This window comes from Dermacentor variabilis, chromosome 7 (assembly GCF_050947875.1).
Source record: "Dermacentor variabilis isolate Ectoservices chromosome 7, ASM5094787v1, whole genome shotgun sequence".
In the NCBI taxonomy this organism is placed as follows: Eukaryota; Metazoa; Arthropoda; class Arachnida; order Ixodida; family Ixodidae; genus Dermacentor; species Dermacentor variabilis.
In genome coordinates, this window is record NC_134574.1 from 74,724,113 (window position 1) to 74,796,201 (window position 72,089).

Below are 72,089 nucleotides of genomic sequence, written 5' to 3' on the forward strand. Positions count from 1 at the left end.
TGATAATGTCTGTACACTCGGATCAGATACTGCGTGTTGTTGATCTAATTATCAAATGTAATCAAATACTTGGCAAATTACACCTCTGATCCAATTCGAATTGCATTAGAATAAATCCAAAGAAGCCGAAAGTAGTAATATTTAACCTAAAAATAATATAGTCAAAACATGCCATGCTGTCAGATGCCAAGTCCAAGAAGTTCAAGTAGTGAATGAACACAAAATTCTCGGGGTTACGTTTTCTTCAAACTTAAGGTGGGATAAACACATAGATGTTTGTAGAAAAGTAGCCGCAGTGGCGGGAATCTTATCTCGTTGCCGACATCTTCTTGCCACACAGGCCAAAATCCAAATTTATCACGCACTCTGTGGTTCATATATTAACTACTGTGGCCTAGTATGGGCTACAACGACAAAAAGAAACGTTGCAAAGATAGGTATACTTCAAAAGAGGATCATGCGACATATTGCAAACCTGGATTATCAGTCTCCCACGCGAAGTGCTTTTACAAGCTACAAAATAATTTGTGCGGAATATGTGTATCCGTATCGCCTGCTCCGCTCTTTTTACTTTTCCATTGTAGCTTTCCAAGATTTTTCATGAATCTAGCATCTCTAAGAAAAAGACACGTTACACTATCCACACGTAACGATGACGTTGGGCTTCGCGCGAAATTTCGAAATAGTTGATAAAGTTCGGTCATTACGGCATAATCTGCCATTTATTCTAAATGAGCATAAATGTGTGATCAGTTATGGCGTAAAAGAACTGAGAATGTATTTTCTATCCAAAGAACGAATGACTATGTAAGTTTGCCTTTTGTTTTGCAAGTACTGTTTCACATGAACACGTATGTATTCTATTTTTCTTTATATTCTGGTGTTTTAAACTTCTTTTGTTTGTATTGTCATATGTACACAACTATAGATAAAGTTACTACACACATTTTGAAATCATATGCTGTAGATTTATTAAATAATTGCCCTGATAGTACTGTAGAATTCATTGTTCTTCGCATTTCTTGATATCACGGACACTACCTGTTGCTGTACACCAATACTGCCTTGTAGAGGGGTTCATGAGCTTAGTCATAGCTCTTGACCCTTTCCAGGACCTATTATTCCTGGAAAAATAAAAATTAAATAGAATTGAATTGAAATGTTAGGCAGTACTTTACAGTAGCAGGCTTCAATAAGTTTTCTCATTGTGTGGCGGTTCGTTCGTATTTTTGTCATCGATGTCTGTGTTGATGCTAGGCAGTGCTTCCCAGTAGCAAGCTTAAGCAAGTTTTCTGATCGTGTGGCTGTTTTTTCGTGCTTCTGTCAGCAACGCCCGCCATACATAGCGGCTTACAGGTTTATATGTTCGGAAATAGGAGGCCATATTGAGAGTGACGTGGTCGCTGAAGTTCGGAAACCAAGCTTTATTGGCTCGCGCAGGCACTGTGGACTCAGCAAACGCTAACTTAGGAGTGGTGCAAAAGAAGGTCACCCAGGGGAAGCGTGATTTTTTGTTCTGCCACCTGACGCTTATCATCAGTAGCCATGATCGGCTTTTCAGGGTTTTACTCATCATGACCTCCACGTGCTGGAGCATTTCAACCCTCTGAAGGACGTCTGCCCGCCGCCAGTGCTACATTGTCAATGTCACGGACGATAATTGACAACCAACTCCTGTCTAACCGAGAAAACGAAGCTTTCCGCGATATTCAAGAAGGAGGAGATCTCCAAGTCACTATGGTCGGCTTGCATGGCGGCTAGGAGAATGTGCTTCTTCATCACGTGTGTCAGACTGGGAGCAGACACCCCGGAATAAATGGGCTAGATAGGTAACAGAGGAATTGATGCGGGCTATCTCAAACGCGTAGAGAGATAGAACGAGGATGGTAATGTCTATGGCGGTTCAAAGCTTCGCCCTCAAATACCTGAGGCAGCCGTGCGTTACATTAAAATAAATATGGCGTGTACGTTTATTCGGTATTCCAATAATTTTGTAGAAAGATCCTTTGCCGGAATCAGTAAAACAGAACAACAGGGAAGGGCCAAAGACCCGACCGGTCTAGTATGGACAGAGAAATGTTCCGAATGCGTATGACGATGTGCTTCAACTAGTGCCGGTTAGATAAGAAAAAGCATAACACATCCTGCGAAGCATCCTCTTGAAGTATGCTTCTTTTACTTCATTCTATTGTTAAACTGTGCAGAGAAAAGTAAAAGAAGAATCGTGAAACCCGTCTCTGCTTTGGTTTATGTTATCATGGCTTACTTTCAATGTAGTGATAACGCCTGGTAACGACGAGCTGTAGAGATGAGTTCTTCACATGGTATGCGAGCAGCCCTGTCTGCTATCACTTGTTCATGTGGGTGACTTCGCCTTTGATATAGAACGCTTGTGTCCAAACGGTGATCTTTCCTTGTGTCAATCGCTTTTAATATTCACCAGAAAAACCCAGAACTTTGAGCTGCCAGAACACGCAACTATAGTTTCTTCCCCTGTTTTCGTGGCAGACAACAGAACTCTCGGTTTCCCCTCATTTTGCTTTTTAAATATAACGTCCGATCCTTAGCCTCCGAACGTCAAAAATTATATAACCCACAAACAAAGGAGCCTACATTTATGATGCAATTGCATTCATGCAGTTCTCAGAACATAGGATTGTACATGAGCAAAATAAAAGTAAACTTCTTCGGTATTAGCTTAGCAGCGGGGTTGATAGAGCTGACATTGAAGCTTGCGTTAGCGTACGAACTACACAACCCTTGCCCCTGAGCGATTACAGAAATGTTCGTGCATGGTTCTGCGCTCCTCATGACCTAGCTCTCTATATATTGTGAGCGCAACACATGCCTAACTTTCAACTTCATCTCCACATATCATCATCCTTCGTAAATCTTCTTCATCTGTATATATCATCACCAGCAGCACAGCTTGATCCTCGTAGAAGTAGCACGAGCTCGGCTGGAATAAAGCAGTTCCTTGCAATATATTGTATCTATTGTGTTTTTCGCTGTTCAGAACTTTGTTAATATCTTGCGACAGATAGCCTAATTCTCCTTTTTGAGCTGCAATACTTAAAGAAGCTGACAATACCTACACGAGATACCATAATGCATATTAGTGTAATCAACATAAGTTCAACAAATAACTTCTTATTTAACCTGTTTACTCCACATACTGCAATTTACGAACTGCGGCCGGTGAGTTCGCAAAGTGTATCCACTTAAAAGAAATTTTCAGGATGACAGCAACTCCTAGATATTCATTCGCAAATTGTGCGACGAAATACATGGTCCTTCCAGATGCCTTCTTGCTTCAATGCATAGTAAAAGGTAATTCCGCTATATAACTTGCCGAAACCAAGATGCGATTATGGGGCACGCTTTATTTGGCGGCTCCGCATTAATTTTTGACCACCAGGCGTTGTTTAGCGTGCACCTAACGAGCGGTGCACAATACGTTTTTGGATTTCGCCCGAATCGTTATGCGGCCTCCGTGGCCGCGATTCGATCCCGCGAAGTCGGGCTTTGCAGGGCAATGCCAAAACCACTACGCCACCACGGTGGGTAATTCTACGGCGTCGTCACGACGTTGGCGTCATTCTATCGTTGGCATTCTTTCAGGTACTAGAGCTGCCGTTAAAATGAAGACGACAGCATGGTGACAAAAGGCATGATGACTTTGTGATGACAATAGTAGAACAACTATAGAACGATTACGACAGAATGACAACTAGAGAACTATCGAGACGGCACGACGGTGGCGATGATGCAGTGATGACGAGTGCATGATGACAACGGCTCGATGATGGCAGCTTGATGATGACGATATCACAGTTCAGTTAAGGCGGCAAAAAACGCCGACTACGTGAGCAAAGTATCAGTTTTGCCTCAAAGGCGAAGCATCGATTGCGGTAGCAAATTATTAGGCAGCCAAACGAAGCAAGCATGTTAGTTCTATTGACTGTTTTTAAACACTCGCTTACTAACTTACTTAACAAACATGTGAGTGCGCACAAGCAAACAGAATAATACCAATACCCTAGGCACTCGCTCTCAAAACGCTGGCGTGAGGAAGCGTGGCAGCAGCCACGAGCAAAGAGACCTTCGTGATGTCTATTGTTCCAACGCAAACTGAGCGATGACAACAGAACTACGAGCCGCCCTCGCACCTAGACTCTGTCCCCAAAGGAGAACACTTTCAACATAAAGATCGCGCGACCACGCGGGGCGGCCGCACATTGCTGCCGAATTACAACGCCCCCCTGCCTCCCTTCCACCCCGTTTCCGTGCGCGCGACGGTAGAAGGAGCGCTTCCTCCCTCATTTACTGGCGTGAGTGTGGTACATTTAGCCGCGATTAAATTGTGGGGCTTTACGTGCGGAAACAAGGATCTGATTATGAGGCACGCCGTAGTAGGAAACTCCGGAATAATTTGGACCATCTGGGGTTCTTCAACATGCACCTAAATCTACTTAAGCCGCGAGCGTCAGTTCACCGTCGCACGCTTTCAGTCACAGTTACAGCATTCGGCGCGAGGGGAGGGTATTGTCGCCCTTGGGCATCATACGGAACATCACGGCGACGGCGATGGCAAGTAATAACTACTGGAGTGACCATGTAGTTCCCTTCAAAAATAAATTATCACAATTGGATCAAGGCGATGAAGTGACTACGACAGAATGCTCATAAAACATGATGACGAGGCGAGTTTTGGTCGAGCTCGCGCCTTTGCTTACGTGCTTTACCTGCCGCCCCGGGCCGTCTCGGTTCGCTGTACATCCAGTGCTTGCATGCTCTACGTTCGGCACCGGCTAATCGTGCAACACATCAGGTAGCGAGCAGAATTCCGAAGTATAGAATTTCAATATCTACTAGCGGTAGTCTAACGATACAGAGCATCTAAAATCATTTTACAGACTAGGGTCCCATTGTACGTAGACTGTAGGGGGACCCTCACCCGCCGTGGTTGCTCAGTGGCTATGGTGTTGGGCTGCTGAGCACGAGGTCGCGGGATCGAATCCCGGCCGCGGCGGCCGCATTTCGATGGGGGCGAAATGCGAAAACACCCGTGTGCTTAGATTAGCCAAATATTATTATTTGTAGGGGGACCCATGACGAAAAACAAAAGGATTAAAAATACACGTGTAAGTGGCAAGAAAACAAAAGCGTCACTTACGCAAGAGTAACTGCAACCAAATACAATATCGTAGCTATAGAAAAGCAGCGATGAATACATAAGACGAAAAGTTTCACATAATTATTCAACTTAATAAGGGCTGCATATAACAAGAAGTTCAGGAACACAGAAAGAAAATTCTCATAGTTTTCTTAAATATATAAAGCTTTTGCAACGATCTTTGGCTCAGTGGTAATGAATTCCAGGAATAGATGGCTGTAAATGACAAGGTTCTTATTCCGTAATTGGTGCGCACTCGTGGTAATAATAAACTAATTCGTTCCGACGCGAAAGGCCGACAATGAGTGGTTTCTAATAAGTCGCTGTTAATAAGTTCGAAAGGTATTTGCAAATTTATTGTTTTATGAGAGAAGCAGGTACGAATATACTGAAGTAACTTCCTAAGACATAGAATGTTGTATTGTCCAAGTAAAGCAAGGCCATTAAAACGGCGTGGACTGAAAGCAATGATGCGGATTGTGTTGTTCTGGATGTGTTGCGCCAATGAAATGTGGGATTGATATGTTTCCCAGAAAGATAAGAATGCATTCGTTGAAAAATAAAACATAGCTTTAATTAACGCACGAATACACAAAGCAGTTTTGTTCTCGACGTCGGCCATATACAAACAAAAATTAACAGTTACGTCAAAACGCACGCCAAGAAAAGAAAGCGAGTCATAAGCAGAGGTTATATTGAAACCTACCACCAGAACGTCTGGTGTAAATATCGGCTTTGGAAAGAATCCGAAAATCATGCATTTAATTTTAGAATTGAGAAGAGCTTACACTTAGGTCATTTGTCTTAGGCCAGTTAACAACTTCGTTTAGTACAGAATTTAGTCTTCATTCAGTAGACCGTTTTGTCTCTACAAGATAGCAAAGTGTCGTTAGTATACAGTGTTTCAGCGAACGCTTTCAAATATTCATGAAGTTGCCTGTGGCATATGGCACAATTCTAGTTCATGGCGTGGTCTACTCGAAGCGACGGACACTACTTGCCCAAAAATTGAAATGCGCAATCGAAGAATTAACAACAATTTACTGATTAACTTTTGAACTAATAACCGTATGGTCCATATGGTAATTTAAAAACTCGTGCCGTGGAGCGCACAAGGCGGATCCACTTGGAACAAATTCTAAGATTGACACAATATACGAGATTTTAATTCCCGAACTTTGCGGAGAAATACGTTGGCGTTCCAGTTACTCTTGTGCTTGAATGCATAAAACGACGCTTTGTTGAGTAACCGGGATGCCAACGCATTTCTCCGAAAAAGTTCGGCAATTATTATCTCGAGACTGGAGCCATCTTGAGAATTCGTTGTAAGTGGATCCGCCTCGCGAACTCCACGGTTGAATTTGTAAACCGCAATATGGACCATAGGCTGCTTAGTTTAAAAGTTGACTGGTTAATTTTTGTTAATTAGTCGAGTAAGCATATTAATTTTTTGTGCAAGCAATGTCCGCCTCTTTTAGTAGGTCACTTATAATTGTGGTTGCTGCCACAGGCAGCCTTTAAAAAAATTTGAAGGTGTTCGCAGAAGCACGTAGTATAACACTCAATGTCCCGAAAAGTGGACAGAAGAGACAAAGAAAACTTGGCTTTAACGTAGCGACATTTGTGCCATGTCTCACTGATAACTGATATCAGAAGACCAACAGCTTCCTTCCTTTACAGTAACAATAAAGAGAATCTAAGTTTCACTGTATTACTAAGTTCCTATCAACGATATCGAATGAGCCGGTCTCACAATGAGAGGAGGCTCGAAAAGCCACAGACGCCGCAGGAAGTTTCGATGTTTCGCCAGGAGGGGGGGGGGGAGGAGCGCCAAAAGCGATAACAGGGTCTTTGGCTTCGCTTTAACTCCTCGGACTCGACGTGGATGTGTCCAGTTTGCGTGGCCTCGCATGCAAGGCAACCGCTGCGTCACAAAAGCAACATCGCTCTTGTAACTACCAGACGATGCTAGAGGGATGCCAAGCCCTGGCAGTGACGTTGCAGGCATTGCATCACGATGGTGCACGACTGAGACCGACGGGAAATTGTCCGTGCTATTCAGCGTCAAGTGAAATAATAGAAAACGTAAGCTTAACGTATGCTGCCCGTTCTTCTCAGAGGAGTGCGTGCTCATGGCAACTTAGCAGTGGTTCTAGCGTGACCCGCCGTGGTGGCGTAGCGGCTTCAGCGTTGGGCGCGGGGTCGAATCCCGGCCGCGGTGGCCGCATTTCGATGGGACCGAAAGGCAAAAATGGCCGTGCACCCTGCGTTGTGTGTACCTTAAAGAACTTCAGGTGGTCTAAACTAATCCAGAGTCCCCCATGCCCCATAATGATATCGTGGTTTTGGTGTACTATATTCAAGTTTGCTATAGTGTGCTATGGTGCGTTAGCGTGTCATAGTGTGCATACGCACACCATAACGTACTAACACACACTATAGCCATGAATAGCAGAATGCGGCGATGGCACCACTGTTCCAGCCAGTTTGGCGAAGCGCTGAGGGTGCGTCCTCTCAGTTTCGTCGTGTTAGCTGCAAAACGCACTCCGCCGGGTCTGGAGCACGTCTAAGCCTCCGCGTGTGGGCCGTGCGTACACCGCCTGTGACAAGACCGACTGAAAGACGGCGCGGAGTCGGTGGCGGCGTAAGTGCGCCTCTAACATTTGCATAATCGCTAAGGCGATTAAGTGAATGACGCGTAGTGCCGCCACCTTCAACTTCCCGCATCATCTCTGCATAATAATAATATTTGGGGTTTTACGTGTCAAAACCACTTTCTGATTATGAGGCACGCCGTAGTGGAGGACTCCGGAAATTTTGACCACCTGGGGTTCTTTAACGTGCAACTAAATCTAAGCACACGGGTGTTTTCGCATTTCGCCCCCATCGAAATGCGGCCGCCGTGGCCGGGATTCGATCCCGCGACCTCGTGCTCAGCAGCCCAACACCATAGCCACTGAGCAGCCACGGCGGGTCATCATCTCTGCATGAACATAGTTAATTGCACTGGTGAAGACGGACTACTTTATATTCTAAGGAGCCACAGGCTCAACTTTGCAGGTTTCGAAATATTTTTACTACTCAAACTACGCAGAAAAGCATTCTTCAAATGCGGGATGAAACAAAAAATAAAAAATAAATAATACGCACCCGACCCAGGTGAAAACAACAACAAAAGGAACAGATCCTTTAAATACTGGCATTTCGCTCCCACACGGCATTTACACAATGAAGGCGGAAGAAGGCTGGGAATGATGCATGAACACTGCGACAATTTGCAAAAAATTCAAGGGCACTTATCTCTACGTGGGTGATTGAGGAAGCACTGCGGCCACGTCAGCAGGAGCGGTGGTACCACTCGCGGAGTCGCATGACTCGAGTGGCCATGTAATCGGAAGCGCCGCGACATGACCAATGGTTTCCGTCTCAACGTCAGCACGACGGATGGTCGTGCGTTCGACTCCCCTCAAAGGTCGTGCTTTCGTGTGTCTTAATTACCGGCACTTTCACTAACCATGCCTTATTAACTTCGCCGTCATTAACACCAAAGGTCCTGAGTTCGTGTACCATAATCAACTCCATCTTAGTTAATTTCACCTTGATTAACGCCAAAGAAGGCGGGCTCGACTCCTAGCAAAGCTCCTAGCTTCCAGTGTCACAATTAACATTATCTTACTTAACTGCGCCTTCCCTAACACCAAATTACGTGGGTTCAACTCCCTAAAAAGGCTCTGGCTTCGGGTGTCATAATTAACTCCATCTTAATTCGCCTTCATTAACACGAAATAACGTGGGTCCGATTAGCACCAAAGGTAACAAGACTCCATGATCGGCAGTCAGCCTGTAGAGAATGCGCAGGAGTACGTTTATAAAGGAAAATTACCTAGAAGGGACCCGGATCACGAGAAGGAAACTTGAAAAAGTAATCAAAAGTGGGCCATAGTGCACAGGGCACGCAATACCAATACCCGACTGAGCGCTTACCTATGTCGTTGAAAAGAAATGTGTACAAGCATTGCATTTTACCGGTAACCAAATATTCGGGCAGAAGTTAGCAGGTTAAAAGAGAGGCTCTAGAAAAAGGTATGGATTGTGCAAAGAGCAATGGTACAGAAAATGCTACGCATAATTTTAAGAGACAGGATGAGTGCGGTGGTTATCAGAGAAGAAACGGTGATAGCCGATATTCTAGTTGACATTAGGAGAAACAAATTGAGCTCGGCACGTCATGTATTGCGTAAGGCAGATAACGGGTGCGCCATTAGAGTTACAAAATTGGTTCCTAGGGAAGGGAAGCGCAGTCGAAGACGGCAGAAAATTAGGTGGCGTGATGAAATTAGGAAACTTGCAGGGACAGCTTCGAATCAGCTGGCGCCCGACAAGGCTAAATTGAGATCGAAGTCTTCCTCCTGCAGTGAACATAAATATAGGCTCCTGCTGCTGGTGATCATGATGACGATGACATGGCGTAAGTTGCAGGCGTAGAACTCGGCGTGTGAAGGGGCGTTAGGCTCTACACCAGGAACGTCCCCGTGGCTGTATGCTTTGGGCGTCACGTTGACATTATAGCTCTCGGGTTTCAGCGCGAAATTCAAAGAGGGTTGATTAGCTTTCAGTTTCTGTTATAATAAAAATTTTCTCATTGGCTGTTTCAAGGATAGTTTGCTGCTCCAAACCGATTTAGTGCTTGTCCTGCTATACATTTAGCACTGAACCGTACTGCACAGAACAATTAACAAAGCCTCCTTGAATATTTGCATTACATTCGCCCTGTGAAGTTATTTTACCAGGTAAGAAGTTGAAGAAAACGAACGTGTCTGCTGGCGCCGCAAGCGCCACCTCAACATAAATGCGTCTAAAATGCAGCCATTCCAATAAGGCTTTCTGCCGAATGTCCAAATTAGTCTATATTGAATGGTCATAAGCACTTTGTGTTATATTGAAAGTAGTAGTGCGTATATTGAAGTAGTAGTATATAGAAATAGCCAACATAATTCGTTCTCACGGTGAAGAGCGGATGAACCTAACGTGAGCTTCCTATTTTTGTTGTGAAGTGCAATGAAAGATTTCAAAATCTAGTAGTAAATCGCGTGTTCTATTGTCTTTCTTTTCCAGGGCAAGTGGCAGAACATGTAAGGGATCTTACCATTTCATCACTGATATTCATGAAATGACTGGTACATCGACATGGTAGTGCTTTGTGAAAGCGAACACGCGATGACAAAGCCTGTGCTCTGTGAAGGCTGCTTTGGTCGCCAGCAAGTGGCAGCAAGGGGAAGCACGTCCACTTGTGGGTTCATCCATTGGCGGCCAGAATAACCAGGCATGGCCGATAGGCAACTGCCAGCTATAGAATTATCTCACCAACCCTCCGCATGACTGCTTCTCAAAGACTAGGGTCTGCAGCGCTGCGCCTGCTGTTAGCAAACAGCGCTGGGTACGCAAGCGCCCTGGAAGCCTGGAAGTGGCAACATGCACCCGGTAGTTATTTAGTACTCCCAGCGTGTATTAGTGCGTACGCGTACTAGGGCTACTTCACTCTGGACTCTATCCGTCCGTCCGTCGAATTGTTTCTCTTAAATGCATGACACGGTGCACTGCATGCATAGGAATACGTTAGGTCTTACGGAGGTATACAGGGTGATCATTTTTAAATTTTATGGAACTTCTCATAAACTGCTTGTGGCAGATTGCATAATTCTTGCCCTTGAGGGGGTATATTCGAAGAGGCGTACAATACTAGCACGAGAAATCGAAGCGAATATTCAGCTAATTAACAAGAAAATCACCAATTAACTCCCTAGCTAATTACTTTACGGCACATATTGCAATTTACGAGTAGCAGCCGGTGAGCTTTCAAGACTACCTACTTTAAATGAATTTCGAGGATGACACCAGTTTCGAGATTTTATTTCCCAAAGCGTGGGACGAAGTACATTGACGTTCCAGTTACTTTTGTGCCTCTTGCACGCGAGGCGTGTGTTCTTCCTCTACGCCACCGCTGCAGTCCATACACCAATATGTAGGTGAATACTTGAAGACGTTGTGCCGGGTAGCCTAGGCATCCCGTTGGATCTTTAAGTGTCGAGAGCCAAAAGAGAGCTTGATGATCAGTGGTGACAGTGAAAGGTCGTCCAGTACGGCCGGAATTGACCCACTGCCCAATCGCACTTGCGCTCTGTAATGGAGGGATCCCGTTCAAATTGTGAAAGCAGGCGACTTGTGTTCGCAATAACTCTAGTCATACTCACGTTGACAAAGAGCTCAAACATCGCCAATTCCACAGCCACTAGCGTCTGTACGGATCGCTATTGGGGAAGATGGGTTGAAGTAAGCGTGAATTGGCCTAGCAGTGAGAAGGGTGATAAGGGTTTTGAAGGCAGCAGCTCGGTCAGGGCCCCATCAAAAAGGGGCGCCGTTCTTGAGAGGGTGAGTCAGAGGGCGAGCAAAGTACGCGAAATTTCTGACAAATCGACGGAAACAGGAGAACAAGACTACAAAGCTGTCGACGTCGTTGGGCACAGGTCAGTACCAGAAAATAAAGAACAGCACGGACCGTTGGGGGAACGGAGCGGACGCCAGATCAGTCGACGAGATGAACGAGCATAAGTGACTTGGCGACAACCGAAGGGACAGCTCGAAGAATTCAGTTCTAGCCTAGCAGCACGGAAGCCCAACAGTACGGTAGCGTGATGTGAAAATGATGACGTCGTCGAGGTAACAAACGCATATAGACCACTTAAAACTGTGCAAGTGCGTCTCCATCATGAGCTCGAAAGTGGCTGGAGCATTGCACACGCCGAATGACATGACTCGAACTAAAGCGATCTTCTCACGGGCCATATCGTCGATGGCAATTCGTCAGTAACCGGAGCGCAGGTGCATTGATGAGTATGTCGCACTGCCTAGGCAATTCAAGGCGTAGTCTATGCGTGGCTGTGGATATACATGTATCTTTGTTATGTTGTTTACATGTCGGTTTTCTGTACAGAATCCGCAGGTGTTTTCCTTCTTTTTGACCAAGACAACAGGAATAGCCCACGGGCTCGATTACGGTTCAATAATGCCCTTGGCAAGCCTCTTATCAACCTCCTTTTGTATCAATCGGCGATCGGTGTGTGACACGCGATAGGGCTGTCTGTGAACAAGCGGTGCGTCCGTGGGATGTATGCGATGCTGCACAAGGAAACTTTGTCCAAAAGGCCGACCGTGAACGTCAAACATGTCAGAATAATACGGAAGGTGGTGACAAGGGTGTTCGGCTGATGTGGGTGGAAGGTCCACGGCTTTCATCTTGGTAACGTCGTCGTGCACTGGAGGACATATTGTGGAATGAGCAATGCAGGTGGCGGTACAGTTAATGGAAGACGAATGAAGCGAGATAGAAGAAAGTTTATACTCGTGTGACGGCGACAGTCTGGGGAGAGAGATGCCTTTAGGTAGTGGTTGAGGGCAGAATTTGAAATTAAGGAGAGGGCGATAAGATTTGTGATCCGATACGGTCACAATGGTGTGAGTAAACGACACATCTTGCGAAAGTAAGGCACTAATGCAGGGAGTGGCAACATAGTCACCGGTACACAGGGGTTGGACATAGAAGTGATGTAGGTCAGTGCCCGTGATGGTAGACGAAGAAAGAAGGCACACCGAGCTGGATCTGCACTGTGTCGGGAAGGTCGGTAACATCGGTAACATCAAGCAAATCAAGTTGGACTGCACCAGCCATGCAGTCCGTTATGTATGAGTGAGCAGATAAGAAATAACGGCCAAGGATGACGTCGTGAGGGCCATTGCCAAGTGCGTGGAACAGAACAGATGTGCAGCGGCCACCAACATTCACACCAGCGGCACGCATTCCCACTACAGCGGGACTTCGCCCATCAGTGACTCGTACAGTGCGGGACTCGGCAAATGCGAGCACTTTCTTGAGCTGCTTCCGGAGATCAACGTTCATTACTGAGATGTGTGCGCCGGTGTCGATCGTGTCACTTACACGTAGGGCATCAATTTCCACAGTGATTAGGTCTGATCTGCCGGCAAGGTAAGGAGAGGATTTGCAGATCCAGATCTAATGCAGCGTTACGTCCGGGCTCTATGTTCGTGCGTTTCGCGGGGGTTAGCGTACAGGATTCTGCAGCGAAGTAAAACTACGGCGCGGAAGCGAACTTGACCGACTATTGTGCGGCGACGGCAAACGGCTCGACTGTGTGGTGGACGTAGAAGGGCCGCGGTCACGGTATGTCGAGTCATGGGGAGCATCAAATCACTGGCGCATGTTATTATTGTGGCGGTAGTAAAATATGCAGCACAAAGACGAGGGCTGACGATAAGGAAACAGTCGGAAGCATATGGGCGTGTCGCCGGATCTTATGGCGTCTAAACCTCGGAGGAGGTCGATGAAGAGGGGCAGTAGGTCTATACAAAGGTGGGTTATGGAGCGCACGGATTGAATGCCTGCATTTAGCAGTTCTTCGCGTGCCTGGATGAGGGAGATCGCCAACTGAGCCTCCTCTGAAGGGCGTACAAAAGAAGATGGCGACGCAGCCTCGATTTCGTGCCGCACAATTCCGACAACGCTCTTCGTAGCGGACGACTGAATGGACGAATAAGCGTCTTCGCACAACGACGTAGCGGCAGTGTTGGAAAGCCACACGAACTGTCGGGCGATGCAACGGCTCTTGGCGACTTCGAAACTCCTGCACTCATAAATAATTTCGTCAAATGTCGAGCAGTCTTTAAAAACGAGCAAGTTAAGCGCATCATTAGCGATGTCTTTATGAAAATGCCTCACTTTTTTAGCCTCGGGCATAATGCAATGGACGCGGCGGTAAAGAGCTAGGATATCAAGGATGTGCGCAACATACGACGGCGTAGCTGTCTGATCCCGACTGGCTAGGTGTTTCGCAGCGGCGTTCTAGGGTCAGCGAGCTTTCCAAAGAGGCCACATGGTTTTTGCCTACAATAGTTCCAGCTGGTCAGCGCTTGTTCCTGTAGGTCATACCAGGTTCGTGCTGGTCCCTCCAGGTGGAAAAGATTGGCGAGCATCACCATCGCGCCCCATCGATTGTATGCAGCGACGCGTTCGTATATGCCAGACCATTCTTCGACGTCGACGCTGTCGGTGCCCAAGGTCGCGCGGATGGGTCAAAACAACTCACGATTGCGGCTTCAAGGATGTCGACGGCCCGGGTGTTGAGGCCGTGCTCGACCCAGCGGCCTGGTCGTCAGTCAGCATTGTAGGACGGCCGAGCACAAGCCCGTTGCGGAGTTCCCTCTTGTGCAGTATCCAGCACCTCCACCAAAAATGAAACGGGCTAAAATATAAGGTTAAATGGGACCATGTCTACTATTACGAAGGTATGGCCGGTACAACAAGCATGGTTGTAGGCTAGCCCCACTGCGTCGTCTCTTTCGTCTTGTTGGTGAACGTCGTCTTTGTCACTCTCATTACACTGTGAACATAACTTGTGTACTGAAGAAGTGTAATTGTAATTAAAGTTAGCAAAGACTAACAACATTAAGTACGATAATATTGGCAAGGCGTAAAACCATTACTGATGGTAATTAAGTAGAGTGAAGCCAAATAAAATAATTTATTTTAGGTTATTACACTCAACAAGAGTAAATAAGGTTAAATCGAAGGGGCACAATCAAGAATAATTAAGGGTACTTGAGAATAGTTCGACCAAATTAGGTAAACTTAGTTATTCATAGCTGGCTAATACAAACGCGTCCATAATGCTATAACTTAGGCCTAATAAATTAAGCAGTTAAGGAATGTCATTATAGAAACAACTTAGTATTATAATTATTGGACGAGTTAATTAGGTTTAGTTACCTAAGCCAAAGTTTCCCCTGATTACACTGCTCTCTCCTAAACTACTCCGAATCAGGCGAAGTCTATTCACACTATGTGGGGAAGTGGGAATCCCGAGCTGAATACTGCAAGAAAGCATGCAGAAACCCCACTGGAGTTGTCTAACTATGCGGGACCATGCCCCGAAATTTCACTTTCCCATTCCAGGAACTTCAAGTCGGCCCGCCCCTAATTTAATTTGGCCCACCCCTAAATTTCAAGTTAACCTACCCTCAAATTTCAAGCTGTGAGACCGGGCTAGGTGGTATTTTGTAATAATGTAACCAACGCGAATGTTGATACGGGGAAAAAAAAGAAGCGTTAAGAAATTTCAACTGGAGTTTATTAGAAACAAGCATGAATAGACAGTGTCGAAGCTAACTTTAGCCAGAGCATAAAAAAATGCGAATACCCCGTAACTGGGCCAAACCAATGTAATGTTGTTTTCCCTCGCTTGGAGATACTCAAATTATATTTTTTTCATTGTGCATAATTATATCATAATTATATCATAATAAATCAACTTCTCAAATATAATATTTACATGAAAAAGGTAAATGAAAAAATTGTACAGCGACATGAAAAACTCCCTCTACAGCTTTCTGTTGCTCAACACGGGCTCTATAAAAGTGTTTTTCCATAGCGCGAAAAAGCTCTTCAGTACACGCAAAGTGTCTGGAGCGGCCTGTCGAGCGGCAATCTTGCGGGCCATTTGTGGGTTCCTATTCTTTTAAAAGGATGCAGGAGTATGCCACAATGCAGATAAGAGTCTTGTAGTAAATCTGCACGATCTTTAACCTATATGATCACTCTTTCAGGAAATTTGACCTAAGGTTCTACACTGCGGACTACTACGGTGACCGACTCCTTGTCAAAGATGGTGAGATATCAGAGAATTTTCATCACCATACTTCTGAGCGTATACTAATTATCTGTACCATCATTCGTTACTAAACACGAAATAAATGCTCTCCACCTAAAATAATAAAAATGCACGAATTGAAAAACAAGCAGCAATAATCACGAAGGGCATTCGTAAAATTTGTGATGTCGGTATCATAATAGAAAGCGGCTCGCTGTCAGTGCTGCAACCAACTGTGGACGTTGGCTAGTTTGTTTTGATGCCCAAGAAAGATGTGCTCACCAACATGTTTCACTCAACAATCCCATACCGTTGGAAGTATTGTGATGCTGGAATGGATGCAAGATGGTTCAAGCACATTCACGTTTTTACACGTAAGCTCTGAAGCAAGCGAAGTAGGCAACACCAAAGTCCCTGGAAAAAAGTAACTCCTGTCTAAAACACTGCGTTGCTTGTGCAATCATGGTTAACAAAGTGCGTATGAATGCCTGAACGGTCATGGGTTGAGGAAAAGCTCTAAAAATATGCCTGCTATTATCCTAATCCCTCTCCCCGCGCTTTCAGGTTATTACAAGTTTCAAAATTTACATGTCGCAAGTAGGCGCCGGCCACGTAGCTTTTTTTTTATTGCCGGGTCAGGTCCGTCGCTATAGTATAGCTAGAACGCGCGTTGGTGAGCTAGTTGGCATTAGTTTAAAAGCGCATTTCTGTTTATTCGCGTTCTTAGCGCTGTTCGCTTTAAAGAATAGTTAGGAGGCAATGCAGTAGTAATTGCGAGAGAAATGAGTTAGAATTACCTCACACATCTTTGGCAACCCAGAGTCTTCGTTTACACCGCGTTCACCGCATTGCAAAGTATTGTTCAGCAGCTCAATCCCATGTCCTGTCTTTTCAAGGAACGAGGTGCAACTGACGGTGGCCTTGCCCATACCACTGTCAGTTGCACTATATTTATACATACATACATACATACATACATACATACATACATACATACATACATACATACATACATACATACATACATACATACATACATACATACATACATACATACATACATACATACATACATACATACATACATACATACATACATACATACATACATACATACATACGTGCATGCATCATACGAGGGCGTTTGAGAAAGTCCTTGCTCCTGCTTTTTATTAGCCAAAATAAGGTACATACAGGTAATCACAAATATAGCTACTATTCAACGTACCTTACACTATTTTCCCGCATAGTCCCCGCGCTGGTTCAGAGATTTGTCCCATCGCAGTACCAAATTTGAGATGTACATACCGTCACTTGTGAGTCAGCGACGCACGCGGCCTCTCCGAGCACCCTTTGTAGTGAGTGTTCACGGCCTTTTGCGAATTTACAACACCACCGCCTTACACTTCTCGAAATGAAATTGAGTGAGTGAGTGAGTGAGTTAGTGAGTGAGCGAGCGAGTGAAAACTTTGTTGAGCTATAGTAATTGTGTTTTTCTACGGCTGGGGCTGACTCTTCAGGGGAGCTTTGCTCCTTGTGTCTTCCGCGGAGGTCTTACTCGGTGCTTTCCCATCACCTTTCCCCATACATGGGCTACATTTCCTTGTAGATTTCGATGGCCATTCATCCCTTGCTCCACAGAAAACGAATTACACTTCGTTGATGGTACGCCATCAACGTGTGAAGTACTAGCGCCATCTTCAACAATTGAATACAGAGCCGCGCCGCAGAGCTACACGCAGATAAGACTGGGTCTGTCCAAGAAGAGTCCACCGTTGAGAATGGATAAGTTGACTTCGTAGTAGCCCTAATTTAGCTCAAGAAATAGGGGCATGGACTTTCGGATTCGCCCTCATACGTAAATGCACACATGTATCTCCAAATACACATACGCACATACACGTTCTTCAAATCTCTCCCATCAGTTCTCTACCACGTGACCATCCTGACAAACTTCACGCACCTAGCCTTTATTTTCCACTTTGACACGGCTAATGCTAGCGCATAATTAATATTGCAGCAGACCCTGCGTTATGGCCGCGAGACGTGTGCCTGGACAGGACAGGACAGAAAAGTAGCGTCGTCATCGCCGCTGGGCGTTTTCCGCTGCGGGCAAGATTAGTTTGGTAGTGCGCTCCCTCTGTCTAATTTCTATGTACGCTTCTTAGCAAACTGAGTTTTAATTGGTGGTGTCAAAGGACAGTGCGAACGAAAGGTTGGAACGCCTCTGCCGCGCATGCTGCTTTCCGGAATTTTGTGTTCCCAAGCCTTCCATTCTCAAGCATCTCCGGAACAGCGCACACTGCTAAAGACGGTGGGGAACGATGCGCCGCCATTTTTCGTGGCGCTGATTGTCGAAGTGGTTCGACATCGGTGGCTTCTGGCATTTTGGGTTGCTTAACTTCGTTGCTATTCATGCGGCTTGTTAAGATGTATTTTTGGTTCTAGTGTTCTTCTAATCTGACATGCCGAGTGGTTAATCCGGGCAACAACTATGGCGTGGAGGCATCCAAGCCAATTACGAAGAGCGTAAGCTGTCAAAGATGAGAAATTTCCTTTGAAAATATGCCCACTTGCAAAAGAAGAGCTCTTTTCCTTGTGTGATGAAATGAGTGCTCGTAGCTGTGAACCACTTGTGATCAATAAAACAAAAATAAAGTAGTTAGGCAGACACGGACCAAACGCAAGAATAATACAGTCTACTGTTACCGTGCAAAGTAAATATCATATGGAGATGAGTCGTGAAAAGAAGAGAATGCAGGGAATTTATCCTGTGTTTCTGTGGGACGGTGCACCCTTGTGAAGATTAAATACTCAGTTGCTTGGCTCCTGGTTGCTCGTTTTATTTCGGTTTCAAAAGTGGGGCACCGCAATCACGGCAAAGCTTCAGCGGTGCAATCCGCAGCATGAATAAGGCCAGAGGGAAGAACTGTATGCGAGCACGTAGGCATCGAATGATGCAAACCCGCAGACTGCTCGCACGGATCGGCTCTCCGGTGAGTGGGCGCATTTATACGACCGACGACTGGGTTGAGCAGGGCTTACACCGAGGTGCAGGGCCGAGTATCGCTGCTAGACGAGAAAGTCATCGAAACTGATTGTACAGAATATTTACTAGGCTTGCAGCACGTGTAGGCGCTAAGGGGTGGCTTAACAGGAGTTGCTTGCTCGGAGGGGAAGCGGAACTCAAGAAGCTGCGCTCATGGGTATGCACACCCGTATGAGCTATAGTGTGAAAAATAGGCCAGTAATGCGACAAGAGTTGTAAATTATTCACAACACTGAGTAGCCTACGAAGAGCAAATAGTGCCTCTGGGTAGTAAAGCAGTGATAAATGTATTGCATGCATTTGTGCATGCTAAAACCGCGAACGGCACTTCAAGGTGCACAAGTTTCTGCACTGGTCTATTGGCGCACAAACGCGCCACCCAGGGAGTGCACTGCTGAAGGCTTGGTGCATGAACGCACTTTCAATTCGCACCCATCTTAACATTGCGCCACTACGGCCGCAAATTGAGCGCCCGACATGATGCTTGGTTGGCGACTAGTGCGCGAATCATCGTAGAGCTGTATAGCGGGATATAAAGTAATACCCTTTCCTTGTGCCTTTCAGCATGGGACTCACTGCCATACGGAATGGAGGGTTTTCCATCTTTGCACGCCAACGAGCACTGCATCATTCTGGGAAAGATGCCTCCATATGGACGTAAGCAAAATTACGATCTAAGGGCGGAGAAAATGGCTGTAATAAGCGAAATAGCCGTAGATTGGATTATAAGTGTTCTCATGTGTGATTTTTTTCTCGAGGTTCTTCTCATGTCTGATGTGTGCAGTTAATTAAGATGTGTTAACAATTTTTCTTGCAATTTGCAGCATTGTTTATTCGACACCCTCCAAATAGACCAAGTGTACATATCACACGTACCCTGGTGTACCCAAAATGATCTTCAGGGGCTCTGGAGTGCAATTACTAACCTTTATATGAATTTCACATGTGATGGTCATCGGAAATTGGCTGTAGCTTCTGCCTAAACACTGCATTGGGGAATGTCGCAACTTGACTATATATATATATATATATATATGGTTATAATCATAAGAAGCAAACAAAAACTGACAGCAAGGACAACATAGGGGAAATTACTTGTGCTTAATAAATAAATATAAAAACCATGAATTGTTGCAAATGAAAGTGCACGAAAAAACAACTTTGTTGGCTTCTTATGGTTGTAACCAATAAAAATCGGGCCGCTTGGTCAACGCCCTTTGTTCTCGTTCACATATATATATATATATATATATATATATATATATATATATATATATATATATATATATATATATATATATATATATATATATATTCAAGTTACGAGATATGGCATGGTCTCATTTCGTGTGGTGTCTGTCGACATACATAATAAGAATATCATCAATTGCCTTCTTTAAGCTCTCCGTAAGACTTTTGGTCTGAGGATCGTATGCAGACCCTCGGCGATGAGCTGCTCCACTAAGCGTCATGATGTCTTGTATCATCTTTGCACTGAAAGCTGTACTACAATTTCTTATGACTACTTCTGGTGCATCATGCCCCAGGAGGATGTCGCGGATGGAAACATGCTCAACATCAGTGACAGTGGCGCGCTGAAGCGGTCTAGTTTTGCAGTATTGCGACAAATAACCAGTCGCAACCACGATCTAGTGATTGCCAGCAAAAGACACAAAAAAGCCATCAAAAGCAAGTCCATGACGATCTTTTGAAATGGTTGTGTTGGCGGTGTAACAGGCTTAATGTAACCGGCTGGGCGCATATGTGGAGGTTTTCGGCGCTGTCAGTCACGTCACTTTTCACGTAATGTCACAAGTTTTTACGTATTCTTGATTTTCGGGGCGAGTTTAGTCCAGCAGTCGCTTTGACGAACACGGCCCAAGGTAGGCGCGAAACCCAACTAGCCAAAAAGATTTATTCGTGGTAGGCGACAGAATATCGGCACGCAGAGCGGATGGAACAAGGAGGTGATTCAGTCACCGGTGTGTTTTTTTTTTGTAAAAGACATTGCTGCGAAGACAGAACGAAGATGGTGAAAATGCGAATGTTCGTCGAGACTGGGAACTTCGGCCTTCAAGATAGTCGATAAGTTGTCTGAGTTCTAAATCGTCCTCCTGTTGTTGAGCCATGTCAGACAGATTGAGAGCGCAAAGGAAGCGACCGTCGTCATGGGTATCACTTGGCAATATTGCAAGTGGAGCGCGCCAAAGACAGTCAGCACCAGCGTGCTTCCGGCCAGACTCGTAGACGATTGTTACATCAAATTCCTAAAGACGTATAGGCTCCACCTGGTGAGAGGCCCTGAAGGGTCTTTGAGATTGGCAAGCCAACATAGGACAGGCTGGTCGGTAACCACTCTGATTTGAAGGCCGTGTAAATGTGACCGGAAGTTAGCTAACACACAAACGACAGACAAGAATTTCATTCCATTGGTAGAGTAGTTCGTTTCTACAGAAGTTAAAGTCCGGCTAGAATAAGCAATAGCACTTTCAACGCCACCTTGCCCCTACATGAGGACTGCATCAACGTCGATGTTGCTAGCATCAATGTATAGTTCAATGTGGGCCTCTTCATCAAAGTGTCCGTGTAAGGGTGGTGTCTAAACGAATCAGGGTTAACCAAATAAGGCGTTGTGAGACTTTGGAAAAATTCTCCACAAAGCATGTGTAATATGCGCAGGGGCCCAAGAAGCGGCAGGCGTCCCGTTTTTTGGCTGGTGGTGGAAACGCGGCAACAGACATGCTATTTTCTGGGTCTGGCCGAATACCATCGTGACTAACAACGTGGCCGAGGAACTTCAGCTCCTGACAACCAAAATGATATTTCTAGGCTTTCAGTGATAGGCCTGTAGAGCGAATTGCAAGAAAAACGGGTTGAAGGCACTGCAAGTGTTGTTCAAACGTCCGAGAAAAAATTTTGAGGACGCTTAAGCTACGCCTTTAAGAGTGGAACGCGATAGCATTCAAAGATCCCTGACTGTTTCTCACGCTTCCTGGCAACTCTAACTTATATAATCGCAATGCTTATTAGCAAACGGCAGCAGTGAACGCTAGGCACGAAGGCGAGGTTTCTGGTAGAAACGCGGTCCGTTGCGTGGGCAGGGGATGCACGGAGGCGAGCGTCTTCTGGGCGGTGTTGCAAGGAACAGGGCCCGCCGCTCTACGAATGGTATAAATGCTGGAAAAGGCATTTTAACGCGACAGCGGTAAGAAGCTCGTGTCGCAGAAAAGCCGGTGTCGTCGGCGTTGGACGTAAGCAACAAATCCCGCGAGGCACTTTATAAACAAAAACAAATTGCAAAATCGGCTGGTTGGGAATCGAACCAGGGTCTCCGGACTGTGAGACGGAGACGCTACCACTCAGCCACGGGTTTCTTTCATAGGGCATATTAAGTTATTACATAAATTAACTGGCAGATTGTAAAAATGAAGACAGTACGTTTAAATGGTGAGAGCGCTAGATTAAACATGACATTGGTAACATCGCGGTCCTCGTAAAAACAAGCGAATACAGGTGCTCGTCCACCACTTGAATTCCTCGGCGCCAGTCAAGAAACGCAGTCAGGTGCCGCATAATTCGACGACTAGAGCACGCGAAGGGCTCAGTCCTTCCATCAGGTCGTCTTCCTGGGACGGTCCCTTTCCGTGCAGCAGTTCTTGCAGTTGCCCCACGATATCCACTATGGACACACTTGCCTCGCATTCCTCCCTGTCACCGTGCCATGCGCCGTGCCATGCGGTGATGATCGAGCATTCCACAATTGTAGCTATTGAGTTGTCTTTGGAGTAGGCAGCATGTATTCGTTCGAACCCACTCAGCCACGAGTTGGATTGTTCAAGGCGGTGAAAAAGTGCCTCTAGTGAATGCGGTGTTGCCTTAGAAACGTGCAGTAGAAAGTTATACTGCGGTGTATATCGGTAATTATGTGCATGTAACTTACAGAAGTAGCAGTTACACGAGTAGCGAAGTACGTTTCCCCTACATTTCTTCTGCGCTTTGCGCACACGCAGAGCCATCTTGCGGCAAACACAAAAGACCTCCTCTTCGAAATGTGCGGCGCTGCCCCGACACGTGGCGCGCCACTCGCCGGCTTCTCAGAATCACTGGAAAAAAAGACTTATGGTTTCTCCCCTTCGGGCCTTGCGGAGATCTGTGCGAGGATGCCCCACTAGCCTTGCGTTTAATAAGTTTTCTCGCTCTCTCCCCTTCCAACTCCTAGCGTGCGTGACTCGAACCCTCGTGTTTAGGCGACGCGGCTCCTCTTTTCACTTCCCTCACGGGTAGCATAATCAAGCGTCCTTCCTTTCCTTAGATCAATATCTTCATCTCTCCGCTCACGGCGCGATTCCTAGGTGCAGCGTCCGATGCGGGACGCCCCTGACGTGATTGCGGCGCCGTAGCGCGTTTGGTGGGAAAGCGTGCCCTGCGATGTGTGCCGAGCTGCTTCCGAGGAGTAATGCGTCTGCGTGGTGCTCCCAAGCGAGATAGAGGACGATCCCATCGAGGCGTCAGCCCCATGATCGCGTCGGCGTTCATGGCGCGTCGCGGCCCGGCTGTCCGGGCCGATGACGAGAGAGAGAGAATAAACATTTATTTCATAAAGCGAGTAGAAAATTTCCTCGATGAGTGGGGCCTTCATTCCAGGGCTCCATTGCCATGCGCGACTTCGCGAGCCCGCTGGATCAGCCGTTGCTGGTCCTGCTGGCTTGTGCTGAGCAGCGCAGACTCCCAAGAGGAAAGGGTAGGGTTGGGTATAGGAGGAACACCTGAAGGGTTAGGGCATTCCCATATGGAGTGATACACCGTGGGTTTGGCCCCACAGTGGGGACAATAGGAAGGGTACAGGGTGGGATGAAAGATATGTAGCATGTGCAGACAAGGAAATGAATTGGTCTGCAGTTGCCGCCAGGCCGCGGCATCTGCTCTATTAAGCGAATGATGAGGAGGGGGATAGTTATGGCGACTTTGTCGGTAGTACTCGAGCGTCTCAGTGTACTGTAGGGGCTCTGGCGGTGCGTCGTCTGGGTTGGACAGCTCTTCCGATGGTGCCCGGCCAGTCAGACCTCGGGCTACCGCATTAACGCGTTCATTACCATGGAGAGAGGCGTGTCCAGGAGTCCAGACGATGCGCACCCTGTGTAACGTGGGAGGGGGGACAGAGGAGAGAATTCGATGTGTGTGTGCAGTCACGAGTCCTTGCGCGAAGGCCCGGCAGGCAGCCTGCGAGTCTGTCACTATGGTGATGGGGGTGTCCTGTGCGGAGAGGGTCGAGGCATGGACAATGGCCAGGGCTATTGCCCCTTCCTCTGCTGAGCAGCTGTGCGTTGTTAGAACTGTGGCACACACCCTACGCACGTCTGTATTGTCAGTTACAGCTAAACACATGGCCCGCCTCTCTGGGTAGCGGGCCGCGTCCGTGTACAAAACCGGTTTAATTGTGGTGCGGTCTCCAAAAATGCGTGCCAGGGCCTGAGTTCGGGCGCGTCTACGGCCGGCGTGTCGCTCGGGATGCATATTGCGGGGAATTGGAGCTACTTGTATGCTAGCGCGTAGAGCAGGAGCGAGGCGATATTGTGGGACGTGTGTGGGTGTCTCAGGGACAGGGTAGCCAAGGCGAGAAAGTATAGCGCAGCCCTGACGACTGCGTCTGAGACGTTGGAGCTGACCATTGCGATGAGCCTCCAAAAGCTCGCCTACGGTGTTGTGGATACCAAGCTGAAGAAGCCGTTTTGTGGAAGCATGTGGAGGCAGCCCAAGAGCCGCTTTCACTGCCTTCCGCAGAAGGGCGTCCATCTTCTGAGTTTGAGTGAGGGTGAGATTGTGATAGGGGAGGTGATATGTGAGCCGGCTGATTATCAGAGCCTGTACTATGTGAAGGACGTCTTTCTCGCGAAGGCCTCTTCTACGATTAGTAATGCGGTTTTTCATATGTATGACTTGTGCTATCTGCTGACCCAAAAGGTGCGTAGTGTGCGAGGCTTTGCCATCCGACTGAATGTAGAAGCCCAAGATGCGGAGTCTAGCTACCTGAGGGATGGGGCTGCCGTGTAACAACAGGGAGATATTAGGGGATTCGTCGGTTCTATGGCGCCGCCTGTGCACGAGGAGCAATTCGGACTTTTCGGCTGCACAGGAAAGGCCTCCCGTAGCTGCATAGTTCTGCACAACACGTACAGCTTCCTGGAGAGCATCCTGGATGGCCCCGTCGGATCCCTGGGTTGCCCAGATCGTAACGTCGTCGGCATAGAGAGCGTGCCGGATGGTGGGTATCTGGTCTAGTAAGGGGGGCAGCTTAGCCATAGCCACGTTGAAGAGAGTGGGCGATAAGATCGAGCCCTGTGGTGTTCCTCTACCTGTGAGTGCGATGACGTCCGACCGGAGCTCTCCTATGCCAATAGTGGCTGTGCGGTCCGACAGGAAAGCTCTGACATAGTTATAGGTACGTGTGCCGCATTGGCAAGAAGCCAGATTGTCGAGAATTAGATCGTGGGAGACGTTGTCGAAAGCCCCTTCGAGGTCCAGGGCCAGAATAGCTCTGGTTTGTGCCGTAGTGGGGCCATCCACAACGTCCTCCTTAAGCTGCAGCAAAATGTCTTGCGCAGTGAGGTTAGGGTGGTAGCCGAAGAGTGTATCCGCAAAGAATTGGCTGTCTTCGAGGAAGGGTTGTAGCCGCGAAAGTACAACGCGCTCGAAGAGTTTACCTACACATGAAGTTAAGGATATAGGTCGGAGATTCTGGAGGGACAGTGGCTTGCCTTGCTTAGGAATTAGCATGATTTCCGCATGGCGCCATTCCTGTGGAAGCTTGCCATTCCTCCAGTGGTCATTGTAGAATGCAGTTAAGTCTTTAATGGCCCCATCATCTAGGTTGCGTAGGAGTGTGTATTGAATCCCATCAGCCCCGGGTGCAGTGTTGCGCCTAATACCCTGTAAGGCCGCCCTAACCTCGGCTTCTGTAATATCGGCGTCTAGGGAGGTGGCGTCTATGTGTGGGTAGTCTCTGTAGGTGGGGCGGGTGCCTGTAGCAATGTAGCGTTGCTGTAGAGTGTGAAGTAGAGTAGTGTCATCGAGGCCTGATTTCTGGAGGATGGTGCGGACTCTGTTGCTAGTGTGTATTTTGGTTTGCGTAGGGTTTAATAATGCGCGGAGTAGCGACCAGGTCCGAGGTGAGCTTAGCGTGCCGCTGAGGCGATCGCAAAGGCTGTGCCAATTGTTATTAGTGAGGGTGTTCGCGTAGTCATCTGCCTCCGTAGTTAGGCGGGCAATGCGCAGACGAAGTTTCCGATTATGTTTTTGCCGGCGCCACCGCCGGGTCAGGCCTCTACGGGCCTCCCAGAGATGGAGCAAATGGAGATCCACATCGGGTGTCTCTGTTGTCGCAGTGATGTGTTGAGTTGCCCTTTTTAGATAAGTTTGGAGTTGTTTGATCCACTCCTGAAGTGAGAGGGTGTCCTGAGGAGCTAGGGAGGACCGATTACGCCTAAATTTATCCCAATTGATTAGCTTAACAGTACGTTCAGGAGTGCGTGTTGGCTGTACCTGCAGTTCAGTAGCTAGAATGTAATGGTCGCTGCCCAAGTTCTCCACGAGATTGCGCCAAGAGTGTTGACCTACCCCTCTCACCATGGTGAGATCAGGGCACGTGTCTCGGCTTACGCTGTTGCCTAATCGTGTTGGCTGATCTGGTTCTGTCAGCAGAGTCATGCGATGTAACGCAAGAACTTGAGCAAGCCGGCGTCCTTTCGGTGTTTCTGTTTGGTAACCCCAGGCCGGGTGCGGGGCATTGAAGTCGCCTACAATGACCATCTGTTTAGCCACCTTGCATAGATGTGCAAAAAGATGTCCGAACTCATGCTTCCTCGCATTAGGTGCGCTGTAGATATTAAGCACAAACAGGCTGCTATGGGAGCGAGAGCACGGGACCAATTCGAGAAGTACATGTGGTATGGGTGAAGTTTCGAGGGTGTGTTCGATAACGGTCAAATGTTTGGACACTAAAGTGGCTGTGAGGTGTGGTGTGTTGCTATTTATTGTGTCTGTGTCTGTGTTGTAGCCGGGAAGTGTAGGAGTACAATGCACTTCCTGCAACGCTATTACATCGGGGGGATGGGGCTGTGTGGCAATAAATTGCGTAAGGGATCCGCGTTTCCGGCGGTAGCCCCTGCAATTCCATTGCCACACGCTTAGGGGTTGGGGGTAGCGCGTGTCCCTTTACGGTTGCTGGCCATGATCAAGTATTATTTGTTTGTGTTTTATACCCGGAGACTGTCCGGGTGGCGGCTCATCGGCCTGGGAGGTGCCGGGAAGTGAGTGTTCCGGGCCCAGTGAGGCGGGTTTTCGGTCCGGTGACGGTAATCGGGCAGGACGAAGGTAAGGATGTGATCTTTGTGTTTCACGTGAAGGGGACAGGGAGCGTTTGGATGAAGGCGGTGGGATCGAAATTTGGCCTAGTGAAGCCGCTATTTGTTGTTTAATATCGGCCACTATCTGCTGGACAGCAGGTTACAGGGCCTGTTGTATTAGAAGTGGCGCTGTGACTTCAGCCATAATGAGCTCCTTCATTTTTTGCATTTCTGCCCGCATTATGGCAACCAATTCTGTCTTTAGAGAGACGGCCATTTCGTTCAGTGCTTGTTGCGTACAGTAGTTGGTGCGAGAGGTTTGTGCAGAGTCATTAAGATGCGGCTCATTGTCGGTCACCATGGGTTGCGGCGTGGGTTTAGGTTTAACGTGTTGTGTGACTGAAGGGGTGTGGAGATGTGGAGAGGGAGACAGAGGTGGGAATTGCGCTGCCCAGCTTACCGCTTGCTCCTTCTTGGCAGATCCATCTCCTTTATGGCCGCGGTCCCTCGAACGGCTGGTACTGGGAGTCCGGCCCTTGGAGTGGCCCTTGGAACGACTCCTGTCAGTCTGGCGACGATCCCCGGGTGATCCGCGACTGCGGCTGCGTCCTTTAGTCCAGGGGTTCTCCGCCGAGTTCACCGGTGTCGTTGCTACTTGGGTCATAGTTTCCAGAGCGCTCTGCTGAGTCGTCGTCCCATGCTGGCCTTGCGCTGATCCGAGCGGGGGGCGCTCGTCCTTATGTTTTTTTTTTCATGAAGTACGCGCGATTTGTTGCGTTGCGGCAGTTGACGCGATGGACAGCGAGGGTCAGTGGCGGGATGAGCGCCGTTGCAGTGAATACATTTAGGTGTGCACTCATGTTCCTTCGGCGGGTTTGAAATGCCACACGCCGGGCAACGGGGTTTGTCGGGCGTGGGACAAACGTCCGCCCGATGGCCCATCGACAAGCACAAGCTACACACCTGATGGCGCGGTCGGTATACGTGACACCGGAGTTCTGCTCCGTACATACGGACGTAGCGGGGTACGTGGGTGCCGGAGAATGTGAACAGGGCCGTTTTCGTAGGTCCCATCATGCGAGCGTGTAAGACAGGGGCTTCTGAGCAGCGGAGGTTTTCTAGCAGCGTCGTCGTAGTGGTGTTGGGCTGAAGGCCTGAGACTACACCCTTGCAGGAGTTGTCTGGGGCGGCTACGTACGCTTGCACGGCGTGTTGAGTGACGCCCATGGAGATGAATCGAACTTTCTGCAGCCGTGCCGCGAGGTTCTCGTCCGGTGTGCTGAGCACCGCAAGGTTTTGTTCAGTGCGGATACGAATGATGAGCTCGTTGAGCACGGCGCTGTCCAGCCCCGCTGCTATGCCGATGGCTCGGGCAACAGAAGTATGAGGCCACGCACCGAGGTTCAGGCCGTCTCTCGGGCGGAACACAATCTTGTAGTCGTCGACAGGCAGTGGCGGGAGTCGCGAGTTCCTCTTGCGCGGTGCTTCGGGTGTCGGAGGAGGTGGCAAGTTCGCAGTAGCTTCTGCTAAGCGTTTCTTTTTCCGAGCAACGAGAAACCAGTTGGTGTCGTCCTCGGCCTGACCGGACGAAGCGCCGGCGTCCATCGTGTCAGGGGAGCGGGTGTCGTCGGTCTCCATCTGAGCGGAGTAAATGGGCGTTGGAGAGGACGCGCGCCCGCGTCTAGGCTGGCGAGGTGAACGCAGGTAAGGCCCAGCGCGGCGGCGTCGGTGGTCCAGAACTTCCAAAGTCAATAAAATGTGAGGATCTCACCAGATCTTGGAGAAATTGGGCTCGATCGATGCCGCTCGCCGAGCTGCGTCGTTTGATGGTATTTTCAGTGGTGAGAAGGCAGGGGAACCGCTCGTTGATGGTTCGAAATGCGGAGCCCATACAGAGTGCGGCCAGTCACTACGGCAGCAGGTGGCGCCTCCGGCCGATGACGACGTTTGGCTCGCATGGACCGTTTCTCCCTCCGAGACACCGAGTTCTTTGGTTCGTTCCGCTTGCTCAGGCGCACGTTTCGTTGCCACGCCGAACACTGCGTTGCTCGGCGCTCACCGCGTGATTGGTGGGTGCAAAGTCCGATGCGGGGCGTCTCATAAATGATCACTGCGTCTTAGCGCATTGTCTTACACTACTTGGCGGGTCGACAGGAACGCTCTCGCGTTCCACTCTTGAAGGCAAAGCTTAAGCGTCCTCCAATTTTTGTTGAGTTCCCGCGTAACAGAATATACGTTTTCTCGTATATTCAAATACAATCCGACGGTATCACGTCTACGTTGTGTCTACGTCGTAATTTACGATTTTTCGGACGCATTTTATTAGAATTTCTGTAAGTTCAGTAACGTCTTTGCGCTACAAGGATGGTTTGCGTGGTTGGGTATGCTTCGTGCGGAATGATTTCTGCTCAAACCAGGTCGACGCGGGACATGGGGCGCCGAAATGGATTTCTGGGATATGGGGCCCTTAACGCTATAGCGTGAAAACAACAACGTGGTCCAAATAGACTAGACATCATTTTCACATCAGAGGTGACAGCTCGGTGTCCATCACCATTTGAACGGCCGTGGCTGCTGAGCATATTCCCAGGGCAGCACCTTAAACTTGCATTGGCCGTCAGGAGTTACGAGCGCAGTCTTTTCGCTATCACGTTCGTCAACTTCGATCTGCCAGTATCCGGTCGCATGGAGGCGGTCTGAAGATTCGTATATACGGGGAAGACGGTAGACATCATTTTTCGCCCCCCTTGTTCAGTTTGCGATAATCCGCACAAAACCTAAAAGCCCCGTCATTCTTTTTCACAACTACAACGGGAGACACAAACGGGCTAAGGGATGGTTGATTCACGTTGTCGTGAAGCATTTGTTCAACTTGAGAACGAATCGTCTCTTGATCCTTTTGTGACACTCGGTAGGCGTCCTCACGGACGCCTACCGAGTTCGTTTGTGTCCGTTATAATGCCGTGATTTGCGGTGGGGGTCTGTTTTACTTCTTACATGGGTGCAAACAGGCACTGAAACTGCATAGAATGCTTCGCATGCGCTCTTTCTGTGTGGCTGACAGATCCAGGTTTATGGCGACTCTACTAACAACCACGGTGTCACTCTTGATGGCTGTAGAAAGCACAGCAAGCGTATAACTTATGGCATCCCCGATCCCTGGAAAGTGAGCAATGTCCGTTCGCTTTACCAGGTGTTGGTACTCGCCGCTGATGTTCGCAACTAAAAGCTTTGGCATTCCGCTATTCAGTTGAATATTACCGAGGGCGAAGCAGACCTGTCGAGCGAAGAGCACCGACAGGTTTCCTTCAGTGATGCACACAGTGCTGTCTTGCACGTGTCGCTATCTCGCAGTACCGTGGCGTAGTTGTCGGAAAACGTTATGATCAGCTCCCGAAGATCGATACCAGCTCCATGCTTTCGAAGAAAATCCATCCCAAGCAACGCTTTCCGGCAGCACACATGTAACACAATGATAAGGTATCGTACGATTGACACACGAATTTGGATAGGGGTTGTCCATCTTCCAATTGGCGTCAAGAGATGACAATTTTCTGTCCGGAGGCTTGGTCTTTGCCATGGTATCACGACTTCTCAATTCAACAGCTAGTGCGGCATTCAGAATAATCGGCGCCAGCGTCCACAAGGACTGTGACCGGTGTTACGGTTAACTTTGTGCGGCAATGAATGGAACAGATGCCAAACGCCTGGGACACGGCGTGCCTAATCGTCAGGCTTGTCAACAAGGAAATACTTGTCCGTTGGGTGTGTGTAAGCATATTCTGCGCGGAATGTGCAAATCCTACTCTCCTCTGTCCTACATTCAAACCCTCTATGCCAAAGAGTAGTTCCCTCCCAACCCTGGTGGGTTGACCCGACGTGTACTACATTCAACTCCTCTACGCAAATGAGTGGTTTCTCTCCGATGGCACTCAATGTAGGTTGATCCGACGTGCCCTGGCAAGGTCCTTTACTGAAAGAGGAATGAAGGATGCCGGGATGGTGGATGGTAGGTGCAAGCCAGTGAGCCGCCACATGTGGTCGCTTGTTCTCTGCCCTTGCGTGTCGGGGCATGCACGCTGAACATTTGTGTATTTCGTGTCTTGGAGCGCATCGCTCACCCGTAATAGTGAATTAAGCTTAAGTAATTTCTTTTTTACATCACCTCATCTTCGCTGCCGAACATTCTCCGATGGTCAACGTGGTTCGAGCACCAATCAGACGTTGTTGAAGGCCACAAAACCCGTCCCCATACCACCGGGTACTTCTCAACCTGAAAAGGCACGGGAGCGCAAACACTTCTCTTGTCGACGCCATGTGACTGTGAGAGGCAATCGTCGGTGGATGGCTGGCGTATCCATGGAGGAGGATATTTTATTGATTGCTCAACAGCGGCTCCACACCGGGCGGTCGCTGCTCCTAGTGTTCCCGGCGTGTGCTTGGGGACCTAGTAAATATACCCCCAAAGCCATAAGCGAACGCCAAGTGTTGGCCTGTAGACGCAGAGCGTCGAGGCGATGGATAGCGGCACTGGTGCCGCGAAACAGTCGAGCACGTATGGCTCGCCAATACTCGGCAATAGCTCGGCGACGTTCACCTTGCCGAGGTGCACATGCGCCCAGACGAAACAAGGATGGTTTTATGTGTTATGCGTTATGCGTTACGCGCACCCTCAGTATAGGTGACCTGCTTCACCATAATGGTAGCAGAGTGGCCGATTGCCGAAAGCGCGCTACACCCTGGATTTCCGCAAGCTTAAATTTGGGGTTGCGGAAGGCAGAGAGCTGGGGAAGTACTGTGTTTTTTGTGGCGGAGATAAAATTGTATAAGCAGGCCTGGAGTGCGGCCTTACCCCAGTGAGCAGAACCGGTAACGCACTCCCTCACCAGAGCATTATTGACCACCCTGGTGCAGTACTTAGCCACAACCTCCTATATTCATACTACAATGAAACCCCGACCCTCAGTCCCCAGCAGCAGAGAAGCAACTGACCACGGCAGCGGTAAAACTTGAGATGCAGCAGAGGGTGCTAAGAATCTCTGGATGCGGACAGGCCAGCATTGCAATCTGAGCCTGGCAACGTTTAACGCGAGAATGTTACCTCGGGAGGTGAGTCTAGCAGTGCTATTGGAGGAATTAGCGGGCATTAAATGGGATATACTAGGGCTGAGTGGGGTTAGGAAGACAGATACAGCATATATAGTGCTAAAAAGCAGGCACGTCCTGTCCTACGGGGGCTTAGTGGAGAGAGGATAACTAGGAGTCGGATTCCTGAATAATAAGGATATAGCTGGTAACATACAGGAAGTCTATAGCATTAACGAGAGGGTGGCAGTTCTTGTTGTGAAACTTAAGATGTAGAAATTGAAGATCCTACAGGTCTACGCGCCTACATTCAGTAATCGTGACCAGCAAGTCGAAAGCTCCTTTTAGACGTGGTTTGGCGATGGGTAGAGTCAAAACAAAATACACTATACTGATGGGCGACATCAATGCCAGCGTATGCAAGGAACAGACTGGAGACAAGTCAGTGGAGGAAGATGGCATAGGTTCTATGACTAGCAAGGCAGAGTTATTAGTAGAGCTTGCAGAACAGAATAATTTGCGGATAATGAATACCATCTTCCGCAAGCGGGATACCCGAAAGTGGACGTGGAGGAGCCCGAATAGCGCGACTAGATATGAAATAGACTTTATACTCTGCGCCAACCCTGGCATTATACAAGGTGCGGACATAATCGGCAAGGTGCGCTGTAGTGACCATAGGATGGTAAGATCTCAAATTAGCCTAGACTTGAGGGAACCGGAGAAACTGGTACACGAGAAACCGATCAATGAGTTAGCGCTAAGAGGGAAAATAGAGGAATTGAAGATCAAGCTATAGAACAGGTTTTCGGCTTTAACTCAGGAAGAGGACCTTAGTGTTGAAGCAATGAACGACAACCTTATGGGCATCATTAGGGATGTGTGCAATAGAAGTCGGTGGTAACTCCGTTAGACAGGATACCAGTAAGCTATCGCAGGAGACGCAAGATCTGATCAAGAAACGCCAATGTATGAAAGCCTCTAACCCAACAGCTAGAAAAGAACTGGCAGAACTTTCGAAGTTAATCAACAAGAGTAAAACACCTGACATAAGGAAATATAATATGGATAGGAAGGATATGGATATGGAAGACGAAACTAGGAATTGGCAAGAAGCAGATGTATGCATTAAGAGATAAATCCGGCTTATCATTACTAACATGGATGAGATATTTCAAGTGGCTGAGGAGTTCTATAGAGATTTATACAGTACCAGTGGCACCACGACGATAATCGAACAGAGAATAGTCTAGAGGAATTTGAAATCCCGCAATTAACGCCGGAAGAAGTAAAGAAAGCCTTGGAGGCTATGGAAAGGGGGAAGGCAGCTGGGGAGTATCAGTTAACACCAGATCTGGTGAAAGATGGTGGGCAGATTGTTCTAGTAAAACTGGCCGCCTCGTATACGCAAAGCCTCATGACCTCGAGCGTACCGGAATCTTGGAAGAACGCTAACATAAGCCTAATCGATAAGAAAGGGGACGCCACGGGCTTGAAAAATTATAGACCGATTAGCTTACTGTCTGTTGCCTACAAAATATTTACTAAGGTAATCGCAAATAGAATCAGGAACACCTTAGACTTCTCCCAACCAAAGGACCAGGCAGGATTCCGTAAAGGCTACTCAACAGTAGGCCATATTCACACCATCAGTCAGGTAATAAACAAATGTGCGGAATCTAACCAACCCTTATATATAGCTTTCATTGATTACGAGAATGCGTTTGACTCTGTCGAAACCTCAGCAGTCATGGAGGCATTACAGAATAAGGGTGTAGACGAGCCGAATGCAAATATATGTATAGCGGCTCCACAGCCACCGTAGTCCTCCATAAAGAAAGCAACAAAATCCCAATAAAGAAAGGCGCAGGCAGGGAGATACGATCTATCCAATGCTATTCACAGCGTGTTTACAGGAGGTATTCAGAGACCTGGATTGGGAAAGATTGGGGATAAGAGTTAATGGAGAATACCTTAGTAACTTGCGATTCGCTGATGATATTGACTTGCTTAGCAACTCAGGGGACCAATTGCAATGCATGCTCACGGACCTGGAGAGGCAAAGCAGAAGAGTGGGTCTAAAAAAATTAATCTGCAGAAAACTAAAGTGATGTTTAGCAGTGTCGGAAGAGAACAGCAGTTTACGATAGGTAGCGAGGCACTGGAAGTGGTAAGGGAATACATCTACTTAGGGCAGGTAGTGACAGCGGATCCGGATCTTGAGACTGAAATAATCTGAACAATAAGAATGGACTGGTACGCGTTCGGCAGGCATTCTCAGATCATGAACAGCAGGTTGCCATTATCTCTCAAGAGAAAAGTGTATAACAGCTGTGTGTTACCAGTACTCACCTACGGGGCTGAAACTTGGAGGCTTACGAAAAGAGTTTTACTTAAACTGAGCACGATGCAACGAGCTATGGAAAGAAGAATGATGAGTGTAACGTTAAGCGATAAGAAAAGGGGAGATTGGGTGAGGGAAGAAACGCGAGGTAATGATATCTTAGTAGAAATTAGGAAATAGAAATGGGCATGGGCAGGACATGTAATGAGGAGAGAAGATAAACGAATGTCATTAAGGGTTAGAGACTTGATTTCAAGAGAAGCGAAGCGTAGCAGGGGTCGACAGAAGGTTAGGTGAGCTGATGAGATTAAGAAGTTTGCAAGGAAAACATGATCACAATCAGCACATGGCCGCGGTAGTTGAAGTATTGGAGAGGCCTTTGCCCTGCAGTGGGCGCAGCCAGGCTGATGATGATGATATTGTGACGTGACTATATAACGAAAAAAAACTGCTTTGTGAGACGTGTCGTGGATGAGGTAAACACTGCTTCACACTAATAGCTGTTACTGCTCAATATTTAGATGCGTTTCGCATAAAATGACCCTAGTGGATTTTCAGGGAAGTATATCTTTGCCGCTTGGCCTGGCGCTGTCACGGTTTCGTGACCATATCGAGCAAATCGTTGACTTTCACTTCCTTTGCCCTCTCATTGTCCAGCACGCATCATCATCATCATTATTAGCCTGGTTACGCGCACTGCACGGCAAAGGCTTCTCCCATACTTCTCCAACTAACTCGACCATGTACTAATTGTGGCCTTGTTGTCCCTGCAAACTTCTTAATCTCATGCGACCACCTAATTTTCTGCCGCCCCTTGCTACGCGTCCCTTCCCTTGGAATCCAGTCCGTAACCCTTAATGACCGTCGCTTATCTTCCCGCTTCATTACATGTCCTGCCCAAGCCCATTTCTTTTGTTGATTTCAACTAAGATGTCATTAACTCGCGTTTCTTCCCTCTCCCAATGTGTTCTTTTCTCATCCGTTAACGTTACACCCATCAATCTTCTTTCCATAGGTCGTTGCGTCATCCTCAATTTAAGTAGAACCCTTTTTGTAAGTCTCCAGGTTTCATCCCCGTAGGTGAGTACCGGTATGAAACAGCTGTTATAGAACTTTCTCTTTGGGATAACGGCAACCTGCTATTCATGATCTGAGAATGCCTGCCACACGCTCTCCAGCCGATTCTTATTCTTCTAATAATTTCAGTATCATGATCCGGATCCGCGGTCACTGGCTGCCCTGACTCAGCGCTCAAGCACTCCGCCCACGCATATTCGCGTTCTTGTTCTGTGGCTGAGCGAATGTAACCGCCAATGCGCTCAGATGAACCTGAATGTAAAGCCATGCATGTAACGGTAAATTATTTGCGCGAGAACCTAAAACTATTTCGTGGTTCCATAGGAGATTCAGCGGCCATAAAAATTATATGAACAAGCTTTAGTCACGCTGCTTTGAAGGCGCCTTGCCGCAACTTTTATTCACACCTGAGAAACAGACTGGAGTATCTGGGACGGCTTTAGAAGAAACTACCACCAAATAATCTTTCGAAGGACGCCTAATACCGCCGGATCCTAGTATGTGAACGGGCTAGCTGTTGATCCATGATGAAAATGCACAGCGAGGGAACCCCCTAATTTAGGTGTTTTACCATGGACTAGTGGCTCTGAGAAAGAAATTGTGTTGAACAGGGTAGGCAAAGTTTCCGAAAAAAATCAATTTTTTGTTTTTGTGTAATTTAATATCTCTATTCTTTCCTTAACATGGCCCGGTGTTTCATTCGCACGCACGCGAAATATTTATCTCGAAATCAAAATTTTTCGAAGCCTAGGCAGAATCCAGCCACGCCCCCTTTGACACATGCTCGGGATCTGTGCCTCTCCTAAACTAAAAAACAAAAAATTTTTTTCACCGCCTATTCTTCGTCACGTTTAGCGGAATGGCTGTCACTCATCTGGCAACAGTGAAAACCTAGCTAGCGTATTTCACTTAGCCAAACGAATCCTAAGACGCAGCTGAATTACTCGCAACGCGCGGCGTTTTGCTCGTGCCTCGGTGTGTTTTCGCGGACGACCGAATTGTCTGCAACACAATCCAGGAGTGGGCGCCGCGGCCACCACGTGCGCGTCTGCATCGAAGCTTTCGCGCTCGGCGGAACGCTTGAAGCGGAACACCGGTGTTTCAGCAGCTCTCAAAGCCTGAACTTCTCCAGAAATGTCTCCATGGAAAAACTCAGAACGCGATGAGGCGTTCAACAAGGTTTTATGGGAGCGCGCTCCGAAGAATGTCTTTCTTGGCCTCAAGACGCTGAAAATAGCACAATGGATGCTGTGCTAACTTTTAATGACCGCAGTATTGCTCAAGCCGACATTTTTAAGTCATTCGGAGTTTCTCCAGGACGGTTCACAGTCCAGTGGTTGCGCGAAGCTGACCGGCGGCGACTGTACTTTGCAGAGAGGGCTACATGACTGGTCACTAAGGAGGTCCGGAAAACAAGGCAGCTAGCACAGAAAAGAGGTGTTGACGATGGAGGGGACTAACAGGCTGGTGGCTATTGAAAAAATGCGCCAGAACTTGTTTCTAAAGTCCCATATTGCAATAAAGCTCTTTCTTCTACTTCAAAGCCAATTATCTCAAAACACCAAATTTTGGTGCAGTTGACCCTTTTTTTTTCAGAAACTACAAGGGCTAGGGAGATAATATTTTCCAGATATTGAGCAAACATTACAGAGAGTCTACTGAACCAGGATTAAAAATATTCTTGTAGGGGATTTTTGTTTACAGGCTATCTACTGCAGATTTTGGCTCTAAAATGTGGTAGGTCCAGTAAAAAAAAGAAAACAAAAAAACTAATGCTTAAAAAATATAATCCTGGTTCAGTAACACTACCTAACATTGCTGATTACAATGTCACCGAGGTTAATGTTCTAACACCAGTAGATAATGAGAAAAAGGATCACGAACATAGCCTAAAATGCATTGCAAGAATAGGACCTACCCTGTCCCCTTAAAATAAAGGTAAATGTCGCAGTAGTTATATGTAGCAAGCATTTGTTATATACTTGTAGTACCCCAGAAATTATTCATTCGGTCTCATACTAAGACTTATTCCTGGCTGGTGCTTTATAACGAGCATTACTTATGCCAATATTTTCATGTTTCTTTCTTTATTGCAGAGTTAACGGAATGCACCTTCTGGGTTCGCAGAAGTGCTGTCGGAAGTCGAAATTGGCAATGTGACTTTATATTCGATGCCTTTTGCAAGAGACCAGCGATTGTAGTAGATCAAAAGAACGTAAATAATTGTAATTAAACGCACAAAAACTTTTATTGAAAACAACTGTGCTTCCTGCAAATCTTCCTGTAAGCTGGCGTGTCACATATTTCAAGCGATTATAACGTGAAATACTCTTTTATAGGGCCCCTCACCAGGCGCCATAGAAGATTTTGGTTATACGCTGGAAGTTGTTACTTGTTCTCTAGGGAGCGTTCTGCCGTAAAACATATTCAAATCGGCTCACTAATAGTCGAGATGAAAGCATCTCAGTGCCGCGAACCCATGATTTCAGGAGGCGAGCTCCACTGCCAAGCGAGGCACTCTTTCCACTCTCCCCGTCTAGCCCCCGCAAGGGAAATTCCTTCCCCGCGTTCTCCCATACCGGACCTCGAGGATCGCGTGACGCATACGTCACGGGCGCTCCCTTCAGTTATTTTTCTTCTCGCTTGTTTTTTTTTCTTTTTTGCGGCGCTGCGCACTTTTGCTGACAGCATTGTGCGCGAGCTGTTGTGATTGTCTCGTTTTATGCTGCGCATTATTTCGGTCGCTGTACACAAGGACACATGAGTAGCGGTATAATTCAGTGCTACGCGAATACTGAGGCAGATCAAGCGGATCGCAGAGCATGATCACGCGATGGGACACGGCAGAAAATGGCATAGTTTCGGTATTTGCGCACGTGACTGCATCGCCGTGGGAACAAGCAGAAAAAGCGGAATTACATCTCTCTTTCTTAGGTGCGAAGGAAAGGAAAGAAACACGCAGACATTCCGTTTATGTGTTTTATTATCTCTCTAAACTTCAATTCGTTAATTCAAGCAACAGATCACACAAATGGGAGATGTTGGCTTCAATAATCATCGAAGTCGCGTGTGGCCACGAGCGACGTCCCATCGCGGACGCAAGTACGTAGACGCAGGGACACAAGTGCGTCACTATCCAGCCTGGAGTGCGGTTGCCGCGAGAGAAAGAAAACGGCGTTCGGATTGAAATGTCAACCTTTCCGCGGCGCGTAGCCATGTAGTTCTTTGAAAACATGATCGTTAGCGCGTATTGTACTTCCTGCGGTTGTCAGCTCAAAATAGCGAGAGTTGGTGAGGGGTCCTTTAATGGGAAAGCATAATGTGGCTTATGAAGCATGAAATTCGGTGGTGTGGCCGCAGATGATAAAAAAAAATTCACTGACGATTACGATTTTCCCTAATGAGACATTTGAGCCCATCTCTATACGTGTTTTCTATTCGCAATATACTGAGGCAAATAATTTGGCAGAGACGTCTAGCAGAGTCTAGCAGAGTCTGCAAGCGATATCGCCGGAGAGTTCTCGGAGTCACCATGCCTTGAGTGTGCTCGAAGATCAAGTTAGCGTGACGCCACACTCCAGGATTATTATTTCCGTCGGAACCAAAACAACCGCGGAAGTAGAAGGCGCCATCGAGGGTGACCAGCGTCTACTACACGATCGTGAAATTTGTGTCGCAAGAGTGATCACTAGATTGCACGGAGGAAAAACGAAACTGTTGCTGACAAACTTCAGCCAAGACTTCAAGAAAGAGAGAATTTATTGACAGGAAAGAGCGAGAGGTCGACCTGAGCTAGTGCGCTCTAGTCTTTTGCTCTGCACTGGGGAAGAGGGAAGAGGAGTGAAATTACTGGGATGGATGATGATGATAATAGAAGTGGTGAGTGCTTATGTATATGAGACACTTGCCTTGCCAGAGCCGCTCGTCGAGCTTGGTGTCCTGCAGAAACTACAACAATAATTGAGTTGCACGCATTGAAGTTGCAGTGTCAGGCAAAGGACCTAGGATAGCTTCCTCCGACTGTGGTTTATTGCCAATGCTGGCTAGGAAACTTTCAAGCACGAGCAGGTAGTATGGTCCTTTATTCAAAAAGCATTTAAAAAGCCGAGCAGATGTGGCGACACGTGTGAACATTAATCAGGGCATTCGACCTTACTCAATCTGGCTAAGGAGGATGTATTGAAATGCTTAGAAAGCGTATTGATGAAGGGAAGCCCTGCTGTGGCATTCATGGGAAAGTAGCTTACAGTTTTAGCACAACAACATTTGTTGCATCCCTCCACTAACAGTGGAGGATGTAAGAAAGTATGGCAAGCAGATGCTGAGCAGATGACTTGGCATAGATGAACACATCTTAAAGGGTATACAGCCTTCGTATTCGCTGAGGAGCCCTGCGGCTTCCCCAGTGCTGCAAGGAATTACTGAGATGGAGTATAGTTGAGAATTCTTTTCAAGTAGAGCGCCACTAACACGTGGTGGCGAGTGAAAGCAAGGTATGTGCGAAGGGGGTCACCCGGACTGGCGAACTAGGACTGAACATGGCACGTAATAAATGCCACTGTTGTATCTCTGTTCAAAGTGAGCCTCGCACATTATTTCACCATTGGCAACATGACACTGAGTGTGCATATTTTTTTGCAACTCATGTGCATGCGGGTCTCACTGCCTCATTATGTTTTCACGCAAAGAGAAATGGTCTTCCATGCGACACGCTCATTCCTTAGTACCTAACTACATGCTAGTGTTAATACAATCCTTTGTGCCGAAACTCAAGGCACTGCAGCCGCTGACACTCGAATGCCACGAAAGTACTCTGCACGAGACAGACTGACCAGCACCAAGCTATCAGCAGGATCATCACCTAAATCGCTAAGCTGCTTCAAAATACTGCCAGTCCTTTTTAGCTCGGACATTTACATGTTTCGAGAAATCAGAAAAGCCGCAGATAGTTAATGACAGTCAAAAATAAAATATACGTTCAAGAGCCGAAAGCTCTGCAAGCTTCTTGCGTGACCTATAATGAAAGGATCTGCAACACAAGATCAAGAATTACATGAGCACTCCGAAATTAACCATTTAGCATTCAAAAAGAAAGAGATGAACATCATCAGTGACAGCAAATATTGCGCACCATGACAGACAGCTTTTTACTGCTCCTCCATTGAGCACAACAGTTCAACGACCACCTGCAGCTATCAAACTACCAAAAGCTACAAAATGCTGAATTCAATGGAGACCGCTCGTGGCAATGTTATGGAACCGGTTTGAACTGAATTTTCACACCAGTGTCCTATTTTGAGTATCCGAACTCTAGCACCTGATGAGCTGCTTCAAAAAAGGAGCTGCGCTGCCATCAAATGGCTGTGTTTCAGAGACAAGCTAAAGCATGGGGGCGCAGACTGTCACTGAGAAATTGAGTAAAGATGTAATAATTGCAAGGCATACATTGTGGTTGCTTGGCATGCACGAAATGCACATCTTCTATAGCATGAAGATAGAAAGGACGCTTTACAATAAGTAAAGCGCTAGCCTGAAGTCTAGAGCCACTGGGAGTGTCGCCAAGCACTTACGACACGCTACTACTGCGTCACAAGAAGATACCAAGCAAACTCTATGTTCAGTACTTCAGAAAGATAACCACATCTGGATATGCAGGTTACCTTCTCGAGTTCTTGAAATTTTCCAGGCAATGCTAGAAAGCAGGGAAAGTCCAACTAGCACACCACTGAACACCAAGCACAGATGTACAACACAAGCATCGTGATTTTGGAGAATTTCATGCAAAAAGTGCTGAAGTACTACGTCAGTGCTAAAGAGTAGTGACGCATGAAACCTAATGCACCAGTCGCACACCAGCGAGGGCTCTTGCTCTTAACTATGAGAATCCTGTTTCCGTTGAATAAGAAAAAGAAAATACTTAGTAACCAGCACTGCCACAAATGCTCAAGAATAAAGCAATGGGACTGCAGGAAAAGTGGCTCGAGGGCTCCAAGTACTCAACCTAACGTATAAGAGGCATCTGCGACCAGAACAAGCAACTGGTGTGACTTCCTTCAGATAATAATGTTGCACCTCCCAAGTCAGCCGTGAAATAACTGTTGTAAGTGGCAGAAACATGGGGAGCAAACCACATGTTGCTTCAAACAGCGTAAGCTTGGCCAGAAGGGCAAAGTAAATTGCCGTTCTGTTCTGTTCGGCAATTGCAGCAGCAGAACCTTCGTGCTGAACTGTTCTGCCAACTTTACTAAAAGGTAAAGCAACATTTCACTATTTTCAATTTAGGCAGCTACAAGCTAATCGTCAGAAGAGTGTCAGTGAGTGAAATTGTGGCTGCATAAACTGTACGACGCCAGAGTGCATATTAAAGCACTCTAAATTTGTGTGCTCTGCAAGGACTTTCTGCTGCCACCACATGACTCTATAGCCAGCCTCATGGAAAAGCAGGGGCTCCAACTGGCTGACTACGCATGAGATGAACTTGCTTTGGCATTGGGAGTCGGGCCATTGCTCAAAGCTGATCATTACTGGGATGTGAAGAGCAGCAATGACAGGTACATAAATTACCGGCTCGAGGAGGTCGAAGACATTCTCAGCTGGACATTACAGTAGTATTGAGTGCTACGAGAGGCTTGTATTTAAGAAACAGATGTGCCATAGCACACTGTACAAATGGCCAACTAGAAGCGACCGCACATTGGTGCAAACATCAGAAGGCTTCTTCCGCATAGAGAAAATGGTTTGCGTGTTATTGCGGGCAGGTCACACTTGCTTGCTGCTGTGCCGAGAAGTGATTTTCCTGGAGTACCAACGCTTTCCGCAACATATCTGGCCATTTTTCCTGTCAGCAAAGGCTCCACGAAAAGTTGACAGTCCATCAGACATTTTAAAAAGCTTTCTGTACCTAGAATTCAGCAAAACACGCAAAGCATTTTTGTGCCCTATGCCTAACATGATTGAGAGGGACTGAAGAATAGAGTGATGCGCCAAACATATCACTGTGTTCTGGATTATTGAACTGCATTCTGGACATGCGTGTACCACTTTATTTATTAATAGAATTATTTGAGACGTGAAAATAATTATTTCACTTGCATTAGTAAATTACCCTCATACGAAACCAAAAATGCCACCCTTACTGCAAGAGGCTTGGTAAGTGGAAAAAAGGCACAAAAAAGAGTAAACAGTGCATTCGCATTGTTTACTCTGACTTATTTCACCACTATAGGAGCGGTACAGGTGTCCATAAGCTTTGACCATGACAAGCTCTACAAAAAGCTGAAGTCGTCATGAGAGCTGAGTCATTTGGTGATGAAGAGCGGAGAAGAAATAGCGAACCTGAGCATTCGATAAATTTGAGTGTTAAAGGGACACTAAAGAGCAACATGAAGAATTTAGAATAATAAAGTATTTCTTAGCCCTCTTTTTTCTTAATGTTTGTGATGACTAGAACAGAAAATGAAGCCCAGAGTTGCATTGTTTTCAAGTTCATGGCATTCTTTTACATTTAGGCCAAGTTGGCTCTGTGAAAGTTCCTGAAGCTTGCCATGTTCATTATGGCTCCTAAGAACATAATGTAGTTCATTTTTACCCACAAATAATTAACTAGGTCCTAGCAGACGCCATCCGAATCTATGACATCACACCAAGCTGGTGTGAGAACTTTAAAGTGGCGGCGCTACTCATTTTTCTTTTGGTTAGGAGGAGACTTTTCAACACCTTCTTTGGGACTGTCCTCGATATATTTTCCAGAGACAATCACTCGCAACCGCGATAGCGCGCTTTGACCAAATACCTCTCACAGAGGAACTTATTTTAAAATACCGCCATCTTAAGCCATCACAGCAGGGGGCGACGAGGGCACTGTTGCGGTTTTTGAGGGCGACAGAATTGGACAGGCGGCTGTAGCCTGAACAGATGTTGATAGAGCTGCAAGTGTCACTGTGCTGTGCGATGACAGTATTCGGTGACAGTGACCGATTGTGATTGTGTGTCTATGCTCCTTCCTTTCCTTATCTCTACTTTGTTACCACTTTACCTCCCCTTCCCCTCTCTCCCCAGCGTAGGGTAGCCAACGGGATCTTTTTCTCTGGTTGACCTGCCTGCCTTTCCCCTTTCCTCTCTCTCTCTCTGTCTTGTCAAATCATGTATCGAACGTTTTGTGCCCATCAGAACTAAGAAAAGAAATTCTAACATTCCATGGATGGCTCGTGATATCTTGCATTTGTGCCGTCGCGTTCGAAGGTTAAGGCGTTCCAGAAGAGGCGCTGATCCCATGGCGTTGGATAGATATGTTATGGCAAAGAATGAACTCAATCTTAAGTTGCAAAATGCCAAGGATTTCTTTTTTCGCGTTCGCCTGCACAATTTGTTAAGAACTAACCCACGAAAATTTTGGTGTTCTATTTTACCTCGTGATGCTTCATCCACTTCTTTCAGAATAGATAATGACGTCATCAACGACCCGGCGGTGATATCCGAGGCTTTCAACAAGTATTTCCAATCCGTGTTTGTTTCCTATAACAACCTTATCCCGACACTTACCAATATAGTTTGTTCTGAAGCAATCAGTGACGTTGAGATAAACTGCGAAGGCATCCTCAACCTTATATTAAACCTGGATGCTAAGAAATGCACCGGTCCGGACGGGATACACAACGCGTTCCTTGTTCGTTATTCGTTGTGGTCATCAAAATATCTGTCAGTCATATTCAGAAAGTCATTATCATCCTCTACTGTACCTTCTTCATGGAAGTTAGCCAAAGTGCTCCCTCTTTATAAATCGGGAGATACGCAGTGTTTGTCGAAATGCAGACCAATTTCACTGACGTCACAGTCATGCAAAATGTTGGAACACATCATTCATAAGTACATCATGCTCTTTCTGGAATCAAATAATTTACTGTCTAATACGCAACATGGGTTTAGGCACGGTTTTAGCACGATAACGCAGCTAGTTGAGTTCACGCATGACATTTCATTTAACCTTGATGTAGGCAACCAGGTTGATGCCATTTTCATAGATTTCTCGAAGGCATTTGACACCGTTTTACATTCTAAACTTATTGCTAAACTTAATGCTGTACTGAATAATCCTCATTTAGTTAACTGGATTTTAAGCTTTCTCTCATTTCGCTCCCCGTTCGTCTCTTACAGTTCGACTGACTCCGCTACTGTTGATGTGATATCAGGTGTGCCCCAAGGCTCCGTCCTTGGGCCGCTTCTTTTTTTATTATGCATAAACGATTTGCCACTTCACTGCTCTTCTAACATGCGTCTCTATGCTGATGACTGCGTTCTATATGAAGTGATTAAATCTTCTAATGATCATTATCGCCTTCCAGAGTCGTTTTCTAGATTTTGCGATTGGTGTAACACTTGGCAAATGAACATTAATTTCAATAAAACCGTTCTGATGTCTTTCTGCAACAAATCTTCCCCCTCCCTTTTCAGTTGCTCGTTCAATGCCCGTGCTGTAGATAAGGTTTCTGAGTATAAGCATCTTGGTGTCATTTCTACGCATAACATGTCATGGTCCAAACACATTGATTACATATGCAGTAACGCAATAAAAAATTAGGTTACTTGAGGCGAACGCTAACCCGATCTCCTAAAGACACAAAGTTACTAATGTATAAATCTCTAATCCGCCCTGTTCTTGATTATGCATCTGTAGTTTGGAGCCCGCATAAGCAGTTAGAGATTAATAAACTAGAAGCTATACAGAAAAAAGCTGCGCGGTTTATATGTCATCGTTACGATCGCGACTGTTCGCCCTCTTCAACACTTTCTTCCTTGAACCTAAACACGCTCTCTTTTCGTCACCGTGTCGAATCATTAAAGTTCTTGCATTGCATTGACAATTCTTTAGTTGGGCTCTCAAATGATAATTACATTCACTTCGCGCCGGGATCATCAACGAGAAGACATCATGACCTAAACTTGATATCATACTACTCACGTACTAACATGTTCAAATTCAGCTTTTTTCCCCGCTCAATCGAAGACTGGAATTCATTACCTGGGTCCATTCGCTCATGTATGATATGGTATGAAGAACTTTATTTAGGTCCTGAGGGATCAGTCTGGGACTGATGCGGGCCGCTCCCACGTCGGTACAGAGAGGCCGAGCCCCTCTGCCATCACACGGGCCCTCGGGACAGCCCTGAGTTGGTCCGCCAGCACTGCACTGTGCCGCATTCGCTGCCACCACTGTTCACCTCGAGAACCATCACCGGCCAACGCCAAGCAGCGCCACAGCATGTGTTGTAAATCGAGCAAACCCCCACACTTACTACAATAGACTGAAACCCCGCAGTCCGGATTAATTTTATTCATGAGGACCGGGTTAGGGTACGTCCGTGTCTGCAGAAGCCTCATGCTCATCGCAAATTTTTGCAACCGCCATCCGAGATGCATATTCGTGCTCACCCATGTCTGAAAGCATTTGTATAACTTCTTGTGTATTTTTCTTTCATTTTCTTTCATCAGTGCTCTTTTTGTAAAAGTGTTCACTTGTGTCTACCGCTGTATACTCCAATGTATCTTCTGTACCTTTTCTTAACCCACTCCTGCTATAGCGCAAATTGCGCTGCAGTATGTATAAATAAATAAATAAATAAATAAATAAATAAATAAATAAATAAATAAATAAATAAATAAATAAATAAATAAATAATAAATAAATAAATAAATAAATAGATAAATAAATAAATCAAATAGCAGACACTGAAAATCAGTGACTAATGGCAAGCTAAAGTGAGAACTTGAAGGTGGCGTTGCCACGTCTTTCCTTTTGCATCATGCTGGATTACCAAGCTTCCTCCTACGGTAAGAGTGGTTTTCGTGTTATACAAATAAGGGTTATTTGCTAACACAGCTTAACTTACTTTCCTCTTTAGTGTCCGCTTCCCCCGTGGTTGCTTAGTGGCTATGGTGTCGGGTTGCTAAGAATGAAGTCGAGGGATCGAATCCCAGCCACGGCTTCCGCATTTTGATGCGGGCGAAATACAAGAACACCTGTGCACTTACATTTAGGTGCACATTAAAGAACGTCAGGTGGTCCAACTTATTCGGGTCCCCCATTACGGCATGCCTCGTAATCAGATCGTGATTTTGGCACGCTAAATCCCATAATTTATATATTTTATCTGTAGTATCTGTTTAACACTACTACTAAAATGCTAAATTATGCCTTTTACATTTTCTAGAAGTTGTGTCGAGAGGTGCTCCAGAGAAACTGCATAATGATGTAATTGCAGAAAAAGCAAAAGTACTTGTTAGTTTTAGGTATGAGCTTGGCACACAATAAAACACGGAAACACATGTGCCACAAACAGGAAAAATGAGCTTCATCCTTTAGAGCAAGAAAAAGCACAACAGCACGAGCACGGCAAGAATAAAGGAACGTTTGAGATGCCCAACTTAATAGCCCCCTAGAGCTACGTTTCATTGAAACGTAGAGCAAAACTGACACCACAGACGTTTAAGTGCACTGACACCAGCTAAATTAAATGTGAGTGTGCATAAAAATGTTGCAATCTTTCTAATATATGTGCTTGTCTCACAAAAGGTGAAAATCCTTGCATGCAACAGGAATTTCCTATAGTTAGCAAAATAAATGTCGGGAATTCTTGTGGCTTCCAGAATAGAAGCCGCTGTTCTCTAGGAGCATGCCCATGTAAAACTGTGATCCCAGGGTGTGCCTCTGGATAATGTTGTTTTTGATCTTTTCCTCATGCTATTACCCCTTTACACTTATGCAGGCTACACTTTCTTTTTATGACCTCCAGGGGGAAGGCACATTTTCCTTCCAGCTCAGCTAGAAGAAACACATGCAAGGAAACAAATTATGCACATTCCACTCACTATGAAAATTAGGAAGCGAAGCTTTCAAGAGCCAGCAAGGGAAAATGCCATATATGAGACACTGCAGATTTCAGTGATGAATGCATGCCTCAGCCGCCATGGCCGACCTTGCAGATCAAGCAGAACTTTTATACGGAATTAAAACAAGGTGCATTGCAAGATGCAACACGCTTGGCCTTGTAGAAATGCACCACTATGGGATAAGTGCAGCTAATTTAGGAAAAAGAATGGGTCCCATAAGTTATATCTGGGTTACACAAGGGAAATTCTTAAGGGTGTCTTATTATGTCTTTTAAGGTATGCATCTGAGGCTTAAAGGTTAGAGCATCAGTCTTCTGTTTTGGGGGAACTAGGTTCAAAACTATGCATCGGACATCTAGTTTTATATATTATTCACTCTTAGGCATGCGTCAAGGCCATGTACACAGCCAGATAGAAACACAGAAACCGCAAAGTGGGTAGAATAGCAAAAAAAAAAAAAGCTGGTAGAGCATGGCAGGTATTCAATTTTGTGCACGTCTCAATACACTTCTATTGCATTGCACGGCATCACAATAAATAAGGTTGTAGAGCATGAACATGTATTTTTACTTTTCGGTGCACTATTTTCATTCGCGAACCATTTTAAATCCTGCTTATTATTAGCAGCAGCAGCGACCTGTTTTCATGTTTACTGCAGGATGGAGGCCTCCCCTAATTGATCTCTAATTACCAAGCTGTCCATGTAAATTTTGTGATGTCATCATACCACACGTAATACTCCGCCGTCCTCAATTGCGCTTCCACTGCGACTCTACTAGACCACGAGCTATCTGCCCTACATTAATGGTTTGTCCAGCCCAATTTTTTCCTCTTGATGTAAGCTAAAATATTGGCTACCCCTGCTTGCCCTTTAATATACACGCTGTCTTCCTGTCTCTTAATGTTACGCCTAACATTTTTTGCTTCATCACTCATTATTATACCCTGCTTATTGAAAATTTTGCGAAGAGAAAACTCAATTTCAATGCAGCAAAGTTGAACCCACATAACCCATTTTACACCAAGAAACTTTCACATTTGGTAGGCGAAATATTGCAATTTACTAAGCATGCATAATTAACTGCAAAGTAAAGACGTGCAGACACATACGAGTACATAAGCCCTAATCTCTGCATGGACAGAACTTGATGTTGAAGTGCACATAGTTGCGTCTATACACCCACCCCTGTCAGTCCATGTTTCTCAGACTGTGTCACTAATCCTTTATCAGTAACTGTGGAAGTAGACTAGCTTTTCACAATAATAAAATTTAGGAGAGGGGGCTTACATGATTTTACAAATTGAAGTGTGGAGGTGTAGAACAAACATTTTAGAGTGCAATAAATAATATCCAAAACAAAGCTGAGCAAAGCCAGCTGTTTTCAAGAATAAACTTCAGAGTTTTGTCTATAATGTTATCTTGGGTAACAGATTCCCTCTAATATGCATTTGTTACCAAAAGTACCACATTTTAAGAGCTCTTCAACAGCATTTGCAGTACGAGTGAAAAGAACATATGTTTACGTAAGTGAGCCTTCTTTTCTGTTTAACCTGAGTACTTCCGCAATTTCTAGTTATCAGTATTTGAATGACTGATAAATCAACAAACAACCAATACTTACTCTGACAATCACAACACATAATTTCTAAACAAAGATTACAAGCAATTACAGGGAGCTATGACGTGGATACTTAACCTACATTTGTGCAGTACTTTACCTGCATGGTCTGAGTAGATGGTCTGAGTACTACTGCATCTGCTGAGTAGATATCTCTTCCCTAAGCAAAACATGTACAGCCTCCGACAGCTTTACGAGGTGACGCCAGTACTGATGGGGGATGAGGCCATCAAGGCATGGCAGGGCATAGAAAAAAAGGCAGTGCTTCCTTTCTGAAGCCTTCCGATGAGCCCTGTCATTGATGCGACGGAGTAGACGTGTGAGGCACTGAGGAGGCTGAATGCTTAACAAGTGGCTATTAACTTCTCTCACAGATGACGGACTGCCTGCATATATAAAATGGCACAAGGATTAATTATGCAGAGCATTTTAAGCGACCAAGATGTCTCTCCAATACAGTAAAATTGAACCCGAAGAATAAAATCACCTTATCCGCGCCACGTCAGTGTGAGAGTAATATATGCTTAAATCACGCAAGTTCCTGAAAATGGCAAAAAAGAAGCTGTGGCAGTCATATCTGACTCAGTTACATTGCTCTTGGTCTTATTTGTGGAGATGTGCACACGGGCGAGCACAGCTCTTCATTGTTGTATTTGGTGTGTCAATTATAGGAAACTTTGCAGCGCATCAGGCAGCACTTCCTTATCAATGCATTTAAAATAATCAGTACGCACCTTACGTGGCATGAACCACCAAGAGCATAGCATTGCTTCTTCCTCATGTGTTTTACAGCCACCTCTTCACATTTTTTCACATATTTAAATAAGCACGCAGATTGCATACAGTGTACTGTGATGATCATTTTTTGCAAAAATGGCTGCACTACGTGCCTTGAGGATGCGAAAAATTCAAACACAACCTCGTGCTACTCTCCGTGGGCTTTTCCAATGACTTCACACATGCTACTCACCTAATACTATTCTAATATGTGCCATAATACAGCAATAGTTAAAAGGGTCGCTGAAATTATTTTTGTCATAGCCGAGTGATCTATACGTAGGTCACACCTTATAAAGCAACCAAAGAAATTTCCTAACAACACACAGCAACAAGGGAGGTGCAAGCAATTATAGATTTAACATGTACACTGTAGTACAAACATACGGCGAGAGAAAACACTGGGATACGGTGCAGTGAGCGCCCCATTTCCACCAGACTGTACATGATGCCATACCAACTAACGCATCAGCTTATACCTTTAATGATTACTCTCCACCAAAGCTACAGCCTTCATCATCGTAACCTATTCCACACTTCTGTGTTTACATTCAGCATAATTGTGTGGTTAACATCATAAAGCGGCACGCGTGCTGCGAGGGTTAGTGTTGTGGAGAGCTCAGAATTTAGACAACCTGAGGTTCTGTCGAATGTACTTTAGCGTTTACAAAGCGCAGCACCATTGAAACATGGTTACCATGGCTACGATTGAACCTATGACTGCCTGTTGAGCAGGTGAGTGTCATAGCCACTGTGTCAGGAGGGCATTTCTGTCTTGTAACCTACTAGGCACTGTATAACATAGCTTCGCAAGCGTTCTCCACTTCTAGTACATTTTAACATGTGTGTTGAATTATCTCTTACTTATGGCGCACAATTAGCACTTGTTGCAATTGCTGAAATATCGGAAGCCTGTCGTAAAGATCAGCTATGACGCTTGTGTGCTTTTATGAAGAATAGCTCACAGCCTGTATCTCCTGCACAAGTAGTTCGCAACTGATCCACCTTTGTGCTTGAGGCACAGGCAAGCCACAGTGCAAAAGTAATATGTAACGGTTATACATTTCTTGCTGCACAAGACGCTGCCGTACCCAATTAATTTCTACAAAACCTAGTCTCGTAATTGTTCCTTACAACCAACACAGGATAGTCCGTCAGCCACCGGTAACTAACTACTTTCAGCCTCTGTTGCTTTATTGATCACTCCCTCCCCTCTGTTCATATCCTCCAATAGGTCTTGACCTTCCCTCCAAAGCACACACATGCAGAAATGTGCAAATAACAGCGGATACTTGGTCCTAGTTCTTAGCCATGTGCATGCTGATGATTTGAGCAAATGTCTGTATTATAGCCTTTCATGTTTTGTTTTTTCTTTTTTTTGCTCGAAAAAAGATAACTAAGCAATACAATATGCTATTGTTGCATATCTGCACTGCTACATTGCAGATGCTGCAAATGCTGCTATCTAAGAAGCAATTAATATACACACTTAAGTGGCATCATCAAGCCATTCAAGCAAGATGAACAGAGATAGACGAAAAGTATACAGAGCAAAGTCACTGAAATCAGCACATCTACAATTTTTATAATCTGTGTACACTTGAACATGACCATTAACAGTCCCTAGAAACTTCCGCTACTGGATAAGAAGAATTTGTACACTGCAGCTACGTAATTCAGTATTAAAATCATAATATGTAAAAGCACAAGCTAATACACAGCACAAGCTATGTTACTGCAGAAGAAACTGCTTATCGTCATTAATCATTCTGTACTAATTTATCGCTTAAGAATGCCACAGAACACATTTGCTTATCAATGGCACTATTTTAGCAAAATACAATCTTTTCTTCACATTTCTATCATCGTGCTCATTTGTTTTCTGCCTGTCTTGATAATGTTGCTTCTCTGTTCACCATTCATACATCTGCTCTATATAGTTGGTTGATTAAACCTGCTGCATTCTGCTTTGGTTTGTTTATACATTCAACATTTCTTCCATCAAACTCCTTGCCTCACAGAAGCACCTTCTGTAAGGGATTGCTGCAGTTGAAGCCGTGCTTAAATATTGCAAGTATAAGAAGCATGAAACAAAATTTGAAATATACATACCAACGTAATACTGTTCAGAACAGTTAGTTGTACTGAACAAGGCCTCGCTCATCCGCCTTGTGACTCATGGCAGAACGCAGTTCATTTATTCGACGCTGACTCCCTTGACAAGGTTGAAACCTGAAAAACTACATTCAAAACACACACACTTACTGATCGAAGTCACCTGATGATAATGCTCCAACCAGAAAGAAACCAGGTATGTGCCCTGCGCCATAGGCCTCAGCCTGATATCAGGAGTTAGGCTGCATACAGAGTACTGCCTCCCTGCCGCCTGCACTATGATAAATATGGAGCAGGGAAGAGCTACGTGCTTAAAGGGCTCCTAAACAACCATGAGCTCCAAAATTGAGTTAAATAGTGGCTGATGTGCACTAGATCAATATGATCATCATCAGCCTGCTGTTTGTCCACTGCAGGACAAAGGATCTCCAATTACCCCTGTCTTGCGCTAGCTGATTCAAACTTGCACATGCAAATTTTCTAATTTCGTCACATCACCTCATTTTATGCCATATTTCACAGTGCTTCCGTTCCCTTAGCACCCATTCTGTAACTCTAGTGTGCACCGGTGATCTACACAACGCATTACTGGGCCTGTCCAACTCCATATTTTTCTCTTAATGTTAGCTTTATTATCGGAAAGCCGCTTTGCTCTCTGATGCACACAGCTCTCTCCCTGTCTCTTAAAATTTCGCCCAATATTTCTTGTTTCATTGCTCTTTGCGCAGTAGGTAACTTGCTCTCGAGCTCCTTGGTTCACCTATAAGTTTCTGCTCCATATGTTAGCACCCGTAGAATGCTATGATTGTACCCTTTTCTTTTCAACAACAGTGTTATGCTCGTATTCGGAATCTGGCAATGCCTGCCGTAAGCACTGTGACCCATTTTTATTCTTCTGTAAGCTTTGTTCTCATGGTCAAGGTCTCCTGTGAGTAATTGACCTAGGTAAATGTATTCTCGTACAAACTCTAGAGGCTGACGAGCGATCATGAATTCTTGTTTTCTTTCCAGGCTATTAAACACTGCCTTTATATAATCCTAATCTTTAGGCGCACTCTTGGACTTTCTCGGTTAAGATCTTCAATCATTTGTTGCAATTGATCTCCACTGTTGCTGAAATATGAACACATGGCGACAAGAATATTTTTAGTGGTGCAGTAATAGCAAAGGTACAGGCGTTTGAACAATAAAATGAAACTGCTAGGGTTTCTTGCTCTCTTTCTCTACTTTCCCCACTTGCACTATCTGCCCCTTGTCACATGTGCTCACCAACACTACGCAGTCTAGTGAAAGCTACATCTCGCATCCGCAGGCCAGAAAAAAGGGTGCTCCAATGTCCACCCCTAATCATCATCAGAGTGAAACTTACTGAATGGAAGCTTCATAAAAGGTTCAGTTGTGCACATTGGGCAAGCATTCATCCATTCTCAGAATACACAGTCAGACCTTGTGAAGTTGGCAGTGTCGTTTCTCGACTACTGACCAATTAATAGTTTTTAGCCCTGGTGACACCACCTGGAGCACCCTATTGATGCGTGGTGGTGATGCACAGTGAGCACCCTGGTGACATCATGATGCACAAAGGAAGCACCGCATAGGACAGGATAGCAGTACAGGATTGCTTTGTTCAATCAGTGCCGTTTCCTGCAGCACACAGGGCTGCAGCATTCACTGGAGATTATGGTCACAGCACTCTCCAAACTACGAGCATGTTTGTTGGAAAAGTGTAAAAAATTTAGGCGTTTATGGGCTCTTTAAGGCTTCATAAACTGGTTTCTTTTCCTTCTTCAGACTGTTACAGCTGGTTGTTCAACACACCACCACATAAAAGGATAAAAGAAGGCATCTGCATCCTTCCCTTTAAGGTTCATTGAAGCCGATGGGATCTTGAAACCATTCACTGTGTCTTCTGTGATGTATGTAATATGCATGTCTCTGATTACTTGACTATGTGTCCTTTCTTCAGCCGGCTTGCGAATGTAATGCATGCCACATGAAAATAATGAAATGGAAAGCTTGCTTGTACACTTTCACAAAGACACTGCACTATATAAACTGCAACGGGGGGTGTTCGCCTAGCAGCACTAGCTCTAGATTGCAGCGGTAGGCTTAAAACAGGTCGGTGCTATCTCGAAACGGGGAAGCAAGCACACCTTGTCGTCTTCTTCTCATCCACTAGCACCATGCCCGCTGCCCAGTGCCTTCAGTACAATCACTCCGCACCGAAAGAGTAGCCAACCTGGCGACCTAAGGGCACGAAAACACAGAAGGGTCATGGCACTGCTTGAGCCGGGAGACGTGCACAATTTCCTGGCCGCGACGACGCTGGTCGGAAGGCGCTTCCGTTGGCTCGATGAGGTAGTTGACCGCGGATGTTTTCTTCAGTACCCGATAAGGACCGTGGTACTTGGAGAGGAGCTTAGAGGAAAGGCCTGGAGGAGTAGAGGGCACCCACAACCAGACCAGCGAGCCAGGAGCAAAGCACGTAGCCGCAGTAGATGAATCATGGCGATGCTTTTGGCGCCACTGGTCCTGGGATGTCAACGAACGAGCGAGCTGGCGACATTCTTCGGCGTAAGCAGCCGCTCTAGAAACAGTCGTGCACTCCGAAGCATCTGGTCGGTAAGGCAGAATCGTGTCCATAGTGCATGAAGGTTCGTGTCCGTAAAGGAGAAAGAAAGGGGAGAATCCAGTGGTGCTTTGCGTGGCGGTATTGTAAGCGTAGGTGACGAAAGGCAGAATGCGATCCCAATTGGAGTGGTCAGATGAAGCATACATGGCCAACATGTCACCAAGGGTGCGGTTGAAACGCTCTGTCATCCCATTAGTTTGAGGATGATATGCCGTGGTGGTACGGTGAATGATGCGACACTCCTTTAGCAATGCTGCAATGACGTCGGAGAGAAAAACGCGACCGCGGTCGCTCAGTAATTCTCTAGGTGCTCCATGGCGTAAAATCAGGTTTCGAAGGATAAAACTGGCGACGTCTTTTGCTGTGGTAGATGCTAGGGCTGAAGTTTCGGCGTACCGCGTGAGGTGGTCGATAGCGACAATAACCCAGCGGTTGCCACTTGGAGTGTTGGGAAGCGGACCGTATAGGTCAGTGCCGACGCGGTCGAACGCGCGCGCGGGGCATGGTAAAGGTTGCAAGGGACCGGTGGCATGTTGAGGTGGCGTCTTGCGTCGTGGGCATATGAGGCAGGACCGGACGTACTGGCGAACGAAGCGGTACATACCGCGCCAGTAGTACCGAAGCTGGATGCGAGAGTATGTCTTTAAGACACCAGCGTGGCCGCATTGGAGATCGTCGTGGAACGTGGCGCAGATGTCAGGGCGCAGGTGTCGGGGTATAACAAGCAACCACTTGCGACCGCTCGAATTGTAGTTGCGGCGGTACAGCAGGTTATCCCGAATGATGAAGTGCGCGGTTTGACGACGGAGCGTTCGAGAAATTGGCGCTGGCGACTGGCTAGACAGGAAGTCAATAAGCGAAGAGATCCATGGGTCCTTGCGCTGCTCTGATGGCATGTCGGTAATGTTGAGGGCGAAGGCTCCATGTGTGGAAATAGACGAGTGGACAGGACCGGAGGGCAGGGGTGACCGGGATAGAGCGTCTGCGTCTGAATGTTTTCGGCCGGAGCGATAAACAACGCGGATGTCGTACTCTTGCAGGCGCAATGCCCAACGGGCGAGCCGACCAGTTGGATCTTTTAATGAAGATAACCAGCATAGGGCATGATGGTCGGTCACGATGTCAAATGGATGCCCGTACACATAAGGACGAAATTTTCCGATTGCCCAAATGATGGCCAGACATTCCTTTTCAGTAACCGAGTAGTTCGCCTCGGCTTTGGTAAGGGTGCGGCTGGCATACGCGACGACGTACTCTTCGAAGCCATCCTTGCGTTGTGCAAGAACAGCGCCGAGCCCGACACCGCTAGCGTCCGTATGGATCTCAGTTGGTGCAGATGGATCGAAGTGTCGCAGTACTGGAGGAGAGGTGAGAACGCGTCGCAGTTCTTGGAATGCGTCGTCGCATGCCGGGCACCAGGCTGATAGGTCAGAACTGCCGGTGAGAAGCTGCGTCAAGGGGGCGATGATAGAGGCGAAGTTACGGATGAAGCGCCGGAAATATGAGCACAAGCCGATGAAACTGCGAAGCTCTTTCATGGTGGTTGGTTTGGGGAACTCGGTTACGGCGCTAAGTTTCGTGGGGTCCGGGAGGATACCGTCTTTGGAAACTACATGACCGAGAATAGTAAGTGTGCGAGCGCCGAAGTGGCATTTCTTCAGATTGAGTTGCAGTCCTGCAGTGGAGAGGCACGCAAGGACTTGCTCGAGGCGGTTGAGGTGCGTCGCAAAGTCGGTGGAAAAAACCACAATGTCATCAAAATAACAGAGGCACGTTTTCCACTTCAGCCCTCGAAGAATGCTATCCATCATTCGCTCGAAAGTGGCAGGCGCGTTGCAGAGGCCGAACGGCATGACGGTGAATTCATATAGCCCATCAAGAGTTACAAAGGCTGTCTTGTGGCGATCGGCCTCTGCCATTGGCACTTGCCAATACCCGGAGCGTAGATCCAGCGAGGAAAAGAATTCCGCTCCCTGCAGACTGTCCAAGGCATCGTCGATGCGTGGCAGAGGATAGACATCTTTGCGCGTTATTCGATTAAGGCGGCGATAGTCGACGCAGAACCGAATGGAGCCGTCTTTTTTTTTAACAAGGACAACCGGAGATGCCCAGGGACTGTTAGAGGGCTGGATGATGCCACGCTCCAGCATGTCGTCAACGTGCTGGTCGATGACACGGCGTTCAGCGGCCGACACACGATACGGACGCTGGCGCAATGGTGTTTGTTGGCCGGTGTCGATACGGTGAACGACTGCGGACGCCCGGCCCAAGGATGGTTGGCCAATGTCAAATGAGGCACGAAAACGCTGGAGGAGCTTGATGATTTCGGTGTGCTGCGCAGGTGTGAGTGCTGCGTCGACGGCACGAGCGAAGACGTCTACAGGGGCATCGGTCGCGGCGGGAGGAGTTACGGCACAAATCGGAAGTGATGCCGTATCACCAAACATGGTGGCCGGAAGAATGCTATCGTAAGCTTCAGCGGTACCCAGGCACTCGTCACGGAGTAGGGATGACGGGCAGGCGGACGGATTGCACACGTAAAGGGCAGCAGAACCTTCGCAAAAAGTGACGACAGCAAACGGAAGAAGAAAGTTCCGGCGGCGCGCACAAGTGGTCGACGGCGTAAAAAGGACAGATGAGTTCGCAGCAGAGCTACATAACACAGGAACCAGAGCGGCGGAGAAAGGTGCAATATCGATGTCAGAAGCGGCAACAACTTTAGGAGAATAATGGTCGTCAGGGTCAAAACACGGCACTGATAACGTAAGTTCGCAACGAGCGCAGTCGATAAGAGCTTGATTTACAGATAGGAAATTCCAACCAAGAATAACGTCGTGCGAGGAACGAGGCAGGACGACAAATTCGATAACATGCATAACGCTTTGAATGACAACCCGGGCTGTGCACGACGCTGAAGACTGAACGCGATGCGAGGTTGCCGTACGCAGAGAAAGAGAGGTAAGGGGAATGGTCACTTTGTTCAAATTGCGGCAGAGCTTCTCACTAATAATAGAAACGGCGGCTCCGGTGTCGATAAGTGCGTGTACGGTGACGCCGTCTACGGACAGTTCAATTTCGTTCGCCGGGGCAGAATGAGGCCTTGAAATGTTCGACGGAAACGCAGTTCTTGCCTCTGGAACTGCGACTGCTAGTTTTCCTCTCGGGCTGGGCTGGGTCGGCGAACCATTGGGGAAATGGATCGGCGACGTGGGGAAGGCGACCGGCGTGAATCGAAGGGGAGGCGACTGTAAGAGGTGTCCGGAGGAAGGTTAGATTGATCCTGACGCGGAAGTCGAGCAGGCCTGTAGCTTGAGGCACCCCCACTGTCAGGTAAACGGGGGCTGCGACGGCGGCAGAATCGTGCTACGTGGCCCGGAAAATGGCATGAATAACATATTGGCCGGTTATCAGGTGTTCGCCACGGGTTGACGACAGGGGCTCCAGCAGCCGAGTAAGGAACGACTATCGGACGCGAAGGTGGCGGCGGTACATGGAAGGTGCCGGTGGCCCGGTAGGAATCAGGAGCCGGAGGAGTGTAAGGCCGCGCGACAACGTCAGCGTACGTTAGCGGTCCAGCTGCAGGCTGCGGAGGAGGGGCAGATGGCAGCGCCGCGGCAACTTGCGTCTGAATGACGTGACGAAGCGAAGGAGCCAGGGTTGTCGACGGCTCGGGTGCGCTATTCGCCAGAGAGAGTTGGCGTGCGACTTCCTGGCGGATGAACTGCTTTATCTCCGGCATTAAAGCAGAGATGTCGGCAGCGTCGCGACCGAAGTCCAACGGGGAGAGATCCGCAGTGTCCTGCTGAGCAGCGCGTGTTGATGCACGTTGCTTGCGCAGCTTGTCGTACTGCTGGCAAAGCTGTATGAGCTCGGCAATCGTCCGGGGACTCTTCGCGACGAGCATTTGAAAGGCATGCTCATCGATGCCTTTCATGACGTGCTTGATCTTGTCTGCTTCATCCATGGATGAGTTGACGCGCTTGCAGAGCGAGAGCACGTCTTCAATGTAACTGGTGAAGGTCTCGTCCTGGCGTTGAGCTCGACCACGCAAGCGCTGCTCAGCGCGAAGCCGGCGAACTGCGGGACGGCCGAAGACCTCAGCCAAAGTCGCCGTGAAAGCCGACCAGGTGGTAAAATCGGCTTCGTGATTGCGGAACCATAGGTTGGCCACGTCAGTCAAGTAAAATATGACATTCGTGAGCTTGGCGCGGTCGTCCCACTTATTATAGGCGCTTACACGGTCATATTCGGCGAGCCAGTCTTCCACGTCGTGGTCGTCTGTGCCGCTAAATATAGCCGGATCGCGCTGGCGGATAACACCAGAGCAGACGATGGCCGGGGGCACGGGAGCAGCAGCCTGGGACGGTCCCGGTTCATCCATTGTAACAGCTGGTAGGAGCGTCCGACTGCGGAGTTCCAGGATGTTGAAGAGAAACCCAGCAGCTCCACCAAATGCAACGGGGGGTGTTCGCCTAGCAGCACTAGCTCTAGATTGCAGCGGTAGGCTTAAAACAGGTCGGTGCTATCTCGAAACTGGGAAGCAAGCACACCTTGTCGTCTTCTTCTCATCCACTAGCACCATGCCCGCTGCCCAGTGCCTTCAGTACAAAACTATATATGGTGACAACCAAAATATTCAATACAAGTTTTGTACACAAAACCACACTGTGCCTGCAGGCTATGCATCTACAATCCAAAATGTAGTTGCAAAAGGACACCTCACTTTCCAATTATAAAAATATACCTGACATTGATACGTTATCTGGTGCAAAACTACACATTTAAAGGAACTTTTACTTAAATGCACACAGTTTATGGTAAAAACTGCTGTGCTGTAGAGTTCAGAAGTTAGAGAGGGCAGGACGTTACTACTAATTTAAGGGACTCTGACTTAACAGTACGCAATGATAACATGTGTTATGTTTAAACCATATATTTGTACCAGTTTTTAGCAAAATGCTAAAAAGAATCACTTCATTGCTTTTCAACTTCTCGATTTTTGTGTGCCTGCTGCTGTGCATTATCTTCACCATCCCTTGTTTTCTTGTTTTCTACAATCGTAACATCGGCAACTGTGCCAACTATGGCGGTAATCCCAACCAAGTGACACTTGATTGTGAGTCTTTGCAAATCATGATGGTGTGCTTGCCACCACTACAGCCATAGTACTTCAAGATGCACCAGAGTGCAATTGTTTTTAGTAGCAATATAATGCAGTTCGCCTTTAATGGCTACGTGAAGCCGCAGCATCGAAAGGCTTATGTAAGCTTAATGCAGGTGTGTGAACACAAACATTATCACAAAGACTCTTGGAAGCTGTCCGTATTTCTTTGTTGCATACTTGTTCATATAGGGTCGCCAACTCTCGATGAGTGGACGAAGTTGGAATGGAAAGGGAGCGCCATTCTATTATTAAGCCGAAAAAAGCAAAGCTGGGATATTTGGTCATCGAAACTGGGTCAAGTCACAACTCGGGACATTTACTCAGAAATAGAGACTGTCCCGCTGAATTCAGGATGGTTGGCTACCCTATGTTCATAAAAGTACCACTCCATACCAAAACTTTCTTGCTGTGACATCACGAAAATGAGCAGGCATAATCGGCGGGCAGATGTACACAAAGTCTCTCGGACTTGAAGAGGCAGTGTATTTGCTTCTAAATTCGTCGGTAGTCTCTGACCAAAAGCGGTGAAGTATTGACATCACATCTTACCAATTGTTTCCCTTGAATTAGGAGAAATACCAACAGACTTCAGAGTACTTGCGTCTACCATAACAAGAAACCATCGCCCCTAGCAAGCTCATAACAGTATTTACGTAATGTAAACACAAAATAGTACTCTTGTCTTTTTTCCTTCTGTGTTAAAAATTAGGTTGTTATGATCTTGTTACCTGCATGGCAAAAAAACTGCGAAATGTGGTAACTGGCACGGCAGATGTTTGTCCTCATTCCATGATATGCACAAAATGAGCTAATTAACCTATAAGCACATTTACAGTGAGCTCGACAGAAATTAGTTTTGTCGAGGTATGTTTATTTTTTACATTGGCTTTCCAAATTTTCCTCTCAGAGGAGGCCAGGTAAAGTAACACATGGCATAGAAAACTGGAAAGTCACAGTATCTCTACTGCTGTACTTTTGCCTTAATGGCATGTGACTTGCATGTGTTACTGCATGCACACTCGTGTGGCATATTTTGCCACACTTTTTAAGAAGCATGTAGCATGTCCATGTCACTTCATCCACAGTCAAGCTAAGCCAGCTTTTTGCACATGACAGACTTTCCAGTGAATATTTTCGAACTATCTTATTTGCACAAATATTCTCAAGGTCCCACATAAAGCATGCTGTGTGTTGAAAGTTGCCATTGCTTTCCAAGTCTTTGGGTGATATGAGGAGCAATATCTGTCTTGATAGTGGGCATCCTTGTGTGCAGCTACATCTTCTACACCAGTATTCTAGACTGAAAATAATAAAATGAAAAAAGTGTTGCGTGCATACAAGAGACACCACTCAAACACAATAATTGCAGTATCTAATACTACAATTATGAAAAACTGCTTGGTGATATCAGCACATATCTTACCTTCTCTATGCGTTGCCATCGTGAGGCACCGAGGGCACCCATGCAGACCGTGGAACTGAATCATGTTCAGAACGGCAGCACGTGCAGGTGCATCGACAGCGCAGCACAGCACAGCTGAAATACTCTAGATTGGTGCACAGATGATGCAGTCTTCCATGATATTGGCTTCATGCGTTTTACTTGCTCAACAAACTTTGCGAGAAATGTCTGCTTATTTGGGTGGGTGTTCCCAAACCATAGTGCTGTCAGAACAGGATTTTGGGGTCGTTTGGCGGGTCGTAGCTCATTCACCACAATTTGTAGAGGCCACATTGATGTTTTGGAGGATTTGAAGACTGGACTTCCATCTGTGTTGATGGTCAGAGTCAAGTCATCATAACTCAAGTTCTCAGCTTTGCTAAACTCATGAAACCAAGCAGCATTTGTTATGTCAGTGACAGAATCAGATCACTGGCTTCTCTTCAACAAACCTTCTCTCACGCTTTCCTTTCTTCTGTAAATGAGAAGGCAAATCTGACTTGCTGAGTCCAAAGTCACAAAAAACGACCCTTTTTCATGCACATTGGTGACATTTTCTTTGGTGCCACAAACAGTGCATAGTGTGTTGCCGTTTTCCACTGTCAACACAGCCTAACATCACAAAGGTACCAATAGATAACTAAGCCGCTTTTCGTTGTTGGCCACAGCTTTCTAAATGCGTACTTGTTGCGTGGCAACACGTCAGCTCCTGTGATGCTGTTCACCAGTGCAGCCAGATCGCCCAAAGCTGTACACGTCAAGGCATGCGTAACTGCATATGACATGGCCATAGCAGCAACTCCTGCCTTGGACGCACCAAGGTTTGGCAGCGTTTCCGAGCTGAGTGCAGCAAATGTAGTGGACAATATTTCGTCTTCAATAAGAAGCGGCGGCGATCCACTCTCAAGTGTGTCATCGCAGTCTTCCGCTTCCTCACTAAACATATAGCTTTCGTCAGACCACACGGGTGAGAATCTGCGGGACAGATCGTTGCCCGTGCAGGAAGGCGGTGCGTCGTCCACGCAAGTAGACTGCTCTGCGTTGCTCAGTGCGCTGAAACAATCCGCACTCTCCTCACCTTCTCTGCAACATCTGTAAAAAGTCGTTTTCTGCACGCAGAGTTCCTTGCTATGGTGCAAGTAGCTCTTGCGCTGCCTTTTCGACGGAACCTCCGCCATCGGCTCAATATGAGAGTGATATTGCCTTTCGCCTTTCGCGAAGAATTGCAAAGCTTCCTGTAGAAACATTGTATAAGGATGTAACTGACCTGCTTTCCTTCCCTGTTTTTCGCACTTGTATTCTTGCATTTTTTGTGTTTATGACTATATTACTGTGTTTACGCTGTCTAAGCTTAGCCTGGACAAACATTTTTTTAAACCTTGCTTTACTTATCTTGTGACTGCCTGTATGGATATTTATATTGTTTACTCCTGTTGAAACACTTACCTTGTGTCCCCCCTTACCCAATGTCCTTAATGGGCCTGTAAGGTATTTTAAATTAAAAAAACATACATACGTAATGTGTGCAAAACTGCTGCTACATAAAACAATTAACTAACCATTAATCGAATAGTGAACAAGCTACTAACCATTAATCGAAGACTGAACCCACAATTGGGCAGCGCCTGATTAGGGTCGCAAAATAGGAGGTCAAGATCAGTCGCTGGCCGTGGTCGCAGCTGTCACTGAATGTACAAACCACAGCGTAACGCCTTCGGGTTAACCCCATCGGCTTAACCCTGTATATTGGGGGCGAGCTCCACCACTGGAAAAGCTAGCCACCGTCGGCATGACGTGGCGTGAAGGACCACGTGGACACAGCGGCCGCGTAGGCTGCTTCGGAAGCGCCGAAGCGAGCTGAAAACGAAAGTTTAGGTCCTACCTGCGCTGCGGTTCTGATTAAGTGGGGAGGCCTTCCCGCCTGGGTGTCTGCTTGACATCTGAAATCACTATAATCTGTAGTGGCTACCTTTGGAGGCGTGCAGCTCGGTGCCGCAGCCCCGGGCGTACGCAATGGAGCCCGGTGCCAGCCTTATTCACACGTAGCCGCAGGACGAGAAGCTGCGTGAAGCTTGGCCCGCGAAACTTAGAAGCGGCAGACAGCCATCGGCTAGAACTCGGGTATGCAGCAAACACAGACGCGAGGCAGATTTCTGCTACGGCGCCGGGTCTGCGATATTCTGTGTGTAGAGTAAAACGCGCACTGAGACCCTCGCCCGCGCTATGAACATATATATAATGTTACAAGCTGTCATGAACCACACCTGCCGCGCAGACAACCAGAAGAAAGAAGAAAACGACGTTGGCGAAGCTGCCGCGAGACCGCTCTTCAAGAACCGCGCCTATCAACCAGATTCATCTGGTTATGTGTTAAACACCTCGTGTGTAACATTTGGTGGAGGTGCGGGGTAACTCCCACGACCTACAACGGAACCACCAGCACAAGAGCTACGCCGAAGCCGTCGCCTCGCCGGACTTTCGCCGTCGCGCTCCATCATGGCTACAGAGCAAAATACCCTCACCAGCAGTGCGTCGGCAAACCCAGTCCCTATCCGGCACTACCGAGAGCCACGCACGTTCTCGGCGAAGGCAGAGGAAGATGTGGATGAGTGGCTAACCCATTACGAAAGGGTAAGCCAATACAATAACTGGAATGCTGCCAGTCAGCTTAGGAACGTTGTTTTCTTCCTGGCCGGCACGGCGCTGGTATGGTACGACAACCACGCGGACATGCTAACTACATGGACACGCTTCGTTGAGGAAATCAAAAAGTGTTTCAGTGACTCGGACGCAAAGAGGAAACGTGCGGAACTCACATTAGCCCAGAGAGCTCAGGTACCCGGCGAGACTTGCACTACCTATATCGAAGAAATTTTGAAGTTGTGCCGAACCGTCAACCCTCACATGACAGAGGAAGATAAAGTGGGGCACGTGGTAAAAGGAATAGCGGAAGACGTGTACAACTTCCTCATTGGTAAAGAGAACTTGCACACTGTATCAGAACTGATACGGCACTGCCGTACGTTCGAGGAGCTGTAGACTCGCCGAATTACACCAAAGTTTGGACGGCTGGCCAATGTAACAACTGTAGCAAGTGTTGACACAAGTCCTCCTCTCCCAGACCTTTCGTCCGCCATCCGCCAGATAGTCCGCGAGGAGCTACAGCGACATGAAGGACAGGCACGTTATGCGGCGCCACGTTGCAGTCCCTCCGTTTTCCTAGACACTCTTTGGGAACCCCCTTCGGCTACTTGGAACCACTCGGTGAACGTCGCGGATCTTAACGGCTCCAGAGACGAACCGCATTACATTACGACCCAACCACCACGCAATGATTCGCCCCCTCAACGTTTTGATCCGCGCCCACGCAATTTTCGTGCAGGAAGACTCGCCGCTACCTACGACTTTCAAGGGGAAGAGCCTCGTTACCCTCAACCGATGTCTTCGGCAGAATACTTCAATCCGCATTCTGAAGTTCGCCCTTCGCCAGTGTGTTACTGCTGCGGCATGCCTGGCCATATAGCTAGGTACTGTAGCCGACGCCGAGCATCGAACTACGGATCGTCAGTGCCGACTATGCGGTCTAGCGGTCGTACACTGCGCACTCAGTGGCCAGGAGACTCCACTTCAGGAAACCACTTTCGAGAGGACCGATGCAGCGCCCAGGAGACCTACCTTGGAGAAGAAAGAACCCGGAACCGCTACCGCTCCCCTGCCTCCGACCGTACTCTGACGCCACCACCAGCCTTCCGAGCCTCCCGATCACCATCCCCTCGGCCGCGATTCACGTCACCATCGCCTCGGCGCCGTTTCGTGTCGCCCCCGCCGGGAAACTAGCCAGCGCGGCCGATGGAGGTGAGGTCGCTGGAAAATGTGTGCTGCCGACTCAACTACCTCCAACTATTTTCATGCTAAAGAATAAGGTTCATGTAGTGATTGATGGGGTCTCTACAATGGCTTTAGTCGACACGGGAGCAACTGTCTCGGTCATGAGTGTGGGGTTTAAAGGCCTTCTGGGACGCAAGGTTATGTTTCGTTGGGACCAGTGCACAAGTTTCCGTTGAGTCAGTGGTGAATCATTATACCCGGTTGGTGTGTGTAACGTGGATGTGTCATTGGGTGGGAAAGTTTCTAATGCAGAGTTTGCTGTTCTTCCTCGCTCCTCGCATGACGTGATTCTGGGGATTGACTTTTTGCAATTGTGTGGTGCGAATGTTGACTGCCGGACGGGGGAACTCAGTGTTGACACCAGTGTTTCACCTGCGCTCTTTGAAGGTGAAGCTTGCCCGGAGAGTGTGCTGTGCGTGTCTGAGGATACAGTTGTGCCCGCCTTATCCGCGATGCGTGTTGCCGTCGCCTGTTCATCTCCGACTCCTTTCTCGTTCGACGCTGCAGTGGAACCTGTACATCGGAACTGCCTCAAGAAAAACGTGTTAGTTCCGCACTGCGTAGTCTCAGTGACCAACGGATGCGTGGGGCTGTGGGCGCTAAACTGTTCCACTGAAGCGGCAGTGCTACCGCAAGGCCTAAAGATTGCCACGTTTCAGGAAGACTCGCCCGTATCGGTGGCAGTACTTACAGAGCTCCCCGTGGAGGAGCAACCAGTGTCTCGAGCCCCGGGAGCTCGAAGATACTTTCCATGATTGACGAGTCACTCAGCGATCACGAGCGTCGAGTTTTGATGGCCCTGCTTACGAAACATACCTCGGTATTCGACTTCGCGCAGCACGATGGCCCGCCATCAATTCCTGCGTCCAAAACTCGTCACCGCATCAACACGGGACCCGCCCAGCCCATCAGACAAAAACCCTATCGTGTATCCCCGTCAGAACGCAAGATAATCAGCGATCAGGTCCAAGAAATGCTATACAAAGGCGTCATTCGAGAATCATCTGGTCCTTGGGGAGCGCCCGTGATATTGGTGAAGAAGAAAGACGGTACGTGGCGGTTCTGTGTTGATTACCGTCGCCTAAACGCCGTCACTAAGAAAGATGCATATCCGCTCCCACGAATTGACGACGCCATCGACTGTCTCTTTGCGGCATCTTACTTTTCCTCAATCGATTTACGGTCAGGTTACTGGCAAATTCCTATACACAAGGACGACAGAGAAAAGACAGCATTTGTAACACCCGACGGACTATTCGAGTTTAACGTGATGCCTTTCGGGTTGTGTAACGCACCCGCAACGTTCGAAAGGTTCATGGACACGATATTACGCGGCTTAAAATGGGAAGTTTGCATGTGCTACTTAGACGACGTTGTGTTCTTCGGGCGAACGTTTAGTGAACACAACAAACGTTTGGATTTGGTCTTGAACTGCTTGGAGAAAGCGGGCCTTGTGCTCAATTAAAGAAAATGCCGTTTTGGGGAGCGACAAACTCTTGTGCTAGGCCATCTGGTCGCTAAAGAAGGCATCTGACCAGATCCACAAAAGACTGCGGCCGTAGAAGCATTTAGAGTACCCAACTCTGTCAAGCAGTTAAGAAGTTTCTTGGGCTTGTGCTCCTATTTTCGCCGATTCATTCCCCGGTTTGCTGACATGGCTCATCCCCTTACACGCCTTCTCCAAAAAGGCGTTCCCTTTGAGTGGACTGCAGATTGCGACTCATCGTTTCGCCACCTCAAGTTCCTGTTGACATCCCAACCAATTCTACGTCACTTTGATCCTTCATCACCAACTGAGATTCACACCGATGCCAGTGGCGTAGGCATCGGTGCTGTGCTAGTCCAGCGTGTTGACGACAGTGAGCACGTGATCTCTTACGCTAGCCGGTCCTTGAGCCGCTCCGAGCGAAACTACACAGTGACCGAACAAGAGTGTCTGGCGGTCATCTTCGCCGTGCAACGGTTTCGTTCGTATCTCTATGGGCACCCCTTCACTGTGATAGCAGATCATCATTCGCTATGCTGGCTTGTGAATCTGCGGTATCCCTCAGGACGACTAGCGCGCTGGGCCCTCCATCTACAGGAATATGATTTTGTTATTTGCTACAAAAGTGGCCGGCGACATGCTGACGCTGATTGTCTCTCTCGGGTGCCACTTCAAAAAACTGAATGTGATGCGGACAATTTTGATGAATACATCGCTTTTGTGTCCCCGGAATTTCCGGATATGGGTACCGTCATATCCGAGCAGCACAAGGACGAGAGCTTACAACGGCTCTTCGCGGCAGCACAGGAGTCACCTGCAGGCAGTCGCTTTCACCTACGTGATGGTGGCGCGCTGTATAAGAAGAGCTACTCGACCACCGCTGCACGCTACCTTTTAGTTGTCCCGAAGAACCTTCGCCACCAAGTATTACACGCCATGCACGATGGCCCAACTTCCGGTCATCTTGGTTCCACGCGTACACTCTACCGGGCTCAAGAACGTTTTTATTGGCCTAAGATGCGGAAAGATATTGAACGGTACGTCGCCAGCTGCTCTCAATGCCAGCGCTACAAGCGTCCACCACAAGCTCCACATGGCCTGCTTCAACCAGTCCCCCCTTCTAGCGTCCCCTTTGAGCAAGTTGGTATAGATCTTCTGGGCCCTTTCCCGCGATCCTCCAAGGGTAATCGGTGGGTTATCGTTTGCGTAGATCACCTTACCCGCTATTATGAGACCGCCGCATTGCCATCGGCCACAGCTACAGAAGTTTCTATCTTCTTGCTGGCTAACGTTATACTCCGACATGGACCTGCTCGCATAGTAATCAGCGATCGTGGGCGACAGTTTACCGCGGACGTGGTTGAAGAAACACTTCGTCTGTGTTCATGTAGCTTCCGCCATTCAACGCCCTACCATCCACAAACTAATGGTCTGGTCGAGCGCACAAACAGAACGCTTGCCAACATGCTGTCGGTGTACGTCGATTCAGCACACAAGAATTGGGACAGTATCTTGCCTTTCATTACCTATGCCTTCAATACCGCAAGACACGAGACCACTGGTTACTCACCATTTTTCCTTCTGTATGCTCGTCCGCCGCGCTACACCCTCGACACCATATTTCTCTACTTCGCTCATGGCAACGAATCAATTGATGAGATCCTATGTCGAGCAGAAGAAGCGCGACGCCTCGCTAGGCTACGCACCCTAGCATCGCGGGACCGGTCCGAGATCCTCTATGACGGGCGTCACCGCCACGTTTACTTCAATCCTGGTGACCTTGTGTGGCTCTGGACGCCGTTGCGGAAGCGTGGCTTGTGCCAGAAGTTTCTCGCCCACTACGTGGGCCCTTACGTATTCTGGAGCGCCTCAGCGAAGTAAACTACCGCATTGCGTGTCTCAAGAGCAGTGGACGACGCTCGGTCAAGGCTGAAGTAACGCACGTCGCGCGTCTGAGGCGTGACAACCCACGAGATGACTGACTCGCCCGGCGGGCTTCGTCTGCCAGCGGGGAAATGTTACAAGCTGTCATGAACCACGCCTGCCGCGCAGACAACCAGAAGAAAGAAGAAAACGACGTTGGCCAAGCTGCCGCGAGACCGCTCTTCAAGAACCGCGCCTATCAACCAGATTCATCTGGTTCTGTGTTAAACACCTCGTGTGTAACAATATATATATATATATATATATATATATATATATATATATATATATATATATATATATATATATATATATATATATATATATATATATATATATACTCGCAAGTTCACTGGAATGGAACGGGATCGATCGGTAAGAAGCATATTAAAAAAAGGCATATATGGTCATGTTTGTTTTATCATTTAACGCACTTGAATTGCGAAAGAGAAGCAGCGGGAAATCCCCCGCTGAAAATACCGATAAACATACAGCGCCACGCAACTTGCGACATAATATTGAAACGTCCAAGAATTTAGAAGAAGGGAAGAAAAAAGGATGAATCGTCGCGACGGCACATCACAGTCACTGTAGCCGCCGAAGTCTCTATAATGAAATTATTTTTTAGCATCACTGATAGAGTCCACGCAACAATGCTCATATTGTGCGGCCTAAAGCTCACGGCACGGTGCGACATCGCGCTCGCAGCGACAGCGAAACATTGCGCGCGGACATGCATGCATACGCGCAGCCGGTCACCGCGAGCCCGTGCAATCGCTGCATTGAGAGTTCATTCTGTTGTGCGCCATTTGGTTATACAGACAGTCCGCTATAAGAAGATATTTCACATAGCTTGCGCTCAGCGACTGCCTACCTTTCACGCAAGAAGCCGGTTCGGGAGAGTCCATCGCTGCGTCCGCGTGCAGTGGCGTTTACTGTACGTAAACTGTACGTAACGGTTTCTGTGCTTCCAGTTAGACCAAGATTATTATATCGACAGTTACATAACAAAGGAATCATTTTATTTCATGGCTGTATTGTTGTGAGCAACGTAGTGCCACCTGGTGACCACATTCCCTTCGTTATAAAGGTGTTCGAATACAGCTGGGCCTGTATTCGATCGATGTTTCTAATAAATTCGAAAATATCAAAATTAAAAGACACCAGACAGGTTGTCTTGAGGGTAATACATATGCATATAGACATACGCTTTATTGCCGAGAGCATGCAGCTTGTCTACGTGGGCAAAGCCGTGTTTGTTGTTGCAGGAGATGTTCTACCACAACAACTATGCTGATGCTGATTATGTCAGCATAGGTAGAGCGGTATACCACTTTACCTATGCTGACATAATCGTGTGGTACGGAGACACTCTATCCCAGGTATGTTGAATTGACGCAGCATACGGTTCTTTTGTGGGTGCTTTTGTCATATGTACATAGCGACACGTCCGTATGAATGAAATTAATGTTAATTTTGTTGAACGCTGATGGCAAGACTACGAATACTCTACATTCATACATTTCCGCTGGAATATGTGACAATTCATATACGGGGTAAATATTTTACGCAATCGCGTCTGATTGAAATTCGAAAACGGTTGAAGGCAAAGTGCAACATAATGTACAAGAGGTGACAACCCTCTTAGATCTGACTACTGGGTAAAAATATTATGAGCTGTGATCTGACCTGGGTTGAATTAGAGTGAAAACTGCGTTACGAAAACGGCGGGGACAGTGGTCTTTCGTGCAAGTCGGATTCCTCATTTCCGTTGAGCTTTCGTGCATCGAAATATGATGTTCGGGTGCTACTTCGTAAGGATATAAATTCCGAGCACGCATGCGAGCTAAAATCCTTTGTTCCAGCTCGCTCAGGTCGTCGAGTGACGACATCGGAAATCCAGAAGCGCACGCTTGGCTACAGCAAAACACGAACCGTGTATCACGTGTGAAAGCGTTTCGTTTTCGATGCGCTTGGTATCGTTTTGACTAGACAAATACCAAAGCAGTTGGACAGCAAACCGCAAAAACGCGAAGCTGTTGTCGCAGAAATACGTTAACACGTTGGAAAACATGAATCGCAGGGACATTGCCTTGATAAACAAAATAATACGTTCTCACACCTACGGCTGCACTTGTCGTCTGCCTCCAACTAGTGCCGGCCTATAAGCGCTATCGCGCTCACCTATTGCATTCTTCAGCACGCTTCCGGTGAACGACTTCATCGTTACTGCAAATCGAAAAAAATGTGATAAGAAATGTTCCACGGCGTTTTACACATTACTACCTTAATGCTATGTTACTACTTCATGATTAGACGCTCCAGCCAGTAAGCTTTCCATTGCACTAAAAAAGTGGCTACCATGAAAATTAGTAGTCAGTCCCTTTAACGATTAGGCCGGACACTGGAAAACACTTTCTTAGATGTAAATTAATGACAGGTGCTTAAGCCTTTTGTGAACCAATATATAATGATATAAACAAGCCGTTTATTTGTAGCGCAGCATACAGACGCATTTTCGCCCCCTTGTGGTGTGCTCATCGGTCATGGACTTAGCGCAAGAAAGAAAACCGATGAACAAAAAAAAGCAATTGCGGTGGCTACACTTGGCACTTTATACGAGAAATAAACGTCTGCAGCATCCATCTTACCATCGTAAACAACAAAATCAAAAAGCGTCCAAAAAAAGCTTGTTACTTGCGCCATCTAAACTTACCTACCACCATGGGTGGCCGTTTCCTTTAGACTAGGTCTATAGCTATGCGTGGTAGGGCTTTATAATAGACGCTGTAGGAATAGACATTTTGCATAGGTTTTATGTGATTTTACCAGCAGCTATTTTATTATATCTGTATTATACTTAGAGCAAACTATAGTTACATCCGCGGGGTCCCTGTTTTGTGCCTATAGTTTTTCGGTCATTGTGAACCAGCTTTCCACGTGTGCCTCGAAACTTCTTCGCCTGCACGACGATCTGTGACAAGTCTGGCATTACGGATGGCAGAGTTCGGGTGCCTAATTCCAGGTTGGGGGAAAACCGCAGCACCTCCACCAGAATATAATATGAATACGGTCCAAGAGAGCAGCAGGCAGCGTGCCTTAACCAGAGCAGCTCAGGCGATCTCAAGCTCGCGCCTCCCGGACGACTGGTGATGTATCTGCAGCGCTGGGCATTCGTCTTCACTAGAGAAGCAATGTTTGCTTGCGTACAGTAGACAGAAGATAAGGAGCGGGAAGCGCTGCCTGTGGAACTTATCAGAGATTTCGAACCACGAAGCACAACTGACTTCGAGAGGGACAACGTTGTAATTGCGTATTGGGCGGACGAGGCGAGAACTTCTACCCGGCTAACGTCACTGCACTCGCG

General features: G+C 47.1%; 1 long non-coding RNA gene across 1 annotated transcript; it reads left to right on the plus strand.

Moving 5' to 3' along the window:
• The first annotated feature begins 15,850 nt into the window (after positions 1-15,850).
• Positions 15,851-38,025, plus strand: LOC142586850 (uncharacterized). The gene is made up of 3 exons (XR_012829259.1): positions 15,851-15,912; positions 19,508-19,600; positions 37,888-38,025. It is a non-coding gene; the product is annotated as an uncharacterized LOC142586850 (long non-coding RNA).
• Positions 38,026-72,089: the final 34,064 nt, after the last annotated feature.